General features: G+C 44.7%; 3 protein-coding genes across 4 annotated transcripts; all 3 read right to left on the bottom strand.

Annotated features, from left to right (window-relative positions):
- Nucleotides 1-25,277: 25,277 nt before the first annotated feature.
- On the bottom strand, nt 25,278-27,328 carry LOC306941412 (uncharacterized protein). 2 transcript variants are annotated; one of them, XR_013792139.1, is made up of 7 exons: nt 27,227-27,328; nt 26,908-27,068; nt 26,672-26,740; nt 26,473-26,520; nt 26,289-26,360; nt 25,708-26,198; nt 25,278-25,549 (listed from the first exon to the last, which is right to left on the bottom strand). XR_013792139.1 is itself a non-coding variant. In XM_079526863.1 (7 exons), the coding sequence occupies exons 2-6, from the start codon at nt 27,011-27,013 to the stop codon at nt 26,096-26,098; spliced, it is 330 nt and encodes a 109-aa protein (XP_079382989.1). In that variant the 5' UTR covers nt 27,014-27,068; nt 27,227-27,328; the 3' UTR covers nt 25,278-25,549; nt 25,708-26,095. The 2 variants fall into 2 exon arrangements, 1 of the variants encoding a protein (XP_079382989.1); XM_079526863.1 differs by having other exon boundaries at nt 25,708-26,130.
- LOC306940590 (uncharacterized protein) lies at nt 27,321-32,700 on the bottom strand. The gene is made up of 5 exons (XM_079525689.1): nt 32,577-32,700; nt 32,378-32,425; nt 32,194-32,265; nt 27,565-31,970; nt 27,321-27,387 (listed from the first exon to the last, which is right to left on the bottom strand). The coding sequence occupies exons 1-5, from the start codon at nt 32,614-32,616 to the stop codon at nt 27,376-27,378; spliced, it is 4,578 nt and encodes a 1,525-aa protein (XP_079381815.1). The 5' UTR covers nt 32,617-32,700; the 3' UTR covers nt 27,321-27,375.
- A 3,556-nt stretch (nt 32,701-36,256) lies between these two features.
- LOC306941411 (uncharacterized protein) lies at nt 36,257-38,641 on the bottom strand. Its single transcript, XM_079526862.1, has 7 exons — nt 38,533-38,641; nt 37,392-37,529; nt 37,098-37,196; nt 36,919-36,990; nt 36,707-36,826; nt 36,461-36,529; nt 36,257-36,309 (listed from the first exon to the last, which is right to left on the bottom strand). Exons 3-7 carry the CDS (start codon nt 37,185-37,187, stop codon nt 36,274-36,276), a joined length of 387 nt encoding a protein of 128 aa, XP_079382988.1. The 5' UTR covers nt 37,188-37,196; nt 37,392-37,529; nt 38,533-38,641; the 3' UTR covers nt 36,257-36,273.
- Between the last annotated feature and the right edge of the window lie 16,359 nt (nt 38,642-55,000).

A 55,000-nucleotide genomic window follows, 5' to 3' on the forward strand; every position in this document is an offset into this window, starting at 1 on the left:
CAGCCATAGTGCATGGACCCGAGAGAGAGGACACAAGCAGTCATAGTGCATGGACCCGAGAGAGAGGACACAAGCAGCCATAGTGCATGGACCCACTGATGTCCCCAATGCATGGGGCTTCACAGGAGAGGAGAGGAGAGGAGAGGAGAGGAGAGGAGAGGAGAGGAGAGGAGAGGAGAGGAGAGGAGAGGAGAGGAGAGGAGAGGAGAGGAGAGGAGAGGAGAGGAGAGATATGTTGTGGCTAAACTCAAAAGAGGAGAAGAGAGGAGATGAGAAGAGTGGAGATTATAGGGGGGGAGGAGATTAAAATGTCTTTGACGACTGAATTTCCCCAACGGTATCAATAAAGGTCTTATCTTAGATTAAAAAGAGATGAGATGAGACAAAGGCAAAATCATGACAGATGAATGTACTCGTGGTCGTTGCAGAACCGTATGTCCACGACTGACGCTTCATGGTCCAATCTGCTCAGAGAGCCCCCCCTAGTGCACTCCCCCCGCCTGACCCCCCCCCCCCCCTCCCCTCCCCTCATGATGTCCCAGGCATCATGAGAACTGCCTGTTCTGCCTGATGGGAGGGCCGGCCCTGGCTAGAGGGAAATTCTGATGTTGATGAATGTCAAGGGTGCTATGATATCAAAACGTGGCATGAAATTATAGGCCATTGCAACTACGAAGATGTGTTGAAATTGCAGAATGTAACTAAGGGTATGGAAATTAAAGGCGAAGTTGATATTTCCAAATTGTCATGTGAAGTGTGCACAAAAGGTAAATTTGCTCAGAGCCGAAACAGAGAGCCAGACCAAAGGGCTAAAGCTGCACTAGAATTTGTACACACTGATTTATTTGGACCGATCTATCCAACGGCTAAAGATGGATTCAAATACACTTTAGCATTTAGTGATGATTACTCAGGAGCAATTTTTGTTTATTTCTTGAAATGTAAGAGTGACATAATCAAAGCTACAGAGAAGTACATTGCTGATGTTTCACCTTATGGGAAAATGAAGTGTATTCGATCAGATAATGGTACCGAGTATGCTTCTGGTCTATTTCAAGCATTGCTAAGCAAAAATGCCATCAGACATGAGACCTCAGCTCAGAACGGGGCAGCTGAGAGAAATTTGAGAACACTGATTGAAATGGCCAGATGCATGCTGATTGAAAGCAATTTACCAAAGGAATTGTGGACATATGCATTAATGACTGCTGCTGTTATTCGAAATAGGTGTTTCAATAAGCGTGTAGAACAGACCCCATATTACATGTTGACAGGAAAGAAGCCAAACCTTTCGAGAATGAGAACATTTGGGTCACCATGCTATGCATACAAGCAGGACAAGAAAAAGTTGGATTCACGATGTGAAGAGGGTATTCTTGTAGGCTATGACAAAAACAGCCCAGCTTATTTGGTGTTTTATCCTGACACAGGGAAAGTACTTGTAGCTAAACACAGACTGGCAAAATTAATTCAGAAGAGTGTCATTGAGAGTCAGACCCAAACAGGGCAAGATGAGGAGGATGATGATTACAGTATGAGGAGGACTGTAAACCAACTACCTAAAGTTAAGGAAACCAATGTAACTCCAGAAGAGACACAAGAACAAAATGCAGAGTCAGAGATGAGTAATCTGGTTGAACAAGATGCAGAAGCCGAGGTAGGAGATCTGATTGACTTTCAGGCAGGTGAAAGTAGCCAGAGTACAACTTATCCACAAAGAGAAAGGAGACCACCTCAATATTTAAAGGAATACGAGTGTCAAGCTAAATCTGATTACCAGGGAAATGTAACCTTTGTTTAACATACAAGTTTAAGGTTGCATTTTATTATTTACTAATATGTATTAGTAAATAATAAATAGTGTTTATTAGTATAGTGTTTTATTAGTATAGTGATTATTAGTATAGTGTTTATTATTATAGTGTTTTATTAGTATAGTGTTAGTATAGTGTTTTATTAGTATAGTGTTTATTAGTATAGTGTTTATTAGTGTAGTGTTGTATTAGTATAGTGTTTATTAGTATAGTGTTTATTAGTATAGTGTTTATTAGTATAGTGTTTATTAGTGTAGTGTTTATTAGTATAGTGTTTATTAGTATAGTGTTTTATTAGTATAGTGTTTATTAGTATAGTGTTTATTAGTGTAGTGTTGTATTAGTATAGTGTTTATTAGTATAGTGTTTATTAGTATAGTGTTTATTAGTGTAGTGTTTATTAGTGTAGTGTTTATTAGTATAGTGTTTATTAGTATAGTGTTTATTAGTATAGTGTTTATTAGTGTAGTGTTTATTAGTGTAGTGTTAGTATAGTGTTTATTAGTATAGTGTTTTATTAGTATAGTGTTTATTAGTATAGTGTTTATTAGTGTAGTGTTGTATTAGTATAGTGTTAGTATAGTGTTTTATTAGTATAGTGTTAGTATAGTGTTTTATTAGTATAGTGTTTTATTAGTATAGTGTTTATTAGTATAGTGTTTATTAGTATAGTGTTTTATTAGTATAGTGTTTATTAGTATAGTGTTAGTATAGTGTTTTATTAGTATAGTGTTTATTAGTATAGTGTTTTATTAGTATAGTGTTTATTAGTATAGTGTTTATTAGTATAGTGTTTATTAGTATAGTGTTTATTAGTATAGTGTTTTATTAGTATAGTGTTTATTAGTATAGTGTTAGTATAGTGTTTTATTAGTATAGTGTTTATTAGTGTAGTGTTAGTATAGTGTTTATTAGTGTAGTGTTAGTATAGTGTTTTATTAGTATATTGTTAGTATAGTGTTTTATTAGTATAGTGTTAGTATAGTGTTTTATTAGTATAGTGTTAGTATAGTGTTTTATTAGTATAGTGTTAGTATAGTGTTTTATTAGTATAGTGTTTATTAGTATAGTGTTTATTAGTGTAGTGTTGTATTAGTATAGTGTTTATTAGTATAGTGTTTATTAGTATAGTGTTTATTAGTATAGTGTTTATTAGTGTAGTGTTTATTAGTATAGTGTTTATTAGTATAGTGTTTTATTAGTATAGTGTTTATTAGTATAGTGTTTATTAGTGTAGTGTTGTATTAGTGTAGTGTTTATTAGTATAGTGTTTATTAGTATAGTGTTTATTAGTATAGTGTTTATTAGTATAGTGTTTATTAGTGTAGTGTTTATTAGTGTAGTGTTAGTATAGTGTTTATTAGTATAGTGTTTTATTAGTATAGTGTTTATTAGTATAGTGTTTATTAGTGTAGTGTTGTATTAGTATAGTGTTAGTATAGTGTTTTATTAGTATAGTGTTAGTATAGTGTTTTATTAGTATAGTGTTTTATTAGTATAGTGTTTATTAGTATAGTGTTTATTAGTATAGTGTTTATTAGTATAGTGTTTTATTAGTATAGTGTTTATTAGTATAGTGTTAGTATAGTGTTTTATTAGTATAGTGTTTATTAGTATAGTGTTTTATTAGTATAGTGTTTATTAGTATAGTGTTTATTAGTATAGTGTTTATTAGTATAGTGTTTTATTAGTATAGTGTTTTATTAGTATAGTGTTTATTAGTATAGTGTTAGTATAGTGTTTTATTAGTATAGTGTTTATTAGTGTAGTGTTAGTATAGTGTTTATTAGTGTAGTGTTAGTATAGTGTTTTATTAGTATATTGTTAGTATAGTGTTTTATTAGTATAGTGTTAGTATAGTGTTTTATTAGTATAGTGTTAGTATAGTGTTTTATTAGTATAGTGTTAGTATAGTGTTTTATTAGTATAGTGTTTATTAGTATAGTGTTTATTAGTGTAGTGTTGTATTAGTATAGTGTTAGTATAGTGTTTTATTAGTATAGTGTTAGTATAGTGTTTTTTATTAGTATAGTGTTTATTAGTGTAGTGTTGTATTAGTATAGTGTTTTATTAGTATAGTGTTAGTATAGTGTTTTTATTGTTTATTAGTATAGTGTTTATTAGTATAGTGTTTATTAGTATAGTGTTTATTAGTATAGTGTTTATTAGTATAGTGTTTATTAGTATAGTGTTTTATTAGTATAGTGTTTATTAGTATAGTGTTTATTAGTATAGTGTTTTATTAGTATAGTGTTTTATTAGTATAGTGTTTTATTAGTGTTTTATTAGTATAGTGTTTTATTAGTATAGTGTTTTATTAGTATAGTGTTTTATTAGTATAGTGTTTTGTTGAGATGTGACCTGTATTATATTGTATGTACATGCTCTTAATCTGAAGTACTAACAGGAAGTACCCATTACATGTTGTATAAAACTGCTCAAATAAACACCTCACTTCAGTTGTGTTGACAATGAAGGAGTGGATGTGAGCTGCTGCCTACGTGTCTTATTTATTTCCTCCATATTATCCGACCAGTCTCCATGGCTCTAGATTCTTCCTACCACTGCAATGGTAGCTCTGTTAACAGGTTATGGGCCCAGCAGGAAGAATATTGGAAACCATGGAGTAGGTTATGTTTGTTTGATGGAGACGGAAGCCATTTCCAGGTATGGCAGACCAGATTTTTCGCCTACCTAAAACTACGAGGACTGAAGAACACCATATTGAATTCGCCTGACGGCACAGAATACAAAACTCTGATGCTGGCATTTAAAGCAACCAAAGGTATGGCTCCCCCATATCTTGCAAGCATGATTGAACCCTACAAACCCTCGCGCGCACTCAGATCAGCCAACGCAGGGAAGCTGGAAGTACCCTCACTAAAAACGCCGGGACAACGCTCCACACGTCCCAAACTCTTCTCCCTTCTGGCCCCAAAACTGTGGAATGCACTTCCTGTTGCAATCAGAACTGCAGCATCACTCCCGATCTTCCGCCGTAGTTTGAAAACCCACCTTTTCAGACTCCACCATGGCCCATAGCACTTACCCTACCCCCTTAGACAGCCCTTTTTAGACTTAGATAGCATTTGAAACAGACTTATGTCATGTAGACAGCACAATAACAGTACAGCATAGTATAATATATATGTATAGCTTATATGTATAGTGTCATTATATATAGATATGTTCTAGTTACGTTCTTAGCTATGCATGTTTCTTGATAAATGCTTTTTATATATGTGATGTATTCCCATGCTTTTTGTTCTTGCTTAATGTAAGTCGCTCTGGATTACCAACTGTAGGCGGAGAAGACGGAGAGACAACGTCAACGTGAAACAACATGCCATGGATAAAGAGGAGCACACGTCTGCTTTCAAGGTTTGCCAAGTGGACGGCGCCGGGGGACCGAAGCAGAGACTCTGTCAGGGCATTGCCCTGAGCAGAGGGCTGATGGTCGACACCGGGGCTACGTCACACATTGTGACCGACGTGAAGAAGTTCCGAAGCCGAGTTTCGAGCCACGAAAGCATGTTCTAGAGTTGGCTGATGGAGTGAGGGCCTCTGGCATAGCGCTGAAGAGAGGTACTGCATGTTTGGCTGAGAGATAACAAGGGTGGAAACGATGCTGAAGGGGGCGCTCTACGTTCCATCCTTTCCCCAAGACATTTTCTCAGTCAATGCAGCTATAGCAAACGGAGCCACAGTCATATTCAAAGAGGGACAGAACAAGCTCATCTATAAAAACGGTACGACATTCAACATTAAGGTACATGACAGATTGTTTTATTTAAACACTGTAGGCTAGAGCAGTGCATTGAAAGGGACAAAATCATGTTTAATCAGTGCATTGAATGCTCTCAGTAGCCATCCGTCTACTGACCTACCAAGATCTCAGTGGGCTGCATTCTGTGCGTTGATCACGGCTGCTGTTATGACAGCGACGACGCGCGCTCTCTGACATTACTATACTACATCTAACCCTAACCCTAACCTCAGTCTTAACCGGCCATGTAAGTCCCCTAACCTCATATCAGTCTTAACCGGCCACGTAAGTCCCCTAACCTCATATCATTCTTAATCGGCCACATAAGTCCCCTAACCTCATATCAGTCTTAACCGGCCACGTAAGTCCCCTAACCTCATATCAGTCTTAATCGGCCACATAAGTCCCCTAACCTCATATCAGTCTTAACCGGCCACGTAAGTCCCCTAACCTCATATCAGTCTTAACCGGCCATGTAGGTCCCCTAACCTCATATCAGTCTTAACCGGCCACGTAGGTCCCCTAACCTCATATCAGTCTTAACCGGCCATGTAGGTCCCCTAACCTCATATCAGTCTTAACCGGCCACGTAGGTCCCCTAACCTCATATCAGTCTTAACCGGCCATGTAGGTCCCCTAACCTCATATCAGTCTTTACCGGCCATGTAGGTCCCCTAACCTCATATCAGTCTTAACCGGCCACCTAGGTCCTCTAACCTCATATCAGTCTTAAAGGACCACTTCTCCACTTTTCAACCTATCTTCATATAATAGGTCCTCACTAATAATCATGATAAAATGGCACGATTATTTTCTACTCAGTCTGTGTCTCATAGGAGGGCTGTGGGCAGTTCAGAAACCATTCTCCAGTGACATCATCATTAGGAAGATTTGTTTTTAAACAAGATTTCTTTTACAAGAATGTTTAGATTCTCATTATCGTGAGAACGATGGCTTCCATTTTTGCATTGCAACTTTTCAGGACTAGAAAGCATTTTCTATTAGCTTGTATTCCCCATCGATGATGTCACTGGAGGACGGTTTCTGAACTGCCCACAGCCCTCCTATGAGACACAAACATGATTATTAGCAAGGACCTATTATATGAAGATAGGTTGAAAAGTGGTGAAGTGGTCCTTTAACCGGCCACATAGGTCCCCAAACTGTGGGGACCTCTTAACGTATAAGTCAGTTGATAACGCGCGTCGTCACTGTCAAAACAGTAGCCATGATCAACGCACACCACTGAACACGGCTGTGAAGTTAGTGGTCACATGGGTGGTGCCGCGGGCAATTTCAGAGAATGATTCATGGGATCAAGCTGGAATGATTGTGATCCGGCTTTGATCAATTTTTTCCTTCTTTTTTTAACATGCATATTTCTTCTTCTTTTTTTTTACAGTATATTAGTCTACATTAATCTATTAAGACTTGAGGCCGATTCTACAAATTAGTATAGTTTTCAAACTTCTTAGTGCCAAGGACCCCCAAATGAATATGTATTTGGCTGCAGTCAGACCCCCATCTGAAAATGATGTGTGTAAATTATTCAAATATTCTCAAACACTTTGAGAATATTTGAATACACATCTAGCTCGGGCTCGTATATGTTTGAGGGCCACTGTTCTAAACCAGCTGTTCTAAGAATTAAAACAGTAAAATGACATATACTGTAGATGCTTTCCCGGTTTTAATGGGTTAAAATCTTGGTGTTTCGCCAGTTATTTGGGGGCCCACTTGCAATACCCTCGCGGCCCACCAGTGGGCCCCGGCCCACAGGTTGAGAAGCAGTGGGTGTGTCCAAGTTTCCCTTTTTGGAAAGTTTTTTTTCCCTCTTAGCTGTACTGTTTGGCTCTAATGATATGTTGTGGCTAAACTCAAAATACCACTTCTTTCACACAGGAAATACTGTTTCTCTACGAGTCAGCATTGCATAAGAGTCTGTCTGTCTGTCTGTCTGTCTGTCTGTCTGTCTGTCTGTCTGTCTGTCTGTCTGTCTGTCTGTCTGTCTGTGTCTTCACACAGTATCTTCACTTTATTTTATACTCTCTTTCGCACATGCACGTGCACACGCACGGCACACAGGCACCCCCCCAACACACACACACGAGTGCGCGCACACACATGTCGGCGTACATGCATATTGGCTCATTATTTTAGTTTCTATATCTCTCTGTCTGTCTGTGTGTCTGCTTCACTCTCTCTCCCTCTTTTACTGTCTCTCTGTCTCTCTCTCTCTCCCCATCTCTCTCTCTCTCTCTCCCTCTCTCTCTCTCTCCCTCTCTCTCCCTCTCCCTCTCTCCCTCTCTCCCTCTCTCTCTCCCCCATCTCTCTCTCTCCCTCTCTCTCTCTCTCCCTCTCCCTCTCTGTCTCTCTCCCTCTCTCTCTCCCCCACTCTCTCTCTCTCTCTCTCTCTCTCTCTCTCTCTCTCTCTCTCTCTCTCCCTCTCTCTCTCTCTCTCTCTCTCTCTCTCCTCTCTCTCTCTCTCTCTCCCTCTCTTCCTCTCTCCCTCTCTCTCCACCATGCTTGCTAGTTAGCTGTGTACATATCACTATCGTGTGTCTGACCCAGTTTTTCCACTCAGTACAAAGGATAGTTAACATGTGTCAACTTGTGCAAACAAGTTCCGTGTGCCTTTTGAATCCCCTCCCATTCATCCTGTGGCCTGAATGGGGCTGTTTATGCCAAGCGCCTGCCTGCGCTGCGCTGCGCTGCGCTGCTCTGCGCTGCTGGCCCGGGCCTTGCATGGCTCTCAATCGAGTTGACGGGAATAACATAATAATCACCACAACAGAATTAGTTGGCCTACTTCTGCCGTGAGTAATCGTTTAATTCAGGCATGATGATGTGGTGGTCGATTGCATGCGCAGGTTCAAGCCAAGGAATGTATCCCATGTAGGCCTTTAATATGTGCGTGTGTGTGTGTGTGCGTGTGTGCGTGTGTGTGCGTGCGTGCGTGAGTGCGTGCGTGCGTGCGTGCGCGTTTGCTGTCACCTGTCAGGCAGAAACCTCTTATCTCCATATTTTACATTTTTGTGCTTTTTCATAAATTAATGCCCTATATATCCTACTACAGCGTCACACAAAAGCATCAAAAGTAGCAGATCTGCAAGCTCGAAATATATACATTATACATTATTTTCTGTCTGTTCTATGGGGTCATTTCGTCGGCTGTTGCATCAAAGACGTAAGAAGACCTCAGATGATCGTGTGCGAGAGCAGCATTGTTGGAGCCAACTAGCCGTCCGTCTCCGGTGAGGTGAGCGTGGCCACGCCCACCTCAGCGGAGCCAAGTCTCCACTTGGCCTCGCCGCATGCATGGTGTCATGGAAAAGTGGCTATCATGTATTACAAATGTTCTGTACCGACCGAGTCTGCACACCGTCTCAAATATAGAACACTGCAGTATTTGGATTTAGCACGAGAGTGGAAATCAATAGGATTCAAGATCTCTCTCTCTCTCTATCACATGCGCACGCACGCACGCACGCACACACACACACACACACACACACACACACACACACACACACACACACACACACACACACATACACACAGTGACACGCACACGCTCGTGTGCACGCACACAAAGTAGGCACAGCTCCATGGGAGGAGGACCTCTCCGTTGCAGATAATGGTTCCATTCCAGTCGCTTTTGGCTCCCCATTTTATTTATTTGTTCAACATGGACATCAAAGGCTGTCCTGTTGCTCTGCTGGGGGCTTTAAGTCTTCCACTGATCTGCTTTATTCTGTTGCTGCACCGCTGCCCTGTCCATGTGCCTCCCTCGTCGCATGCGTGTGTGTGTGGAATGGATGCGAGCGCGCATGCACGCACGCACGCACGCACGCATGCACGCACGCACGCACGCACGCACGCACGCACGCACGCACGCACACAAATGCACGTTTTCCATGCACATGCACACACACGTATATGCATTACACACAGTGCCATACACCCCATACGGCACATGTAACACAAGACGGTACAGAGAGAATATATGTATACGTATATCGTTGCTGGCGGGCAGAAACCTTGAATCTCCATATTTTAAGTTTTTGTGCTTTTTTTCACGCCCTACTTCAGCGGTGCCCAAAAGGTAGATTGAGATCTATACCAGTAGATCACAAAGGCCACATGGTAGACTATACATAATCATATTTATGAACAAAAATCGCAGAACTCTTCACGGCTTCTAGAGTTCTATAGTGCAATGCTTCTAGAGTTCTATAGTGCGATGCTTCTAGAGTTCTATAGTGCAATGCTTCTAGAGTTCTGTAGTGCAATGCTTCTAGAGTTCTATAGTGCAACATGTCACGAGACAAAGAACCCTGAAAACCTACCACTTTAATACAGAATGGGAGGAAGGCCTTTTTAGAACCCGAAAACCTACCACTTTAATACAGAATGGGAGGAAGGCCTTTTTAGGGTTGGAACCCGAAAACCTACCACTTTAATACAGAATGGGAGGAAGGCCTTTTTAGGGTTGGAACCCGAAAACCTACCACTTTAATACAGAATGGGAGGAAGGCCTTTTTAGGGTTGGTAGATCTTGTTCAGCTGGTTATATTAACACTTAGCGCGCCATTGCCGACGATTAAAGTCAATTGAAGCCTAATTTTGATACTGACGCTTAACGCCATTGCCGACGGCCTTCGGCAATTGAGCTTTTATAGCGCGTTCGATTGCTTGAGCCAAAATGCTACTCACGTTAGCCGGTTAGCTAGCTGTGTTGTTAGCACAGCACTGGATCGCCCATCTTAGATCGTCGTCGCCATAAGAATCCATTCTATCCATTTATTTCAATCGCCTGTATCTCCTATTCCTTGTCCCAGATGGCATTTTGGTCAAAACAGCGTTTCTTTGACGGCACAGATCAGACGATGTAGAGCTCTCCAGAGCTCTCCAGAGCTCCGGTCTGGCTTCAGATGGTAAACAAGGCCTGTCCGCTCCGTGTAGCTTCCTAGGTTATGACCGGAAATGGCGGCTTTTCAAAATAAGAGCTCAAATTAAAAAAATGCTGGCGTGAATTAGATCCTAATTTTTCAATAAATGCTAGCGGCCTAAGTGTTAAGTCAAAGCTGTGTGGTCACTCCTGCCCTGCTTGATCACACTGCAGCGTCACACTAAAAGCATCAACAGTAGCCGCGAAACTCGGCGTGCAGCGACTCGTCTCTAGCTTGCATAGGTCGGCTACTTTTGATGCTTTCAAATTTGACTCCTGAAAAGTAACAGTTTTGGACATAATATGAGGTTTCCACCCGACAATATGATACATATTCAAGAGTTCATAAAAATGCATTCTACTACCACCAAGATGTGGAATGACCTACCAAATGTCTCCCTATACCCAAATTCAAAAATAATTCCTGTCCTTGAAATACAACAAGTGAACATATTTAACTCCTTAAACACCTTGATAGTAGAATCCTCTTCTAAATACACCTTGCGATTCCAGCTTCATTCCAATATGTTGTGCCGTGTATTCGTATTGGTTTTGTTTTATATGCATTTTATATGTATCACAGATGAATTAAGTACAATGGACCACAATGGAAACAAGCCCCTGGTGCTTTTTGTGTTATCCTTATTAGCATAACCTTTGACTGTACTAACCTGTAGCCTACTGTTAATATTCATGTTAATAAAGTATTCCATCAATCAATCAATCAATCTATACTGCATGCACGTAGCATACACACACCGCCATCCTCGTAAACACAGTAGGGAGACAGCATCCAGTGTGGCTAACATATGCTGCTGAGAATCATTGGCTTTAATAATTTTACGGTGTGGTGACGAAGGGGCCAGGCCATCTAGAATAGGGCTGGTCTGTATGTGTGTCAGTGTTGTTTTTGGCAGCAAATTTAGATTTTAGTTTTAGTCATAGTCATAGTCATAGTCACATTTTTGTCACCTGGAATGTCTTAGGCTGCGTACACACCTAAAGAACAAATGTTCGGTCCGTGTGCGATGCCTGATTGCTATTTGATTGCTGCTCCAATTCATTTTCAATGGGAGTCACGTCGTTTGATCGGACAAACCTGTCCGATGTGGGGGCGGAGGGCACAACAAACACATCGGACACCTTGTAGTCAAAACAGCCAACGAACAGGGTGGGACTTCAGATCGGACAGAAGGGTGGTTTTTCACGGCCAACTAATAGGAGAGAACTTCCGTTCTTGACAGCACTGGGTGGGGTTTAGGCTGTAGTCTTCTGAGTTACGTGACACAGACTATTATATCGCTTGTTTGTATGTCTTCTTTTGGCTACGGCCGTGCGTAACTTGGAGAGTCCAAGTTGCGCACGGCTGTCTCCAGTGAGTGAGTCCAGTCTGGTACTAAGTTCTATTCTATATACAGAAATACAGGACGATAGCCAAAATAGCCGTCGGGCCTCGGCAGTTGTGAGGCTGCATTAATAATTAGTTCTAAAAGCATGTCTTTTTTTACGGGGATCACTATTGATTTTAATAGTAGACGCATATATGTCTATGAGTAGCCTAGTCGTAGAAATGTAATGGCAGCGTACGAGGTTCACATGCGCAAATATAACAGATGTACAAGTTATCGACACGAATGGTACTTACGGTATGGTACACGATGTAAGCTTGTAGATCTGTTTATTTTAAGCATGCGCCACCGCCACCACGCAAAGTTATGACGCGCGCACATGTGGGGGGGAGAGACCCGATATATTTTATAGCTCTATGGGAGAGACGCAGACAGAGAAATATTTAAAATCATCCTGTCTCGCTGTAGCGCACGGCCGCACGCATAAAGAGCCAATGGAGGAAATGTTAAATAAGCTACACAGGTGGTCCTAAATGATTAATTGATTACATTACTATAGCAAAAGACGTTATATCTAGGTCAACTGCAGCGGAGCTGTTCTGACTTGAAGCTTAACTGACCAGCACGGCTTCAAGTTTAAACCATAAAATGACATGGAAATGCCCGTCGATTTGAGGCGCAGAAATAACATAGGCCTATATCGAATCGGGTTAAGGTGCACACATGGAAGAAAAGTCATTTTTATCGGGATTCGGGGATACTTTGTTGTAGGCGTCTCCTGTGAATTATTGTATGCATCAGCAGCAAGCACATTATTGTTCAAACACCTGCTCCTCTGTTCATCTGTTGTCTTATTTGGCTAATAAAATAATTATTAAGAAGTAATGCAATTGCAAGTTGTTGCTGCAATCATGATTCATGTTACTGTTCTCTTCTCTCTGTGTGACTGAAGGTTGCGCCCAAAAAAATTTACAGTGATTTCCCGCACCCCCTCATGTTCTTTTTCCCTCCATCGTAAAATGAGCTCTTTTCTTTTTTTCACTATTTGGTTCGCTTAACATGTGTCATTTGTTTACATATTTGGTACGCTTTACAAAGTCCAGTGCGAACACCAAACGGACCAAAATCAAAATGCAAATATTTGGTCCTTGGTCCTTGAACCTTCTACTGCCTCGACAACCTACCGCTAGCTGCAGTCAAGAAAACTACACTGAACATATGTGCATCTATTTCCGCATATCGTTGCACCGCCCAAATCCCGCAAAGCATTGTGGGACATGAAGGCATCAAATCATAAAAATGTAATCAGTGGTCGGTCGGACAGATCAATGTGTCCGAAAGGTGTGTACGAAGCCTTAGTGTTAGTCTAGTCTTCAGACTAAATCAACTATAGATTTAGTCGACTAAATTGCATTTTGGCGAGCCTTGATGGCGTCGTAATGACAGTTTTTTTACACTTGCTGAAAATAGCCGATCTACAAGCTTACAACGCATCGCAGCGTGACACGTTGCCAGCTTGTAGATCGGCTATTTTCAGCATGCAACCAAGTGTAAAATGACTTGTACTGGATCTCTTGTCCACTAGTCCCTTCCTAACATTTTAGTCTAGTTTTTATTCGTTGACGAAATGGTCAATATATTTAGTCTCATAGTTGTAGTCATCATAGCTTCGTTTTTATGTAGTTTCCATTTTGTTTTCGTCAGTGAAAAAAGGTAGTCGACGAACATTTTTTGTCTTAGTTTTAGTCGACAAAATCAACACTGATGTGTGTGTGATCACCACATGACATCATCACGTGACCAGATCATCCCAACACCTAAGAAAGGAGACCTCTCATTAGCCAGTAATTATAGAGGAATTTCCTTAATGCCAATTGCTGCAAAACTTTACAACAAACTCATCCTTAATCGTCTTATCCCCTTCGTTGAGCCTCTACTCAACAATCAAAATGGATTTAGACGTGGTAGATCCACTTTGAGTCAAATCCTATGCTTACGTAGGATTATTGAGGAATCACAGCTATGCAACATCGATCTCGCACTAGTCTTTGTTGATTTCTCAAAGGCTTTTGATTCAGTGGACAGAGCCAAAATGTTTGAAATTCTTAAATTATATGGTATCCCTGACAAAAATGCCATGATCAATGCCATAAAAGTTCTATACAAATACCTCAGCGACCATCCTTACTCCTGACGGAGAAACACCATCATTCCCCATCCTTGCTGGCATACTCCAAGGCGACACACTTTCCCCGTTTCTATTCATTATTGTTGTTGATTATGTTCTTCGTATGTCAGTTGATACTATCAATGATAAGGGCTAATAACTAAACCCTAGGAGAAGCTCTCGTCATCCTGCTAAATACATAACCGACACTGACGTCGCTGATGACATCGCACTTATCAGTCAATCATTGGAATACGCTCAGGCTCTTCTTCAGTCTATTGAGCAGGACGAAAACTAAATACGTAAATATATGCAAATCCAACAATAACCACATTATAAAAACACTTAACACTCCTCTGAAACAGGTTGATGACTACAAGTATTTGGGTTCATATATATATATATCTTCTTCCCAAAAGGACTTTCAAACTAGGAAGGGTATGGCCTGGATCAGCCTGCAATGACATGCATAAGATCTGGTCAGTCATCCCAGCTTAGTACTCTATGGCTCCGAGACATGGACACTTTCAAATAAATTAGAGAAACGTTTGGATGGCACTTACACCCGCCTTCTAATGAGAGCGCAAAATCTGTCTTGGAAGAGCCACCCATCGACTAATCTAATATATGGCAACCTTCCCCGTGTTTCTTCACTAGTCCGATCCAGAAGAACACAGTTTGCCGGCCACTGCTACAGAGCTGACAATGAGGCTATATCTTCCCCTTCTTCTCTGGAAACCTTGCCTCAAAGCAGACCAGAGGTAGAAAACTGTCGTTCCCTGATGTCATCGCTAGGGACACATGCATCAGTAAGCAGGTACTGGGGATGGCAATGAAGGACCGGAAAGTCTGGCGTGGCATTGTGAAATCCATGATCTCGACCACGGTCGAAAAATGATGATGATGATGATGGTGTGTGTGTGTGTGTGTGTGTGTGTGTGTGTGTGTGTGTGTGTGTGTGTGTGTGTGTGTGTGTGTGTGTGTGTGTGTGTGTGTGCGTGCGCGTGTGCGCATGCGCATGTTTTCCCACAAAAATAGACCATCTGTATACGTCTCCCCCAAGAGTCGACCAATCACAGCGAACTACACGGCTCAGCTAATACCGCTATGCTAATCACCGCGCTATGCTAATCACAGCGCATCTCATGCTGTGAACATTACATTTGCATATATGAGCACTTCACTGTTGCTTGGTTCAAAAATAAAACTGCACACCTTCTATAACTTGCTATCCATATAGCTAGATATTACACAGGAAGGCCATGGCGTTATTAGACTCAGAATTAGACTCCTATTGCACCCCGGAAAAAAATCATGTATAATATGAAAGGAAAATTATCACACTTTCAGAAGATCTGGGGTCTTACATCCCAAATATGGGACGCGAACTGGAGAGGGCTAATTGAAGTATAACGGAGATTGTCGTTGCTGTCATTGTTACCATTGTCTACTTGTCATTCTTGTTGTTGTTGTTGTTGTTTAATGTTTGTAGCACAGATGATAATAGTCAGAAGAAAATCATGCATTTGATAGTTCTTTGTACTAGGAAGGGTCGGGGAAGGGTTGGCGTTGTTTAGTTAGGAAATTTATTTTTTATAGGTTGAATTTTGTAACTGAATGTAAATGAAATGTTAAAAGTAAATAAAAGATAATAATTCAAAAAAAGAATTAGACTCAGAATAAGTAGGGCTCTGGTTGCCTATCATGTGCATGCATGCATGCGCTCTGTGGTGCGCCCGCCATCGCCCCACACTGGCTTTTCGCCCTATAGCTTTTGATAGAGGGGTGATGATAACGTCATGATTGATACACCGAATTAACAGAGACACTTCACAGATTATAGAGCATTTTGAATTACTGTATAACAATCGCTTGAGAATTGACTGAGTTTGGCTTAGTTAAACTTAACACGGGGCGTCCCTAGGCGTCTTAGTCTTGGTAAGTCTTAACACGGGGCGTCCCTAAGCGTCTTAGTCTTGGTAACTTAACACGGGGCGTCCCTAGGCGTCTTAGTCTTGGTAACTTAACACGGGGCGTCCCTAGGCGTCTTAGTCTTGGTAACTTAACACGGGGCGTCCCTAGGCGTCTTAGTCTTGGTAACTTAACACGGGGCGTCCCTAGGCGTCTTAGTCTTGGTCTTAACACGGGGCGTCCCTAGGCGTCTTAGTCTTGGTAAGTCAAGGGTTGAAAGAAGTGCAAAAGGGTTTGCATTCAGCCCGGCTTGGAAAATACTAGCGATTAATTATGCATAAGATGGTGGCGTTATTAACTAATTATCGTCTAATTCCTCGAAATAACCCACAAAAAATAGGGCCCTGAGTCTTTATTATTTGCGACTGGGTCTGTTCTCACATTCTGCTCACATTTCACACACCCAATCATCAGTATACGTTTTCGCTGGTTTAACGGAATCTCCCGTGTGCGTGCGTGCGTGCGTGCGTGCGTGCGTGCGTGCGTGTGTGCGTGCGTGCGTGCGTGCGTGGCCTTGTTAAGTGCTTCTACAGAAAATGGCTGCATGACCTGAAGTGGCCAGAGGGGTTAATGGTACGATGGTCCAGTCATAAGACACTTGTGGTCAGCACCACCCCCTCCACCACACACACACACACACATGCATGCACACACACACACACACACACACACACACACACACACACACACACACACACACACGCACACACACACACACACACACACACACACACACGCACACAGGATCAATGGCACAAATCAGTTAATGATCAGACACAGGGAGAGCTCTTTCTTCGTCTCATGCATCTTCTTCCTTTTCATGCTCTGCTTCCCCGCAATCCTTCCTCTACTGTATATCTTACATCTCTCTCTCTCTCTCTCTCTCTCTCTCTCTCTCTCTCTCTCTCTCTCTCTCTCTCACTCTCTCTCTTTTATTACAAAACACACAGGGTCCATTAGCGAGGGGTGGCCTGCTCGTCCATTCCTCCATTCATCCGTCCCTACCTCCCTCCCTTCTTCTCTGTCACTATTATCTCCTCCATCTCTCTCTCTCTCTCTCTCTCTCTCTCTCTCTCTCTCTCTCTCTCTCTCTCTCTCTTTGTGTGGGCCCCATAGCTGTTCAGGGGGAAACAAAGGCGTCCGGTGGGCCATCACGCTGGCCCTTCTAAAGGTCAGGGTCATGTCGGGACCCGAGGCCTCTGCCAGCCCTGGGGGTCAAGCCTGTCTGAATGCAGACGCACTTAACGCTCACACAGCCAAAACCATTACACTCCCCGTTTTCCAAAGGGGGAATGCCATGCGTGCGCACAGACTTTTGCCCCACAAAAAAAAGGGAAATGTCACACACACAATCCTGGCATAGAAATACTGTATGTTTTGTTTAGCAGCTAGGTCAGAGTCGGTTCAGAGTCTGTTGGTCTGCTGTGCTGTTTCCGAGCACAAACGCACAATATTTTCATTGTTACTCTAGTGGTGTTTTGAATACGATAAATTGGTAACCTTTTTTAAACCATCGCTGCAGAAGGAGCTACAGACACTGAACACTACAAGGCCCGGACTATATGTGACCAGATTTGACTGAGAGACGAAAATTCAAAAAAATCCAATGGCAGTCCCTCAGTCAAATTTAGTCACATATGGCCATATGTCTAAGGCCTTCTGCATTTTTGCACCTGAGATCTTGCACTTTCAGTAGTTGTGTTTAGAGATGTTAGTTTTAACCTGCACTTAGTTCTTTATACAGATTATTTGACACTAGACTGTAGCTGTTGTATGGTCTTTTAACGCACAATGAATTTCACGTGCCTTTTACCCTTTAACTGGTATTGTTGACAATAAAGTTGAACCTTGAACCTTGAGTGTGTGCAGCATTTTCCGGCAGCGGCATCTGCTACGCCACCACGTGTTTCACTGTTTCCTTTGCCGCGGCAGTTGCGCTGTGGTGGCACCGGCACCAGAGCTGCCTATACGGTAGTATAGTATAGTTTTACTGAGGGTTTAGGTTTAGGCATATAGCTTTATCGATATAAGGGTTTGGGTTCCAGTAGGTTATAGTTTAACTCGCAGGCAGTTAAACTATGCTGCCAGACGCACCGGCAGCCTATAGCGGCTGCAGCTGCCGGTGCGTCTGGCCGCATGTATGTATGTATCTTTTAAACAAGAGAATACCAGCACTTAGCGCTAGCGCTGTATCAGTGTTGTATCAGCGTTGTATCAATGTTGATGAAGGCTGTAGTCCGTAACGTGTACGTTGTTGTGCTGTCAGTTCCGTGCAAGGACAGTTCCGTGCATGCTGGTATTCTCTTGTTTAAAAGTGACTTCCCCGACCGTGCACCCGGTAAAATGCTCCGAGAGATGGAGACGAATTGGGGTCGTGCGTGCTTCCTTCCTTCCTTCCTTCCAGGCATGTATTTTGTGTCTCTCTCGGTTTATTTCTGAATTTGTGAAAAAAAGTATGTATCTCCCATGGCATATGAATATCAAATATCTACTGTAAATACGGAATCGAGACTATACGGTGTAAGCTCACAAAAGCTCATGACATTAAAACACGCTTGAAAGTGAAATATCCCTTTATAAGTGCTCATAATTATGGGGGGGGGGTCACCCGGGCAGGGGTCCTGATGCTTTGCGTCGGGCCACTTCTTGGGGCGATGGCCCTGCCACCTGGAGGGTGAGCGGTTCTTCTTGGGGCGGTGGCCCTGCCACCTGGAGGGTGAGCGGTTGCCGCCTTGGAGTGGAGTACGCATAGGTCTACTCTTCACTGTAATGATGTGGTGCCTATATGATGACTGTATTGTCTGGGTTTATATATATATATATATATATATATATATATATATATATGTATATGTATATGTATTCAATTATTTCCTGAATGGGAGTCTATCAATAGCCATTTATTGTCGTTATGGTTCATTGTTCTTGCCATGTCTTTGTATACTTCATCTTTTTCATTTACAATGGTGTTGTGCCCATGAGCTGTTTTTCTTTTCTTTTCTTGTTTGTTATTATGTTCTTGTTGTGTTTGTGTGTTAATTGTCTTTAATTTAGCTAAAACCAATAAATGATACGTAGCTTGCGGAGTTAGTTCAGTCAGATATTTTTTGATTGATTGAAGAATTTATTAACAGTTTGCAGAATTACAGTACATTTCAAGCACAAACTCAATACAAAGGCTGTTAACTGTGAGTGGACGACCCAATTAAGCATTACACTTGTTTCCAATAGGGTCCACCATGTTCAAATCATCAAAACATTTAGAGACGTACAAATAGACACTTCTATAGACAGAACAGGAATTCATCATAAAGGAGGTAAAAAGGGAAAAGAAATATATACAGTGAGGGGAAAAAAGGGGGGGGCGGTGGGGGGGGATTCAGATTTTACGGGGGCCAGTTTCGAATTGCAGCCATCCGTAGGTGCCCTTTATACTCGAGCGTGTTCATGATATATGCTCAAGGGACATACTGTGAATGTATTTGAGAGGTTTATAATATGCTTCATTACTATGTGGTTGTATGCAGTGTTTGCAGACCCACATGTCATTCGCTGATGTGGCAGTCAGCTGACCAATTGGGCGGGGTATCTCACCTAGGCCAAATTCCAATACCCCAAATCTGGCCACTCACTCACTCACACTCGGTCACTCCAGCATGGGGGTGTTACGGTGAAATTGGTGACCTGCTGAAATATGTGACCATCTTGTGGACTTCACACAATTCTATTGGAGATCTTTAAATACAAGGCCTAAATACCACTAGGTTGAACTCTGCTAATAAATGAACCGTAACAATTTACATTCAGACACTGACATTATGTGATTGTCTTCACGATTATCACATATTTCAGCAGGTCACCAATTTCATCGTAACACCATGCTGGAGTGACCGAGTGTGAGTGAGCGAGTGGCCGAGATTTGGGATATTGGAATTTGTCTCTAGACTGCATGCATTCTTCCTGCCTTCCTTCTGCACATGGTTCCTGGTTGTTATGCACTGTTTGATCCCACCACCACCACCCCAGCGCCACCGGTGGGCTCTGTTATTTATGTTCCCCATGGTGGGTTTTTTATTGTATATCTCCCTGCTCTTTATGTTTAATGATGGTGTTTAATTGTGCCGAGCAGGGAGAAAATTGCAGCTGAGCCGAACGCCAAGATAATATATTATATGCACACTTCTATGATAAAGATTGGCTAAATCTATTCATGAGTTATCTGACTGAAATATACTTTATAAAAAAACAAAAAGTGCTCATAATTAATCAAAAAAGGCTCAGCAAGAGTGTGTGACTAAAACAGTATGTGCCGACTACATCGCATCCACCAGAAACACACGGTAAAACCGTCTTCGAGGCACATACAAGGTTTCCTAAGCACCCCAGCAGCAGCAGCATGGCAGAGACAATATTTGGCCTGAATTTGCAGAGACATCAGGACGGCCCCTGTATGTGTGTGTGTGTGTGTGTGTGTGTGTGTGTGTGTGTGTGTGTGTGTGTGTGTGTGTGTGTGTGTGTGTGTGTGTGTGTGTGTGTGTGTGTGTGTGTGTGTGTGTGTGTGTGTGTGTGTGTGTGTGTGTGTGTGTGTGTCCTTGTGCCAAATGCAGTTCCTGGTGTTCCAGCACGGCAGTTCTGCTCTCACTCCACTGATACACCCCCATGGTGCAGATTAGCCCCCCCCCCACACACACACACACACACACCCACACACCACACACACACACACCCCCACACACACACCCACACACCACACACACACACACACACCCACACACCACACACCCACCCCCACACACCACCACCACCACCATCACCACATCAGCACCAATTATTCACATGCACGGGCACACCGACGCCACCGCGTGCAGTTTCGTTGCTGACGGGCAGAACGGCGACCTCTTATCTCCGTTTTCTAACTTTTTGTGTTTGTTTTTCCTTATCGTACATCAACGCCCTGCTCGACGCTCGCTGCTATAGCCTACGGCTCCACACCGAAGCATAGCAGAACCCAAATCTCCAAACGCATTCAGCGCATTTCGAGCTTGTCAATGTTTGTTTTTATTTTGTTATTTTGGCTGTTTTCTAATTTGAATCCTGAAAAGTAACAGCTTTGGACATGTGAGGTTTCCACCCGAACAGAGACGATTTGGGCATCATGCAAATATGAACGCTAGCATGCATACAGCGTTCACGCACGGATGCTCTTGCACCAGTGTGCCGCGTGCGCACAAACACACACGCAAACACATGCACACACACAGGTGCAGGTGAGCATATGCAGGCATATGCATGAATACACACACGTATTGTACTTACACGCATATGAACATGCAGCCAGGGCAGCACACATACGGTATACGAATACTCGAATATACAAACATACTCTCTCTCTCACACACACACACACACACATGTGTGCGCACGGACGCGCACGTTGAGTCAGAGTCAGTGCAGCCAGGCAGTGTGCAGCAGCCCTGCGGAGCCGGAGCGGATGTACAGTCTTTTCCATAAACACTCTTAAAACGTGCAGCCAAAACCATGGAAGGGTGCGATTGCCTCTCGGCTAGAGACACACACACAAAAAAGCTCCTTTCTCTTTCAAGAGACCGTAGGAGACGATGACCCACTTAATCGAAACAATTTGGAATGCTTCTCTCTCGCTCTCCCTCTCCCTCTCTCTGTGCGTGCGTGCGTGCGTGCGTGCGTGCGTGCGTGCGTGCGTGCGTGTAACGGCCTCCCAGCGCCTGGAGACAAACATTAAACAAAACCAACAAGCTTATGGTATCACCCAGACTTGTGTGATGGGTCCCTCTGCGAGAGTTACACGTATTTGAGCGGCCGCTCGTGCGCGTGTGTGTATTTGTGTGTGCGCGTGCGCTAGTGTGAGGGAGAGACATAGATAGAGAGGCAGGGACAGAGAATATTGTGCATGCACTCCACAATTATGAGTCACAGTTTGTATATCTACATGCTCATGCATGTGTAATGTGCAAGGCGGCAGTGCATAATGCAGGATGCTGCCTGCTGCCAGGGACTTTATGATGTTAGAGGTGGGTGTGTGTGTGTGTGTGTGTGTGTGGGGGGGGGGGGGGTCTCAAACCAGCAGTAATGATGTCTTCCATCTGTCGTTTGGAGCAAAGTGGAGCTGGCCAGGGGTTGGATGTGGTGTGGTGTGGTGTGGTGTGGTGTGGTGTGGTGTGGTGTGGTGTGGTGTGGTGGGGTGGGGTGGGGTGTGGTGTGGTGTGGTGTGGTGGGGTGGGGTGGGGTATAGGGGTGGGAGGGAAGCAACTCCAACCTCTTAGTGCAGATTCATTCAAACTGTTCCCCAATACGATTGCCTGGTCCCCCGCTGGCCATGATTCACATTGGCCTTGATTCTTCCACACCCGAGTTCACTTCATTCAACTGTAGGCTATTCAATGCTTTCACATTGCATTTATTTTTTATTTATGTTTTTACAAACGTCAGATGTATCTGTATCTTCATGTTGCTGGCTCTACTCAGTTGTAAAGGAATATTCTACAGTTTTTTCCAGCCTTACCTCGATGTCTTCATCGGGAGAAGTAATGGTTGACGGTTCAAGGTTCAAGCTAATGATCAATATGGCCTTCAGCACACACACACATATGCACACACGCACGCACGCACGCACGCACGCACGCACACACGCACGCACGCGCACACACACACACACACACACACACACACACACTGATCCCTTTTGTTTGTATAACTCATGGAGAGAGCAACTATGCCGTAACCCCAGATAAGTTAATCAAGGAAATGGAGTAAAGAGACCACATTGGAATGCTCTCACCAACGATTAAAATGCCAGCATTTGATTTGCCTCTCTGAGAAAGAAACGGACAAACACCAAATTGAATTCTATATCTCTCTGGGACTCTTTTCAGAATTATCCTTTTCTTCAAAACCTTTGTCTTGACCTCTGCTACAGCAACTCAAGGTCAAATGTCTGGTATAGAACTGACATGACTGGTCTAACTGTTTCCTAACATGAAGTAGAGACTGTGCACAATGTAAGACCCATGCATGACCACACCAAAGATTCGCCAAGCAACTCCTTATTGCAACCAAACGGTTGCGAGTAGTTGCATGTTATAAAGAATTGCATTTTATAGTGCTTTTCCAAGTGCTCAAAGAGCTTTACAATGGTTCATTCATTCATACATTGGGAGGTGAAGCGGCGAACAGTCGACGCTTGCAGCGTCCTCACTTTCCACATTCACACACCAAATGGTGGCAAGTCAGTGTCTTGCCCAAGGACACCTCGACATGTGGACATGTAGTTGCATGCAACCATTATCCTCAATGGCAGTTACAAGGAGTTGCATTGGTCCTTCAAACTGTTGTCTTGTTGCGACTATAGTTGCATTGGTGTGGTTTGGGCCTGATGGTCGGTATTGGCCGCTGAGTTGTGAGCTTGTAGATCAGCTGATTACACTATTTTGGAATAAAACAATACATATATATTTTCGCCTATAATGTCATGCCCAAAATAGGGATTGGTTATTAGTCGTAAAAAACATTTAAATGATCAATTATCCTTTATAATAGATTCATTAAATTGATTATAGTTACTGTTGCACCTGTAAATTGAAGCAGAGGATACCGTTTTCTCATGTCTGCGCACCGGAGACCAACTCACTCTCTCCTCCTCCCATTATCCAGAACAATAACGCTGCAGGCCTTGTTTCTACGGCAACAAACAATGAAACTATCAGTGTGTGGAAATGGTGTGAAAATGAACTTTTTGGTGCCAAAGAAACAGCGTTTCCTCCGAGACTCAACTCCAACTGATCGGTTTGGTCGACCATCTAAAACAATTCTAAGGAAAACTCGCATCGAGATTATATGAGATGGCTAATACAATAATTTAATGTTTGCCTATTTTTCTGCCCAATATGCCATGCTCAGATTAGGGATGCTTGGGTTCGAGTGGTTAAAGGGCCACTTCACCCCTTTTGCAACCAGATCCTATTTTAATTATGTTTAGGAGTCAACAAACACTTTCCCGGGGTTTTTATGTGGCTAATTTGTGTTTTTAGATATTTCAGTATGTCAAAGTGTCCATGGGCTCCATGATGTCATGGACACAGGGCTCACTTCCTTCCTGGACTACAATCCCCATAATGCTTTGGTGCACTGCTCCTCCTTGTGGATAGGGGGAGGGCTGTCTTACTGAGACAACATGTAGTCCAGGAAGTAAGTGAGACCAGTGTCCATGACTCCATGACATCACTGGCACTTTGAAATACTGAAATATCTAATAACACATATTTTCCACCTTTCAGAGGATGTCTGTGGTAGGATCTACAAAATCTACAAATGGAACCAAATTGATTCCATTTGTACACTCTCAGAGTTAAATTAACATTGATTTTACAATATAAATTGGAGATCGCTGCCTACAGTTGGAGGCCATCGATATTGTCCTTTTATTTTTGCTGAGGTTTCTGCGCAAAAGGACAGTTAACCCATTTTGGGCGGGAACCCCTTTTGGTGTTTTAAACATTATGTTATAATTTAGCTATTGAAAAATAGCAGATCTACAAGCTCATAGCGCGCCACCGAGTGGCGCGCTACGAGCTTGTAGGTCTGCTATTTTTGAAAAATCGTGAAAATATTTATTTCAGAAAACTGGAGGATTTAGAAAGATTTTTTAAAATTTTGAGGTCAGGCCTAAATGGGTCAAATGATAAGGGACAATATCGGTGGCACCCAACTGTATGTTTTCAAATGGGGGTCGGCGGGCTAATGAGTGTCAATTTGGGGGTCCTTGGCATATCTTTTGAAATGGGGGTCCGCGGGGCTAATGAGTGTCAATTTGGGGGTCCTTGGCATGAAAAAGTTTGGGAACCACTGATGTAGCGAGCCGAGGGGCGACTGTGGCTCAAGAGGTAGAGCAGGTCGTCCAATGATCCATGGGTCGGCGGTTCGAATCCCGGCTCCTCCTGTCTACATGTCGAAGTGTCCTTGGGCAAGACACTGAACCTCAAATTGCTCCCGATGTGCTGGTTGGTATACCTTGCATGGCTTCCGCAGCAATCGGTGTATGAATGTGTGTGTGAATGGGTGAATGTAATGCACAATCTATGTAAAGCGCCTTGGATAAAGGCGCTATATAAATGCACCATTTACCATTAATTTACCATTTACCGACTCAGCCCCGTCCGAGTTGTAAACCAACTAGAATTTCGCGGGCCTTCGGCCCGCTCATCCTAGCTCCCTGCGCGTCGCAAATCGGAGGAAGGAAATTGTGAGAGCAAAGGTAGACAAAGTCACAACATTTCAAAATGTAGTTCTCAGTGTATTTTTAATGGAGTCTGAGTGTTTTTTTAGGAAAGAATGTTAATGTTAACAGTGAATGTGTAGTAAAAGAAGCTGCAGTGCCATGAGGTTGCCCAGATTTGGCCAGTAGAGCCTGCAGAATGGGATCATCATCATCTTCAGTGATGTAGTTCAATCAGAAATGGGATTTGTGAGAATGCAACAGCCTATACATTGCAGAGGCTGTAGAATTGGGGAAACAGAGAAGGTAGGGATAAAGTATACATTGAGACATCTCCACCAGGTATGTTGTGAATGGAATGACAATGCTATGTCTATGTTTGATTATCAGTTATGTAGACTAATCAACAATGAGACTTGTAAGAATGCAACAGCCTTACGTTGATGGGGATGGTTTGGGGAAGACGCAGTTGTCGTGGAAAGGCCAACTTAGCAAAGGAACAATTGTATTTGGCAGCTGATCCAGAGGAGGGCGTGGAGGAGTGGGGTGATGTGGAAGGGGTGTTTGTGTTTCTGGTTCCAGAGATTGTCATGGTTGAGCCTGCAGAAAAGGAGACACAGATAAGGGATGAATCAACCACACAATGTGACATGTCCACCACAGATCATGTGAAAGGTAGTGATATTTCTGGAAAGTGTTAATCAATGTTACTTCCTTTTGTGTGGCTGCAAGTTTGCACAGCAGCAGTTTGTTGTTGAGGGTTCTGAGGAAAAACAGTTTGGTGCCATTGCAGAGTCCGTCTTTGGGGCTGATGTTGCGCAGTAGCATCAAGGGCATTCCTGGCTTGAGGGTGATGAGGTGCCTGGGAAATCCATTGGGGCAGAGGGTGTTGAGGTATTCCACGTTGAACCGCATTCTGTCTTGGTAGTTCTCCAGGGTGTATGTGTAGTGGGACAATGTGATAGTTGTATTAGAGTTATTGAGGTGAAAGTGTAGATGTGAGTGTAGTGCGTTGGTTACCTGTGGTTTCTGCTGTGGCCATTGGCTGTGTTGTAGCCATCATGTGCTGCTGTTTGTCCAGGTTATGCTGAGCTGAGAAATTAAGATGGGAGTGTATGTGACTATATATTCAGTACATGTAGGTATAACATACACACATATGCGTAATGCATTGAGGCAGAGGGCAACATATCTGAGGCCTTACCTCTGGTCCGTCTCACTCTGTCACGTGTTTGCTCCCGCCTGCGCTGACCTGGGTATGGATGTCAGTAGTGTGTGTAGACACAGAGGTACAAAATGTTATCGACATGTTATGCAGAGATATGTAGATAGAAGTCTCTATACAGTGTGTCAGGATGCTCGGTACCAAGCAGTAAGGTTATCTGAATAACAGAAGTCAGTACCTCTGGCCTCAGCCACGTCCAATGAAGGTGTGTTGGCCATTTGTGGAGGAGTGCTGCCCTGGTGTTGAGCTGTGAAGTGATGTGTAGAGAGTTATGTAGAGCACAGGGTGTGAGTGTAGTGTACACAATTAATGTAGGTTATGTGATGAAGATACTGCAGTATCTGTGGAGAAAGAAACAGCAGTGTATTGCATTGTGCAATGTGCTGTGCAAAGTGTAGTTTTGAGCAAGTGTACCTGGTACATGTTGTGCTGCAGCTGCTGGAACCAAGCGTTGTGTTGGGGCTGTTGGCGTGTGAGTGGCATGGGAGGGTCCATGTAGTAGTTCAGCTGCTTGATGCATGCATTTGCGTGTAGCTGTTGGCGATGGATGTTTTGCAGACTATACATTGCAGAGGCTGCAGAATTGGGGAAACAGAGAAGGTAGGGATAAAGTATACATTGAGACATCTCCACCAGGTATGTTGTGAATGGAATGACAATGCTATGTTTATGTTTGATTATCAGTTATGTAGACTAATCAACAATGAGACTTGTAAGAATGCAACAGCCTTACGTTGATGGGGATGGTTTGGGGAAGACGCAGTTGTCGTGGAAAGGCCAACTTAGCAAAGGAACAATTGTATTTGGCAGCTGATCCAGAGGAGGGCGTGGAGGAGTTTGGTGATGTGGAAGGGGTGTTTGTGTTTCTGGTTCCAGAGATTGTCATGGTTGAGCCTGCAGAAAAGGAGACACAGATAAGGGATGAATCAACCACACAATGTGACATGTCCACCACAGATCATGTGAAAGGTAGTGATATTTCTGGAAAGTGTTAATCAGTGTTAGCAGCAGTTATGTATTATTCAGAAATGACATATGTAGAAATGACATGTAGCAATGCAACAGCCTTACCTCAATGGGGATTGTAGGGCCAGGAAGAACAGCGCGAAGCAAGTCTCGAAAAACCACATTGGCAGTATGATGTTCCGGCTGTCCTTCTTTCTGCTTTATGGCATAGGTGAGAGCTTCTGGGTTACCTGTCCTTGAGCTGGCAACATAAAGCTGTCCGTGACTGAAGACAGGGGACGAAAGCCAGACCCCCACTCTTGTAAGTGTCTGGCCTTGGGATTTATTGATGGTGGTGGCAAAAGCGGTGCGGACTGGAAACTGTCGTCTGGCCCACTCAAAGTAGGAATGTCTAGGATCAGGAATGAACTTGATTCGAGGGATCAGGACTTCCTTTTGTGTGGCTGCAAGTTTGCACAGCAGCAGTTTGTTGTTGAGGGTTCTCAGGAAAAACAGTTTGGTGCCATTGCAGAGTCCGTCTTTGGGGCTGATGTTGCGCAGTAGCATCAAGGGCATTCCTGGCTTGAGGGTGATGAGGTGCCTGGGAAATCCATTGGGGCAGAGGGTGTTGAGGTATTCCACGTTAAACCGCATTCTGTCTTGGTAGTTCTCCAGGGTGTCAGCACTGCTCAGGTTGGTTGACAGACCTGGTACCCAGGTCTCCATTAGGTCGTTGATGGCGTCCACGTCCTTGTTGGTAGGGGCAAGTACTGATCGGCCATCCAGCCAGCCGGTAGTAGTGAAGTTGTTGGACATATCTGGAAATATAGTTTGGCAAAACATCTTCATGGAGCACTCCTCCGCTGTGTGGTCATTGTCTGTGTTGCTTTGAATGTGGAAATACCTGTCATCTGGGATGAAGATGAAGTCGTTTGCATCGTTGGCTGTACCATCACCAATGCGGAGTGTCCATTGGTCAAAGGCCTTCAGGTCTTGGTTTTCACTGGCCCTGACTCGCATGTTCTCTGTGAGGCTGGAGACTTGGAAGTGTTGCCAGAGGCCTGAGTTATTGAGGCAGCTGTTGACAATTTGGGCAGGATTAGCCCCTTGAACCACTGGAAGACACTGGCGGAAGTCGCCGGCCAAGATGATGATTTTCCCACCAAATGGACAGTCTGGCTTGTTCATCAGGTCTTTCAGAGTGTAGTCAAGTCCCTCTAGCAAGAAGCGGTGCAGCATGGTTGCCTCATCAATGAGCAGGAGGCGTGCCCGTCGCACCAGCTTGGCTAGGCTGCTTTGAGCTGTGATGTGGAAGGGTGTGTGTTCTGTTGGGTGGAGAGGTGCTTTCATCCGCGAATGGAATGTTCTGCCTAGGTGTAGGAGTTGTGCAGCAATGCCAGTAGTTGCCATGGCAAGGGCAATACAGCCACCAGGTTCCAGACTGCGCACAGCGTCCAGTAGTGCATTGAGTAGGAAGGTCTTACCACAACCGCCACGTGCTGATATGAAGAGTTGTAAGTTGGCCTGTTGCTGGACTGCCGTCATGACAGTGTCGTAAATCTGTTGTTGTGCAGCAGTGAATTGTGGAATTGTTGCCTGTACATTGGCTTTCAGCTGGGCCACATCATAGTCCAGCTCCTCACGGATAAGAGGCTCTTCGATGTTGACCAGCCCATGGACAGTGGCCTTTTCCTCATCTGTCATTTTTTCCAGGAGGAAGTCTTGGAGGTCATGTTCATGTGACTGGAGGCGGACTTGCAGATCCAGTCTCACCATGGTTTTGAGTTGCTGGTCAGTGAAGGTCGTTGCACTCTGCTGTGCTCTCCGCTTGAAGTCATCTGTCCAGTCTGGCCAGAAGTCGTTAAACAGGCTTGCAGGGTTCGCTGGTTGGCAGAAGATGAGGATGATGACGAATAGGGCACGAATCTGGGGGCAGAGGTGAGTGGCAGCAGCCTCAGTAAGGACAGTGGACCACTCTTGGTCATCATCCAACAGGCCAAGCTCCCTGCACACTGCCTGGTAGGTGTCAAGGCGGCTGCCATTGACTGAGTAGAGGTCCTCAAAACTTATTTTCCCTTTGGAGTGGTCATTGTGGAGGAGCAGTCTCAGGTAGAACACATCTCCAGCTAGGGGGCTGATGGTGTGGACACGGCCAACGGAGAAAGCGTTGTTTTTTCTGAGTTGCCACTTGTTGTTTGTGTAGGTGTATTTGTGAGGCATGTCAACATAGCGCTGCATGGTCATAGGGTTGTAATCTGGACCTTTGGCTGTCTTCTGTTGAGCATTCAGTTTGAAGAAAGCAGTCAACTCTGTCTGTCTGCCCTGCTCCACCACATTCTCCTCATCACCCTCGGCGAAAACGACGTATTGCTCGTGTTCCAGATGCAAGCGGAGGACTTGAACAGGAGGCTTGTTGGCGGATATGGGGAATGCGAAGAGTTTCCAGCAGGCCTCACTTGAGCCAACAGAACGCATGTCTTCATAGTCCCTAATCTCATCACGGGCAGCCTGGGCGCCCTCAACTTCAACACAAACCATTGCACGGTCCGGCCCCTTGGTCACATATTTGTAGAGATATTTGGCCGCAAGTGCAGAGATGCATACTTCTACGTTGATGTGGCAGTTGTATCGGAGGCTGAGGTAGGGGTTGTAGGGCACTACCCAACTGTTGTTGATGTGGTTCCCATTTTTTTGTGCAGTTCGGCCACCATTATCTGGAGAGCGACGGCGGTAGATAGGATAACTTGTTTCGTCACCAACTGTTGTTCTGGGCTGGAAGGGTTTGGGGAAGTTCTTCTTGCAGGCTTTGCAGTTGGAGCCGGCTTTCTTCTCCATGCAGGGATTGTTGGGATGCTCTTGTCCACAGGGACCGTGGATCATGTTAGCAAGTACAATGTCCCACAGTGGCTGGCGCCTTGCTTTTTCTTGGGCAGAGATCCCATTTTCATGCGGGTCAGGGGGAAGTTCTGCACAGACAATTTGGTCCACTTGGGCTGGTGTCTTGGGTTTGTCCTGCTCTGCTAGAATGAGGAGGATGTGCGAGTGAGGCAAGCCGCGTTTTTGAAATTCTATGACCCAGAGGTGGGCAATGGCTAGGCCAAAGATGTGTCTTTTGATGAGGTCATCCATGATCTGATCTTTCTTTAGTTTGAATACCCGGGCCACCAGGTCAGGTCGGTCTTGGGGTGTCTGGCCAGGGGTGAGGGCAGCTACGATCTCTGGCCAGTGAGGATTGCAGGTGACCGTGATGAAAAGGTCTGGCTTTCGCATGTGGCGGACTATGGCCATAGCGTCCTGGAACTTGCTGTGGTACCAGCGTGGACTGCCATGGAAAGAGCTAGCAAGGATGACTCTACCCACAGCATGTTCCTGCTCATTGTGGTGGACAGAGTGAGATGGAGCACTCCGTTCCCGTCTACGCACAGCCACAACCTGTTGTAGTTGTTTGAAGCTGTCAGCCCGTAATGTCTTCTGGTTATGGCGCTGCCAAGTCAGCCTCTGGTTCTCGCATGTTATCCAGGCATTGAGGATCCATTCTTGGAACAGTCTGCCTGCCTGGAAAAGGTAGTCGCTCGCAGTGTGACGACTGTTCATGTGATAGGCAAAGAACTCACGGGCTGTGAGCCTTTTTTTTTCATCACCCACATGCTTGAGAGCACAGTGCCAGCCAGATGTCCCTTCAATGAAGAGGAGGGTGAAGTGGAGGGGCATGGCTTTGGGATGGCGGTCAGATATGATTTTCAGACCTCCACCACGTAAGTGGATGACCAGATCATGTGCCTGTTCGTTGGTGACAATGCAAAGTTCTTGGAGATTGGAGGGGGCATTGTAAACACCGGAATGTCCTCCCTGTGGCCTGGCTGCAGCACTTATGACAATAGTGCCTCGCTGTAGTTGTTCTTCTGGGGTTTCAAGGATTTGCTTGAAATCTTGGACAAATATATTGTGCAGGTGAATAACTTGCTGCACAGTGTGCAGCAGCTGCGCCATTGTGTCCTTGTCAGCAGTGGATGTTCTGGCGGGGAGTGTCATGTTTGCAAATCTGGTGGTGTTTTCCAGACTTGGGTCGAGGACATAAAGTTGGGCAAACACAGCAACAGCACCAGGTTCTGGTTGGAGTGGCCCGATGCGCTGGATTACCTTTCCTTGGAAAATGACAGTGGGAGTGAAGCGTGTGAATGTTTTCTCTTTGACCGCAATACTGGAGAGGCAGACAGCGTTGTTGATGACACGGCTGTGTTTCCGAAACAGTTTTGCCTGAGGGGTATCGTCAAACCACAGATCATTGATGGCCTGTGGGGGCCTAGGGAAGGCTGGTAGGCAAACCTTTCCATTCAAGCAGCAGATACTGGAGGTCTCGTTTTTGAATGTGAATGCGTGACAGTGGTCACACACACAGTTGAGCTGGCCAATACTCTGTGGTGTGTCGGAGAGTTGGTTGATAGTTAGTTGGCCGCTGAGAATCTGCGCAGTGCAAGTTGCAATTTTGGCAGCAACTTGTGATTGTCGTCTTGCTGGCTGATGGGAACTGCCTGTGAAGGTAAATGGAAAGTATGGTGTGAAGTTAATTTCATGAGAGTCATGCAATAAGTAGATTGTGGTCAGTATGTGAATGTGATGTTTTTGTTGAGGCAGGCAATGGAAATGTGTGGAGGCATTAAATTGAACTGTGTGTATGTGTAGTGGGACAATGTGATAGTTGTATTAAGAGTTATTGAGGTGAAAGTGTAGATGTGAGTGTAGTGCGTTGGTTACCTGTGGTTTCTGCTGTGGCCATTGGCTGTGTTGTAGCCATCATGTGCTGCTGTTTGTCCAGGTTATGCTGAGCTGAGAAATTAAGATGGGAGTGTATGTGACTATATATTCAGTACATGTAGGTATAACATACACACATATGCGTAATGCATTGAGGCAGAGGGCAACATATCTGAGGCCTTACCTCTGGTCCGTCTCATTCTGTCACGTGTTTGCTCCCGCCTGCGCTGAACTGGGTATGGATGTCAGTAGTGTGTGTAGACACAGAGGTACAAAATGTTATCGACATGTTATGCAGAGATATGTAGATAGATGTCTCTATACAGTGTGTCAGGATGCTCGGTACCAAGCAGTAAGGTTATCTGAATAACAGAAGTCAGTACCTCTGGCCTCAGCCACGTCCAATGAAGGTGTGTTGGCCATTTGAAAGTGTAGATGTGAGTGTAGTGCGTTGGTTACCTGTGGTTTCTGCTGTGGCCATTGGCTGTGTTGTAGCCATCATGTGCTGCTGTTTGTCCAGGTTATGCTGAGCTGAGAAATTAAGATGGGAGTGTATGTGACTATATATTCAGTACATGTAGGTATAACATACACACATATGCGTAATGCATTGCGGCAGAGGCAGGGCAGGAATTTCACGACGGCCACGGCGGCCATGGCCGTCGTTGCCCCTCTCTTTGGCCGTGTGCCCCTCGAAAAATTATATGCCCAGACGGCCACAGTGGCCGCGGTGCCCATGTGCCCCGACCGGTGCCCACAGCAGTTCATTTTACCGTTTTTCCAGTCATTACAGTAACCTTCCCCAAACGTCTCGCGCAGACTTGTATTGTCTGTATTGTAGTTGTGTTGCCATTTGCCAAGTGGTTTGATTATTTTGCGTTACTTTGCCTCCTCCCTCCTCCTCCGCTCCATGCACGCATACACGCACTGACAGCTCTCACTCGCTTGACACTCGGCCCGGCTGGTGCGGTGCTTCAGGATTATTATCACACAGAGCCTGTGTGTTAAGACCAACGTGACTCGTCTTCATGGATATAAACTCACAAAACAACACCACGCAACAGCATAGACTGCAGGACTCCACCATTTACCACGCTATCGTCTGCTCCGTTAGTTGACAGAGTAAATTGTTTAAACAGCCAACGCTGGCCACGGCTAATATCGCTAGCCAAACGCTAGTAGCCAAGCACCAGAGCGCGCTCACTGTACACCACACGTCGCTCGCTTAATAATCATTCATCAATGCGGACATAACGTGGTAAATGTTCATATAAGCACACAATTGTAAAAATGCTTTTTACACTTGACTTATCTCCAGAGTCCTCAGTCCTGCAGCCCCACAATGCCATATGCCAGTCTAGCCTTAAAATCTACATGTACATGTTATTCAATATATTACTTTAGCACAAAATAGCCTATAGGCTTTTCTAAACCAAGCCCTCTTTCAAAAGTTAAGTAAGTAAATGTTATTTATAAAGCACCTTTCGAAACAAAGTTAGAAGGTGCTGAACAATTTGCACAGTATAAACAATAGAAGAAAATTAAAAACAAGGAACATATCACACAGTTGTGACAATATAGCAGAACAAAAACAAACAAGGCAGAACAGAAACAGGGCTATAAAAATGAATGTAGGCTGTCTGTCATTGTATTTTCTGTGAATTAACTCAGTTTAATCCAGTGATCCTCAGCCATTTTAATTTCAAGGACCCCCAAATTAAATGTATATTAATTAACCTAGGGTGACAGGGTCCTAGCCCATTTCATTATGATTTTCATCTCTGCACTGGGACCCCATGTTACAGACAATATTTTACAGTAGCTACTTATATTTTGTTATTTAAAGCTCTGATTATTTATTTAAGAAGCACTGTTCTGAACCACTGTTCTGAACCAATGTTCACCTTTAACACTTTGATTGCTGGAAGATCTCAACAGGCCTATTTGGATGTTGCTGCCATTTAACATTGCACAAAGGCCTTGTTCGGGGGCCCACAGTAAAATGTTCTCTTATAGCGAGAATCACACGCCTACATCAAAAGAAAGCTGAACTTGTCCACTTCAATTAAAAAAATACATTTTGATTTTACCATGTTCCATTCTGGAGATATTGACCTTTTTGCAACACCTGCATTTGCCTGGAAGTGGTTATCTTGAACAGCGAGCAGAGTTATGGATGGTTTAAAGTCAGAGACATTGACAGGCAGATATAAAATTGAACCCAATAAATATCCTATACATCCTATACACCGAATGAAAGCCCTGAATGTGTACTTTTACGAGGAAAACAGTAAACATTGATCCCATCTACAGTTAGACAGTAATTGGTTATTGAATGCAGCTTGTGCCCACCAGATAACTTCAGAGAAGACATGGACGTGAACTCCTCAATATTCACAAAATAAGGCCTATAGCGACATATAAATACTATATACCGTATGAAACAGAAGACTCTCTGCTTTCATAAGAAAAAAACTTCTACTGTAGTAATAATAAAAATCACACCCCTGTGAAGTGAGCGGTGCAACTCTGTCCCATATTGCACCACTCACTTCACATGGGTGTGATTTTTATTATTACTACAGTAGAAGTTTTTTTCTTATGAAAGCAGAGAGTCTTCTGTTTCATACGGTATATAGTATTTATATGTCGCTATAGGCCTTATTTTGTGAATATTTAGTTCAGGTCCATGTCTTCTCTGCAGTTATATCTGGTGGGCGCAATGTGCATCCAATTTATGACAAACTGTACATGGGATCAATGTTTACTCTTTTCCTCGTAAAAGTACACATTCAGGGCTTTCATTCGATGTATAGGATGTATAGCATATTTATTGTGTTTATTGTTATATCTGCCTGTCAATGTCTGACTATAAACCTTCATAACTATGCTTTCTTTTTGATGACGCCTAATCTATCTCACTGCTTTCATTGTTTTGATCGCAGTAACATTGGGGGGGGGGGGGGGTCATGGGCACATTGGGCAGCAAAAGTCTTGATCCGTACGGCTATAAAAAGTCCCATTTCACCGTTCGGTTCAGAACTATAGTATAACGATGAGACGCGTTGTCATCATCAGCTGATTTTGTTTTTCAAGCTAGTGAAGTATATTTACTAACAAGAGAACATGCCTGGGCATGCAGGTTGGAGGCGATGGAGGAAAAAAAAAGATTCCCCCGGCTGTGATGTCAACGACAACGGATCACAACACCACGGTTTAGGACGCGGAAAAGTTCGTTATACATTACACCCGGGTCGATTACGTCCCCGATGCGTTCATTGCGGTCTTATCACTACAATTATAATGAATAAAAAAGCGTTACAATCACACGTCCGAGCGATCTCCGATTATGACGGTTCTGCATGGCGATACGTGATCCACCAACGGCTCTGTCCGAGAGACAGAGCCAGCCAGGACAGAGCCCCCATCTCGCAGGCTCCTCCTGCAGGAGAAACAGGAGGGGAGGGGGGAATCGAGTAGTATAGTGTTGTGTGAAAGCCAATAGCTGGAGGAAAGCCTGGTGAGGCGAGGTTAGGTTAAATTTGATTCTTTTCATACACCGACTGGATCATTCCATGGGCGCGTCCATTTTAGACTGGCTTAGTGGCTTCTACACGTAAAGCGGCCCGCCCTCCTGTTTTCAGGATGGGAGGGGGGGTTTTTTTTTTTGGTTTTTTTTCTGATCACGTGAGCGGGACTAAGCAACAATGATAGGGCGATGGTTCTTCATTGTCCGGGTGGGTAAAAAGATGAATGAAAGTATGCTATAAAAAAGTGATTGAAACGTATTGATACGTGATCCGCACCCGACGTTTGATTAATTGATAACGTATTGATACGCGATCCGCGTTGGGAGTGTTAAATAAAAAAAATGTAATCATCCTTAACCTTTAAGCTAAAATAATGATGACCGGGGACTTAAAATCATTGTTTTAATTGATGGCCTTCATGCCCTGGCACTTGGCCTTGTGCCCTCAAAAAGTTGACCACAATAAAGGCCAAGTGGCCTTGCCCCTAAAATGATGAAATTCCAGGCCTGGGCAGAGGGCAACATATCTGAGGCCTTACCTCTGGTCCGTCTCATTCTGTCACGTGTTTGCTCCCGCCTGCGCTGAACTGGGTATGGATGTCAGTAGTGTGTGTAGACACAGAGGTACAAAATGTTATCGACATGTTATGCAGAGATATGTAGATAGATGTCTCTATACAGTGTGTCAGGATGCTCGGTACCAAGCAGTAAGGTTATCTGAATAACAGAAGTCAGTACCTCTGGCCTCAGCCACGTCCAATGAAGGTGTGTTGGCCATTTGTGGAGGAGTGCTGCCCTGGTGTTGAGCTGTGAAGTGATGTGTAGAGAGATAGTATGAGTTAAGTAGAGCACAGGGTGTGAGTGTAGTGTACACAATTAATGTAGGTTATGTGATGAAGATACTGCAGTATCTGTGGAGAAAGAAACAGCAGTGTATTGCATTGTGCAATGTGCTGTGCAAAGTGTAGTTTTGAGCAAGTTTACCTGGTACATGTTGTGCTGCAGCTGCTGGAACCAAGCGTTGTGTTGGGGCTGTTGGCGTGTGAGTGGCGTGGGAGGGTCCATGTAGTAGTTCAGCTGCTTGATGCATGCATTTGCGTGTAGCTGTTGGCGATGGATGTTTTGCACAGTATGTGAGTGTAGTGGACACAATGCAGTAGGGGTAAATTTGAGTGCAACATATGTGAATGCATTACCTCTGGTGTCATGCAGGTGCAAAGTAGGGGTGTGGAGCAGTCGTGGTGTAGTCGCGTCATCAAGGCGTTCTGCTGTGAAGTGAGACAATCATCATCAAGTTGTGCTGCTATGACATGGTGCTGTGTGATGGGTCCCTGCCGCCACACAGTAAATAGAAAGGTGTCAGTGTACTGGGTACCTGTGGGCTGGGTGTCTTCCAATGAGCGGGTGTGTGTGTGGCCACGTAGAGTGTCGCGAGCAGGGTTGTGGTGGAAGTTTGGATCCTCATTGCGTTGTTCTGTGGAGTGTGATTGGACAGCATGCATGAGTTAGTGTAAACTGGTCACGTGTGGGAAACTGGTTACGTGTGGTACGATGTTAGTAAATGGTGGTCCACACACAGTGAAGGAGTACGTGTGTGCACAGTGTGCACAGACGCACACATGTATTGTGCAGTGCAAGTGTTTGTGGAAGGTTGTTAGAGCACATGTACCTTGTGCGGATGGTGCTGTACCTTGTGCGGATGGTGCGTGGTGTTGTCTGGCAGCTGTGTGCAAGCGTATTTGGGTGGCGTTTGCCGTTCGGTATCCAAGGGATGATGTGCGTTTCTTCGGCATGGCTTTGTATGTAGCTGAAGTGGTTGAAAGAAGTGTTTTATGCATTGACGACAAATTATGAAATTATAGTTATGGTATGAGGCAAATAATGGCATTTTTGGCAACAGCGGAATTGTTAGCAGCCCTCATTTTCAGCATTGACAACATGAAGACAGAATTGGGTGGCAATAGCTGTTGTACATGAGACATGGCGGCGTGTTATTATGCTTGTAATGATGCTAGTGTTATTATTAATATTGTTATTGTCATGCTATTTGTAAGAGCATAATTGGCAACAGCCCAATTGTTAGCAGCCTGTATTGTTAGCAGGCGTTATTTTCAGCATTGCCAACATAAATGGAGAATTGTGTGGCAATAGCTGTTGTACATGAGACATGGCATTATCAGCTGTTGATGCTGTTGATGCATCAACAGAATCATAACGTGGCTCTGATTCAGGAAGCTGATCTGCTTTTTTTTGTTTGTTTTTAACGTCGTATAAAAGCATATAAGTATGCGGACGTCTCTGAGGTTTATAACAAACCAAACCGTTTGAAATTCGGTTGTAAATTGAGCAAGTTATGGTCATTTAAGAGTACATCATAGACACAATGTTATGTGGGCCGAGGTAAGATGGCCGCCACGTAACGACGTCGCTCTTTTTTTTTTTTTTTAAGGTCGTATAAAAGCATATAAGTATGCGGACGTCTCTGAGGTTTATAACAAACCAAACCGTTTGAAATTCGGTTGTAAATTGAGCAAGTTATGGTCATTTAAGAGTACATCATAGACACAATATGTGTAAGATGGGCGCCACGTAACGACGTCGCTCTCCATTGTTTAACAGCGCGGGTGAGCTATGTAGAGTTGATATATATCTATGGTTATGATGCTATTAATAATAGCATTAGCAGCTGTTTATGTAGTTGTTATGCTATTAATAATAGCATTAGCAGCTGTGTTTCAGTATTGACACACGTAGCAAGCACACACAGTACACACACACGCGCACGCACCCTGAAATTGTAGTTAACTTACCTGTAATGGTGGAAAGAGGCGTAGTGGTCGTGTCCAAGTGAGTAGTGAAAGTGCTGTGAAGAAGGGTGTCGTGGTCGAGGGGGACAGCGATACGCAATTCAATGCAATGCGAGAGTCCGTCCCGCGCGCAATTGTCGTCTTTTCATGAATTAAACTGTGTATGTAATCGCGCCGATCTCCAGCCAAGTTGGAATCAGTGTGTGTGAGGGTGTGTGTGTGTGTGTGCGTGCGCTCGCGGTGTGTGTGTGTGTGTAACTTGTGGCGGTCCAACCGGATGTGAAATCCGTAACCAAAGCTGTCGGGGGTCACGTGGTTGGCTGTGAGCAAATGGGAGAGGGGATGTAGTGTTGCCAGGTCCTTTGCCAGTTCCGCGTATTGTAAGCGAGTGGTAGTGTGTGTAAGTAGCGTGTTGAATGGCGGTCCAACCGGATGTGAAATCCGTAACCAAAGCTGTCGGGGGTCACGTGGTTGGCTGTGAGCAAATGGGAGAGGGGATGTAGTGTTGCCAGGTCCTTTGCCAGTTCCGCGTATTGTAAGCGAGTGGTAGTGTGTGTAAGTAGCGTGTTGAATGGCATTGTTGTGTGCTTGTTTTCATAGACGTGGCAACAAATTAGTAAGAGTAGGCAATGGGAAAAAAGGATGCAGTGTTGCCAGGTCCGCGAGTTTTAAGCGTGTTGTAGTGTGTGTGAGGAGCGTGTTGTTTTCTGGGCTTGTTTGCATAGACCTGGCAACAGTGGGCCGTGTGTGAGTGGGGGGGTGTCGGTGCTTGTGGCGTGTTTGTGTTTATTATTGATATGGATGTTGTTTGTGAGTGTGGACGGGAGCCGGCTCTAGTGGCAGTGCAATGACAGTTTTTACGCGGGTGTTGTTGAGTGTGGCCGTGCGGCGCGACATGAGGAGATAGCCGTGGATCGACGCGGAGGGTAAGGCTGTGTCGTGTTAGTGTGTTTTTTGCAGTGTGTGTTGCAGCGTGTTGCAGCGTGTCAGTGACGTAGTAGCTGGTGACTTTATTTTCCTACTTGGGCACACCTACTTGGGCACACCTTCTCAAATGTATAATAGATTGCAAAAAAAAGTCGTAAATAATGTCAAACCCGAACTCACCCAAACACGGTGAAATAACACGGATTGGTAATTCCGTACATATACTAGTGAAAGCCACGCCCTCCGTCACAGTCAAAACAGTAGTAGCATAATATGTACGGATTTTTGGGTTTTCTAGGTGTGTATGTATACGGGAACACCAATCCGTGCTATTTCACCGTGTTCCGGTGAGATCTGGGCTCGTCTTTCATTTCTGTTTGTTAAAATGAAAAGATTGCGGTTGACAAGAATCAACCGACTTAGTCGTACAGGCCTACAGTATATGTTCTTGGATTGATTGTGTGTGTGTGAATTCAATCCAAGCACAGTATGTGCACGCACGCACGCACGCACGCACGCACGCACGCACGCACGCACGCACGCACGCACGCACGCACGCACGCACGCACACACACACACACACACACACACACACACACACACACACTGCACACACACACACAAAGCGAGAGAGAGCAGATGTGTCTCCCATGTATTTTTTCTGATCTGATTCTCTTGTTCTGTTTCCTCTTCTAAACCCCCCTCCCCCTCCCCCTCATCCCCCCCCTCCCTCCCTCTCTCTCTCCAGCCACTGAGATCCACTTTCATCTCAGTTTAATAAAGCCATGAAATTTCAGGCAGCAACCTAAAACCAATGAAACCGTGACACACTAACACACATGAATGGACGCACGCACGCACGCACGCACGCACGCACGCACGCACGCACGCACGCACGCACGCACGCACGCACGCACGCACACACACAAAGAGAGAGAGAGAGCAACATGCAGAGAAACACACGCATGTGCACAAGCAGACACATGCAAACTTGGCACACATGCATGGCCAGAGGTTGATCGCTGCCTCGGCATGAAGCATCTCTGTTACACACAACCTATAGTAATGAACACATCTCGGCATAGAGCGGCACGGACACACGCACGCACGCACGCACGCACGCACGCACGCACGCACGCACGCACGCACGCACGCACGCACGCACGCACGCACGCACGCACGCACGCACGCACGCACGCACGCGCACACACACACACACACACACACACACACACACACACACACACACACACACACACACACACACACACGGTGGTGGGGCACGTCACCCACTGTAAACACTAATGGGATTCACTCCTCCCAGTGTTTCAGAGGGAAGATAAAGACACACACTGTCCCAGACAATGTCTGCTCACAGCCAGTGCGTCACACACGCACACACACACACACATGCACGCACACACAGACACACACACACGCACACACACGCACGCACACACACACACACACACACACACACACACACACACACACACACACACACACACACACACACACACACACACACACACACACAGAGCCATTCAGAGGAGCAGGGGGACAATGAATGTCTTCCTATCCTATACAGTGTACACACCATGCACCACCCCGTCCCCCCATGCAGGCAAGTTGCAGAGCAGAGCAGCACACGCACTGTAAAAAATAACAGCACTGTCCTCGCCGCCGTGTCCTCCTGGTCCTCCTGCTGCACCTCCTGGTACCACAGCACCTCTAAGGCCATTAAAACAAGGCTCCAGACTTCCCAAAACAAACTGGTCAGGCTACTACTTGGCCTCACTCCCCGAACCCACCTCACCCCTGCCCACTTTGACAAGCTGGAATGGCTTAGGGTCGACGACAGAGTACAGCATCTTGCAATGGGTCTGGTCCACAAGATTAGATAGACACCACCAAGATACCCATGTACCCACACCCACAACACCAGAGGGAGTTCAACAAACCATGTGCAACAGATTCGGCACAAACAAATGGACTAAATTCATTTCGCTCCTATGCCACCAAAATGTGGAACGCCCTACAAACAGTCATTAAGACATGTGAATCCCTTGACTCCTTCAAAACCGCTCTCAAAGGGCACCTACGGATGGCTGCAATTCGAAACTGGCCCCCGTAAAATCTGAATCCCCCACCCACCCCTTTTTCCCCTCACTGTATATGTTTCTGTTCCCTTTTTACCTCCTCTATGACGATTTCCTGTTTTGGCTATATAGAAGTGTACCGTATATTCGTACGTCTCTAAATGTTTTGATGAATTGAAAATGGTGGAACCTACTGTAAACAAGTGTAATGCTTTATGGTGTCGTCCACTCACAGTTAACAGTTTTTGTATTGAGTTGTACTTGAAATGTACTGTAATTCTGCAAACTGTTAATCAATCAATCAATCAATCAATCAATCAATCAATCAATCAATTAATCCTGCCCAAACCTTTAATGTCCTCAATGACAACTTTTCTGGAATCCTAAGAAGTACTGTACATTTAGTCGAGTACTTAAGTACAATTTTGAGGCATTTTGCTTTACCGGAGTGTTTCCAATTTTCTGTATTTTGATTATTACAAAACATACATGACCCACATCAGCCCGATGTACATTATATACATTTCGGCCATTTGAAAAAAGGAAAATAGCCGATCTACAAGCTTGTAGATGTGCTATTTTCAAAGGATTGTTATACATTTTAAAGTTTGAAAAGTTGTGAAATGGGACATTCTGCAGAATGAGTACTTTCTACTTTTGGTACTTTAAGTACATTTTGAATTTTTGATACCAACACTTTTGTACTTTTACTCAAGTTTTTTGGTATTTTTACATTGCAGTATTGATATACTTTTATTTAAGTCGAAAAGGTGAGTACTTTTCCCACTAGTAGTACTGCATGTCCTCAATGACAACTTTTCAGGAGTTCACATAACACCACGTCCTCCACGGCTCTATTTAAAACATAAATCCCAGGTCTTTTTTCTTTTTCGTCAGAGGTTTGTCGATGTTGAATGAACACATTCAACAGAGCCATAATTAACCACTTCAACCCCTCTATGCTTAGTGAAATGGACCCGACTTGTTTCTGTACTCACTCAGTCAGTCATTTGTACGCACGCTGTGACGCGTTGCAAGCTTGTAGACCTGTTATTTCTGCTGGATGTGTCCCCCTAGAATAGGCTGCTATTGCGTTAGTTAAAGCAAAGAGGTTCCCTATAGACCCCCTATGAGGACCATGTTTTTGGTACTCATCTGTGAAAACTCTCTCATAATCACTAAATGTCCATTTGAGCTTCTAATTTACGTTCATATTAATTGCATTTAATTGAACCACTTAAAGTTCTATGTGCTGTGTAAAACAATTGCAGCTGTTCATACGACAGACAGACAGACAGACAGACAGACAGACAGACAGAGCGGCGGTGTCTCAGGGGTAGAGTGGCTGGATGGTAACCGCAAGGTTGCCAGTTCAAATCCGGGCTCCCCCAGAGTTAGTGTCGAAGTGTTCTTGAGCAAGACACTGAACCCCTAATTGCTCCTGATGTGCTGGTTGGTGCCTTGCATGGTTTCCGCCGCCATCGGTGTATGAATGTGTGGGTGAATGTAATGCACAATCTATATGTAAAGCGCCTTGGATAAAGGCGCTATATAAATGCACCATTTACCATTTACAGACAGACAGTATATACAGGTATATAGCCTGACAATGTATCAAAGGTAAGCATGCATGCGAGGCTGTGCTCGCATGCGAGGTGGCTGTTACCACCAGAGTGGTAATGTGCATCTGGCCATAAATACACCTACTATTAAGAATGATGTGATAAATGAGTAAATGACCGAGAATAACATCAAACGCACCTCATTAGCATGAGACGACTTATTTTAAAGGTCAGGAGGAAAATACTTTAGTCTAAGTTTCTCGTTCATTAAAGAGCTGTGGAATATTGCAGCTTCACACCGGAAACTATGGTCTCTCTCTCTCCATGTCTCCCCTCTCTCTCTCTCTCTCTCTCTCTCTCTCTCTCTCTCTCTCCTTTCCCCACATTTCTCTCCCTTTCTCACCCTGCTTCCACTCTCTCTTTCCCTGCGATTTCTCTCGCTCTCCCTGGGTGGGATGAGTCATTGAAGACAGAGAAGAAAAAGTGGGGAGAGAGGTGTGTGCGTGCGCACGTGAGTGTAATATGTGTGTGCGTGCATGCACGCTACTCTGTCATCCCAGTCCTCCTGAGGTGCAGTGCCCTTCACACTCCTTCTCGGCTTCACGGCAACCTCGCGGTTATGAGTAGAGAGGCAGAGGCTCCAAATGTGAGTCCACTCACGCCAAATGATGTGCTGCCAACAAACTGATGATTTACTTTCCAAATGTTCTAACATTATATGCATTTCGGAAGTAAACAAAAGCAAGCGATACTTTACGCCCATTACTCAAATATCCCAGAAATACAGAGGACACTAAGCTAATGCAAAGAAACAAAAGCAAGCGATACTTTACGTCCATTACTCAAATGTCCCAGAAATCCAGAGGACACTAAGCTAATGCAAAGTCAATAATTCACATGGGGTCTGAACGTGATATTCCACTGTGACTTTAGTGAGTGCAGCAGCGGGCCAGTGTTTAACATATGGTGAAATGAATCCCTTCGTATCGGCGCAACGCAATTGGTCACTTCTGACCACATCTGTGAGCGCCCACACATGCCTTTTGGCCGTGCTCATGTTCCCTGTGGCCGGCCAGATCCTACACATCGATTTGATATTTATTACCGTCCGTCTGAATCCCCGAAAGACAGGAAGTATTCACTGTCTCTCCGTAGTGTAAATCTATATAGGTTCCGAAAGATGCATTATATTATGAACATTTTAGATTCTGAGGGGGAAATTCTATACTTGGATTGTGTTTACACTTCTATCTATTATCTATAATAAAAGGTAATCTGTGTGTCTGCGTGCGTGCAGTGTTGCAAAGTAAATAAATTAACTTGATATTACTTTAAGTATCATTTAACCCTTTTACAGTAACTAGTGATATAACTATTTACTTACACATTGTGAGTAATAATGTGTAAATTAAATTACATTTACTATTTTCCGAAAGTAACTATATTTTCAGCACTAGCGTATGGGAGAGATAGATGATGTGTACAGAAATGTTAAAGTACAATAGGCTACAATATAATACTCATAGGAAGACATAAGACAGTATTTGAAGTTGTGAGCAAAAATTTAAATAAAAACAAAAAATATGAGTAAGATGAGTAAGACAAAATTGTCATTCAATCCCTGCCACTACAACATCTGGTCGCAAAGGTATAATATATTTCATCCAGTTAGACCAAAACTCGTGTTTTCTAATTCTGACACACATGATGTCATGGTCTGAGTGTCTACGATGGCACAAAGATGATGGTGAAGACATCCCAGCCTTCTCAGCTGGACCACATCTATATACCTCCCAGCTATTGTTGGATGCTTTTGGCAACTGATTACGAAGTAATGTATCTGCACTGTCAAGTCAGACAAGGGAGCGAGTGATGAACAGCACAGCACATTCTCCAAGAGTCAAAGGTGTTTTAGAGGCACACAAATCGAACGGCTCCACTGTGCTGGTCTGAGCTGTGCTCTACTACTGTAAGTGATGCCAGCTATATTGACGCAGTTTGAGCCTCCAGTCCAGCCTGACTGTGGCTCATCATTTGTCACCATGATCATCATCAGATACACGGTAAAAATCCCCAGTGCTAATGTTACTTTCGTAGGGTGGTTTATCATTACATTATTATTCTGTGGTCTGACAAAGACAAGCAACACACATAGACCTACTCAATCATACTGCAGGGTGAGGGAGGGACTCCCTGTTTACTGCATGGGTCTTTTAACGAGAGACGTTATAAACCACGCAACATCAACTTCCAAATGGATATGCCCGGTGATGACTTGGGCAGTCTCCTTTCGTTCAGTGTAGCGTCAACAACTCTCGCAGTGCAGATGTGGCTTTTGGAGGCCAATCAGTCCAGATATAACATGATATGATATGATATGATAAGAGCCACTGATGTGATTGGACAGCCAGCCAGCCAGCCGTCTGTGGCAGAGGTTCCCAACCACTGGTACAGTCCAGGTCTGTTGGTCTGTTCCTCGCTGACATCTATAGGTACCTTTCAAAACCACTAGTGGTACTTGAGCCCCCCTCTGGTGGTACGCAGAGGAGTCGTCCCAAAAAAAGGAGAAAAAAAGACAAAAGTGGAAAGAAATATTTATATTACTACAGGTAGTTCTTCTGACCAAGCAATTGGTTGAAATAGGCTCTCCAGCCGTGCTGGAATGAGCACGACAGCACACCTAGACGTTAATAGAATATTTGAGAATGGATTAATCACATTAGAGATATCATCAGTTGTGCTGATTATAGTGATTAGACAGAGTTTTGTCAGAGCAGCAGCATTATTGGCTTAGGAATGGAAACAAAAGGGGCTGCTGTATTTTAACATCAGTTATTATGGTGCATGGTACTTGGGGAGCCAAGTATTTTCTGAGGTGGTACTTCAGTATAAAAAGGTTCAGAGTAAAAGCGGCCATGTCTTTCCGGCACCCCAGAGCTTCTATTTTGAAGGAATCCCGGCACTGATTGTGTTTAGTATAATTAATAGTAAGGGTTAGAGGTATATGGGGCTCTATGGTCGGAATATTGGGTGTTCGGAGTTACTATTGGAGCTGGTATACTGTTGAGATGTACAGCATGACGAAGAAAGGTATAGCACGTGATTTTCACCGCTGAGGAGATGCACATTGTATCCTGGGTTTGGCAGAGCGGCCTTTTGTGTGTTTGCCTTTTTGCTGCGGGAGTGCATTCACAAAAAAAAGCCCATGCCATTTTACATTTCCCTGAAGGTCTCTCTATGGCTGCTGCTCTCAAGTCTTAGTCCCCCCGCTGCTGGGCATTCTGCTGTTGTCATTTTGCACCCGCAGAAATGGCAGCATGACTCCAGGTGCTGCTAGCGAGTTGTTGTATAACTCATTTAGGCCTGACGTCGAAATAAAAAAAGTCTTCTCAAAGATTTGTGCCGTATTTTCACGATTTTTCAAAAATAGCAGACCTACAAGCTCGTAGCACGCCACTCGGTGGCGCGCTATGAGCTTGTAGATCTGCTATTTTTCAATAGCTAAAGCATAACATAATGCTAACACCAAAAGGGGTTCCCGCCCAAAATGGGATAATAACGCAGAGTTTTCAGGACGAGGCACTAGGGTGTGTGGGAAACTGCTTAGCCGCCTCAGCAGGGAGCTCATCTGCTCGGACAACCACGCTTATCCCCATCCCTCCCTCCCCTCCTCCCCCCAAAAAAGATAAGTCAGCACCGGGCCCATGCACAGACCAGCCTAGACAAGCCTTGGCAGCGGGCAGCTTCCCCACTTCTCCCAGGAGGAAAATGCTTTATCTGCGGCATCTACTAGACGAATCCCAGCGCACTGGGATTTATTCGCAGGAAAACGTGTGAGGGTTTAGGGAACGAGTGCAGGGACGTGCAGAGAGTGTTAGAGGGGCAGGGGCTGAAATCCTGTAAGAGGGCACTTTTGGGCAAAGATAAGCGAAAATACCAGATCTACAACGACGCGTTGTGAGCTTGTAGACCTGGTATTTGAGAGCTTGTAAATCAGCTATTTTCGGGGCGCAACCCAGCACTCTTTAGCTAGTGGAGATGAGATGTGTACGACATGGATTTCTAAACAAATTTGTTCAACGCAAAATACTGTGTTCAAGTTCAGGAGACTTCGGAAAAAAAGCAATTCTCCTGAATGCTGCATTCCTTCCGGCATGTGGGGCGACTGTGGCTCAAGAGGTAGAGCAGGTCGTCCAATGATCCATGGGTCGGCGGTTCGAATCCCGGCTCCTCCTGTCTACATGTCAACAAGTGTCCTTGGGCAAGACACTGAACCCCAAATTCCCGATGTGCTGGTTGGTACCTTGCATGGCTTCCGCCGCAATCGGTGTATGAATGTGTGTGTGAATGGGTGAATGTAATGCACAATCTATGTAAAGCGCCTTGGATAAAGGCGCTATATAAATGCACCATTTATGGTATGGAAAGGAGTGGCATTTCACCATTTAGTGTAACGCTACATTCGTGGTCTGGAAAGGGCAGTTGTTTTACAGACGGGTAAAAGGGCAGTTGTTTTACAGACGGGTAAAAGGGCAGTTGTTTTACAGACGGGTAAAAGGGCAGTTGTTTTACAGACGGGTAAAAGGGCAGTTGTTTTACAGACGGGTAAAAGGGCAGTTGTTTTACAGACGGGTAAAAGGGCAGTTGTTTTACAGGCGGGTAAAAGGGCAGTTGTTTTACAGGCGGGTAAAAGGGCAGTTGTTTTACAGGCGGGTAAAAGGGCAGTTGTTTTACAGACGGGTAAAAGGGCAGTTGTTTTACAGGCGGGTAAAAGGGCAGTTGTTTTACAGGCGGGTAAAAGGGCAGTTGTTTTACAGACGGGTAAAAGGGCAGTTGTTTTACAGGCGGGTAAAAGGGCAGTTGTTTTACAGGCGGGTAAAAGGTGTCTACAGTATGTGTGCACGTCCCTGAACAAGTGCACAGTATATACCCGTCCTCTCTGTTCAGGTTTTTTTGGTATTTTTTTGTCTTTTTTTCTCTTTTGTGCAGATAAGACGTCAGTAAAGCCTCGAGGGAAGCAGTGCAGGGAGGGAAGTCACAGGGGGACGTCTTTGAGTGCCAGCAGGGAAACGCATATGTTTGGTGGTGGGCGAGGGCTGCAAAATACACACTATAACCACTACACCATCGACAGGCCACTGATCCTTCTGTATAAAATATAGAGACAGAGTTTCAGGCGTTCCGGTTTGAACTCTTTGTCATTGATGATACAGACCTGTGCGTGTGCGTGTGCGTGTGCGTGTGCGTGTGCGCGTGTGAGAGGATATCCGATATGTGCCAAAAGGTTTTTTTCTTCGATAGCAGAATTGGACATCTCTGGAGGTGGGCAGCCCAGAGCTTAACACATGCAGACAAGAAAGCTCCATCCAGGCCAGCTGAGACCTGCAATGGGCCCCCAGAAACAGAGACCTGGGCTGGAGCAGGTGATAACACACACACACACACACACACACACACACACACACACACACACACACACACACACACACACACACACACACACACACACACACACACACACACACACCTCCAGCCTTGAGGTTGTAACTTCTGCTCAATGGATGATAGACCAGACCAAAGAGAGCGTTTGTTTCACTGACCACAGCCTGAAGATGGCTATCGTTGCTGACCGTCAGGCAGAAACCTCTTATCTCCATGATTATAACTCTGTTTTATTTTGGTTTTTTGTAAATTAATTAACGTCTTACTCGGCAAGCTCGTTTAGAGCTTGTGGGTCTGCTCGTTTAGAGCTTGTGGGTCTGCTCGTTTAGAGCTTGTGGGTCTGCTCGTTTAGAGCTTGTGGGTCTGCTATTACTTTTGATGCTTTTCAATTTGAATTCTGAAAAGTACAACAGTTTTGGACATATGAGGTTTCCGCCCAACAGAGACTATAGGGCAGTATTATGCGTGTCTTATTACTTAACTTAAGACCTGGAGGCGTGGTCAATGCTCTTTGGCCACTCAGAATAGCCAAATGGCATTGATCCAGGTCTTAAGTTAAGTAATAAGACCTGGTACTTAAGACACGCAAAATACAGCCCAATATGGTTGTGTGCGTGCGTGCGTGCGTGCGTGCGTGCGTGCGTGCGTGCGTGCGTACACGAATCCTGTGTCTGACCTGGGATGACCACACATCCCATATTATGTGGACATTTATGACCGGACACAAACACCCAGCATCCAAGTCAGATTCTCTACGGCCAACTCCAGGAAGGCTGCAGGTCTCCCGGAGGGACATCAGCGGACAGGAAACGCTACAAGGACCACAGAATGAAATGACCCTCCTGAAGCGCTCATGTGCTATCCAACCTGGCTGCTGATCGCCACACCTGGCGCACCATCAGTCACGACTCGGGCATCGCACACCTCCAGGAGCAGACCACGGAGAGGAGAAAACAGCAACTCGTATACGTAGTTGAATATAGTTGAATAGTTTTAATTTAGTTTTAGTCACATTTTAGTCACCTGGAATGTTTTAGTGTTAGTCTAGTTTTAGTCGACTTTCACTTGCTGAAAATAGCCGATCTATAAAGCTCACAATGCGTCGCAGCGCACCGCATTTTGAGCTTGTAAATCGTCTATTTTCAGCATGCAACTAATTGTAAAATGACTTATACTGGATCTCTTGTCCACTAGTCCCTTCCTAACATTTTATTCTAGTTTTTATTTGTTGACGAAATTGTCAGTATACTTAGTTTCAGTTTTAATCATCATAGCTTATAGTTTTCATGTAGTTTCCATTTAGTTTTCGTCAGTGGAAAAGAGTAGTCGGCGAACATTTTTCGTCGTAGTTTTAGTCGACGAAATCAACACTGGCTCACGCATTGGCCTGCATAGCCACATGCAATGGCACCGTCGCAACCCCCCTCAATAACCCATGCTTGGAGCAACCCCCCTAAATAACCCATGCTTGGAGCAACCCCCCTCAATAACCCATGCTTGGAGCAACCCCCCTCAATAACCCATGCTTGGAGCAACCCCCCTCAATAACCCATGCTTGGAGCAACCCCCCTAAATAACCCATGCTTGGAGCAACCCCCCTCAATAACCCATGCTTGGAGCAACCCCCCTCAATAACCCATGCTTGGAGCAACCCCCCTCAATAACCCATGCTTGGAGCAACCCCCCTCAATAACCCATGCTTGGAGCAACCCCCCACAATAACCCATAGAGTATATAAAAGGATAGAGACTGATCTGGCGCGAAGCTCCGCCCCCTCCGCTATTCATGTCAGTGGAAGTTGCTCAGTGGCGTTTTGAAGCACCCGGAAGGACCGTCTACTTCCGCCTTTTTTCGACCAAAATTTGGTGCCCAAAATGCGGAAGTGCAAACTCGCTCAACGTTAAAGCCCAGCTGCACAGGGTTTCCTTGTCATACTTCCACGGGTCCGCCTGCAGTCCCTCCCCTTACCGCTAGGGCCCAGTGCTTCAACGTTGGAAAGCCTCACTGGCCCCTTGCAATAACCCATGCTTGGAGCAACCCCCCTCAATAACCCATGCTTGGAGCAACCCCCCTCAATAACCCATGCTTGGAGCAACCCCCCTCAATAACCCATGCTTGGAGCAACCCCCCTCAATAACCCATGCTTGGAGCAACCCCCCTCAATAACCCATGCTTGGAGCAACCCCCCTCAATAACCCATGCATCATCGACACCGATGCAGCCATAAGCAAGCAAGTGTGTGTGTGCGTGCGTGTACGACTGTGCGTGTGTGTGCGAGTGTATAGGTGAGTTTCTCTGTGAGTGTTTTGTGCGTGCGTGTGGTGTGTCTGAGTGAGTGTGTCACCCATGCACATGGGGGCCTCACACACATTCCAAAATAAAGGGCTCCCACCAAGGATTGCTATCGATCCGCGTGGAGGAATCAGCTGCATTTGGAGTGAGCGAGTGAGAGAGAGAGAGAGAGAGAGAGAGAGAGAGAGAGAGAGAGAGAGAGAGGGGAAGAGGAAGAGAGAGAGGAAGAGAGAGAGAAAGAGATGATTGGAACCTCTCCCATTCTGTCTTTTTTCATTGCCTGTCGTTCTCTGCCCCAGCCTTCTGTCTGAGTGTATGTCTGTCGTTCTCTGCCCCAGCCTTCCGTCTGAGTGTATGTCTGTCGTTCTCTGCCCCAGCCTTCCGTCTGAGTGTATGTCTGTCGTTCTCTGCCCCAGCCTTCCATCTGAGTGTATGTCTGTCTGTATGCAGCACCATGCAGACTTCAGTTTACACTGATTCATCTCCATGTCATTCTGTTGTACAGACAGACTGACTGACTGACTGACTGACTGACTGACTGACTGACTGACTGACTGACTGACTGACTATAGGGCTCTCTTCCTCTCTCTCTTCCCTGGGTAAATGTTTGACAGAGCTACAGGTATGATACGAACCAAAAAAAATAGAAAACAGTAAAATCCTGTAAAATAATAAAAACAAAAAATTGAACTGAATGGGTTCCATTTGTACACCCGTCTGAGTTGCAGATTTGACCGTGTTTATTAGAAGGAGGGGGGGTTGAATAACAGCCAATGAGTGACACACCCCTCCGTCTGTAGGTGAGGAGGACAGCCACATGAACAACCACAGCGGCAACCCCCGCTGTGTGTGTGTGTGTGTGTGTGTGTGTGTGTGTGTGTGTGTGTGTGTGTGTGTGTGTGTGTGTGTGTGTGTGTGTGTGTGTGTGTGTGTGTGTGTGTGTGTGTGTGTGTGTGTGTGTGTGTGTGTGTGTGTGTGTGTGTGTGTGTGTGTGTGTGTGTGTGTGTGTGTGTGTGTGTGCGTGCGTGCGTGCGTGCTATAATGCTACAGTGTAGCTACATTATATGTTCCCTAAAGGCCCTTACACATTCTGAGTCACATGAGATGAGATCTCACTCGGTAGCAAACTTTTGCAGACATCCTAAAGAACCTACAGTATAGTACTATCACTTCAGCTTAGTACAGCCCTACTGTGTGTCTATCTGCAACACGCACGCACGCACCACGCACACACGCACGCATGCACGCACACTCAGCCTCCCACTAATAATAGGGCAGCTGGGATCGGGGGGGGGGGGACTTGTAAAAGTTGTAAACACACTCTATCCCAGCGACAATTCCCTTTGATCTTATCAAACCAAACAGTGTTTCCTCCTTGTATTTAGTGTTTCTGGCTCCGCTGCGTGACCGGTCCAGTGATGGACTATTGTTCTCCACACGTACAGTATGCACAATGTGGATGGACTCCCTGACCGCCATGCTTTCACTGGACCTGTGCGTCTTCTCTCTGTCACAACTGTTCAGTCTGGATGAATATATTATGTCCTATTGTTTGTATTTATCTATCTAATTATCTATTCATTCTCTTGGCTATTTTGAGACACGTTGTATGTGGACTTCATTAAGAATTAGAATCATCTGTATTGTCACATCTACATCTACATCTACATCTACATATTTACACATAGCATATCCATCCAAACAGTATCGTAAACGGTAAACTGTGCATTTATATAGCCTTTATCCAAGGCCTTTATCCAAGGCGCTTTTTCAGAGATTTTGCATTACATTCACACACACATATTCACACACCGATGGCGGAAGAAAACCATGCAAGGCACCAACCTGCACATCGGGAACAATTAGGGGTTCAGAGTCTTGCTCAAGGACACTTCGACACCAACTCTGGGGGAGCCCGGGTTCGAACTGGGAACATTGCGGTTCCCATCCGGTCACTCTACCCCTGAGCCACTGCCGCCCTGTACAATATGTACAGTATGTACAAACTACAATGTACATGATTGTACATGAGATTTACAAATAAGGTGAATGAGCAGCTGGTATCTGTTCCAAGACATTAGTGCAAGAAGAGTATCAGTGCATGAGATTAAGGGCCCTATTATGCGTGTCTTAAGTACCAGGTCTTATGACTTAACTTAAGACCTGGAGGCGTGGTCAATGCTGTTTGGCCACTCAGAATAGCCAAATGGCATTGATCACGCCTCCAGGTCTTAAGTTAAGTAATAAGACCTGGTACTTAAGACATGCATAATAGGGCCCTAAGTGTCAAGTTCAGCCACATTGACCTCAAAGGTTGCTTTACTGGTATATAATCCTCGTGGTATAGGTCCACGAGGAAAACAAAAGTCAGAGGCCAGTCTGATGACAGGCGATGGCCATGCCTTGTTCAACAGTATGATGATCGTACTGGTGGTTATTGTGTTTGTCAATCAGTGGACCATGACACAGTTTTAACACAACTCTTCTTTACTTTCAAACTTAGAATAATAACAACGGCAGCCAGCAGCAACATCACATCATGTTGTGTATCAAGACTGAAGTACTCGATCCCAGATAATCCCCCCAATCATCACACAGGCAACACAGGAATATGCAACGAGCGCAGCACAATCAAACAGCTGTCAGTGAGACATAACAGTGGTCATGCCTTGTTCAACAGTATGATGATCCTACTGGGTGGAAGCTGTTCATAAAGCTGCTGGTCTGGTCCATGACGCTACGGAAGGCCGCCTTGCCCGGTCACGGTCGTTGTGTCGGTTTGAGCGGTTTGTGGCTGGGATGGTGCCTGTTCTTGATGCAGTGTTGATTTTTCTAAGACTAAAGACTAAGTCGACAAGGTTTTTGATATTTAGTCGACTAAGACTAGACTAAGACAAACAATTTCAGAAGACTAAATAGGACTAAGACTAAATGGTGTGTTATTCAAAAGACTAAGACTAAATCAAAATATTCCGAAAGAAATAACACTGCCTTGATGGTGCACTGAGCTAGCCTGGATCCAGCCCAAAGACCCCGCCCACTCTCTGAGTGGACTGCATCTCTTGGTCTGGTGTTGCACTGTGAACCTATAATTTCTTCGGTAGAAAAATGTATTATCCAATGAGAATCGGTGGTGGGGGGGTGGGTCTAACGGACAACCAATCAGCGCCGAGTCCCGTTTTCAGCGTCATCACGCAGCGCAACACACAGAGGGCTGAGGGAAATTCTAATCCCCTCCCCCTTGAAATCGCTCAGACAGGAGACAATGTCAGACTGAAGCTTCAAGAAAGCTACAGTCTGATAATCAGGCTAGCACTGAGCTGAGCTTCTTGTACAGTATGGCGTGTGGTGTGCAAGTGTAAATACATTTACAAAACGCCGAAACGCGTTTGTCTGTCTGGTATGACTGCTGCTGCGGAGCACTATCATTATTAAACAAAGACTCGTACTCGACTGAGAGTGCGGATTTTATTCATTTTCCAAGTGTAAATAAAAACAGTGGTCCTCAAAATTTGGACCCACCATAACTCCACCCATGATGTCTGTAACTCTGAGAGTGTACAGATGGAACCGAATTGACCCTTATGCGTCCATTTGGTTCCATCTGTACAATACGGGTCCATTTGGTTCCATCTGTACAATACGGGTCCATTTGGTTCCATCTCTCAGAGTTACAGACATTATAAGGGTCCATTTGGTTCTGTACACTCTCAGAGTTACAGTTACAGACATAAGGGTCCATTTGGTTCTGTATACTCTCAGAGTTACAGACATGTGAGTGAGGAAGCCTGAGGGTCCACCGCTATACACGGTATAATATACGTAGCATGCCGTGCCGAGGTTTTTGAAAAAATAAATAAAAAACAGTATACCGCCGTCAGCATCTGCTAATCATTTCATCCATTGACCACGCGTGAGCGTATAGCCTATACACACGCATATCGCGGCAGGGAATAATGATTATGGTAAAAAAAACTAAAACTGATTCAAATACACAGGTTTTTGTCTTTCTACCATTCAGAATATATAGCTCTGGGCTCAGCCAGCTGCTCTCGGATCTTATCATTGCCAATCGTAAATGCCTTTTATTTTATACTTGGTTGCACATTGTGGTCACGCACCGAAAATAGCCAATCTGCACGCTCAGAA

The sequence above is a fragment of the Electrona antarctica genome (genome assembly GCF_951216825.1).
Source record: "Electrona antarctica genome assembly, chromosome: 17".
NCBI lineage: Eukaryota > Metazoa > Chordata > Actinopteri > Myctophiformes > Myctophidae > Electrona > Electrona antarctica.

What these genes read in the sequence shown, in the direction of transcription:
- LOC306941412 (XM_079526863.1), bottom strand. Translation starts at nt 27,013, where the DNA reads ATGCATCAAGCAGCTGAACTACTACATGGACCCTCCCATGCCACTCAC. An exon ending in TGCAGCACAACATGTACCAG is followed by an intron (nt 26,741 to 26,907) that starts GTACACTTGCTC and finishes ATCACTTCACAG; the next exon opens with CTCAACACCAGGGCAGCACT. An exon ending in GGACGTGGCTGAGGCCAGAG is followed by an intron (nt 26,521 to 26,671) that starts GTACTGACTTCT and finishes ATCCATACCCAG; the next exon opens with GTCAGCGCAGGCGGGAGCAA.
- LOC306940590 (XM_079525689.1), bottom strand. Translation starts at nt 32,616, where the DNA reads ATGGCCAACACACCTTCATTGGACGTGGCTGAGGCCAGAG. An exon ending in CAGAATGAGACGGACCAGAG is followed by an intron (nt 32,266 to 32,377) that starts GTAAGGCCTCAG and finishes TTAATTTCTCAG; the next exon opens with CTCAGCATAACCTGGACAAA. An exon ending in GGCCACAGCAGAAACCACAG is followed by an intron (nt 31,971 to 32,193) that starts GTAACCAACGCA and finishes TTACCTTCACAG; the next exon opens with GCAGTTCCCATCAGCCAGCA.
- LOC306941411 (XM_079526862.1), bottom strand. Translation starts at nt 37,187, where the DNA reads ATGAGGATCCAAACTTCCACCACAACCCTGCTCGCGACACTCTACGTG. An exon ending in GCACCTGCATGACACCAGAG is followed by an intron (nt 36,827 to 36,918) that starts GTAATGCATTCA and finishes CATCGCCAACAG; the next exon opens with CTACACGCAAATGCATGCAT. An exon ending in GGACGTGGCTGAGGCCAGAG is followed by an intron (nt 36,310 to 36,460) that starts GTACTGACTTCT and finishes ATCCATACCCAG; the next exon opens with TTCAGCGCAGGCGGGAGCAA.